The sequence below is a fragment of the Cryptomeria japonica genome, chromosome 2, assembly GCF_030272615.1.
Source record: "Cryptomeria japonica chromosome 2, Sugi_1.0, whole genome shotgun sequence".
In the NCBI taxonomy this organism is placed as follows: Eukaryota; Viridiplantae; Streptophyta; class Pinopsida; order Cupressales; family Cupressaceae; genus Cryptomeria; species Cryptomeria japonica.
Window position 1 is genome coordinate 3,121,298 of NC_081406.1, and position 72,089 is coordinate 3,193,386.

Consider the following 72,089-nt stretch of genomic DNA (forward strand, 5'->3'; position numbering starts at 1 on the left):
CACAGACACAGGTGCACCATTTTTTTAATAACTTTTGATATACTTATCCAAATTAAAAAAAAATTATATATTATTGTAGTGCACTTGATTCTTTACAATTTAAAAAAAAAATTGTATTTTTTATTTGTTTAGTGCAACTTATGCTTCACGCACGAATAGGTACGTAATTTTCAGGATGTGCTTGATTGAAAAAATCATATAAAAAAAATACTCAGCAAAAAATTACAAAAAAATACACATCTTCTAGTGCTCACTCTTAACTATCTTTCTGCCTAAGGATTTGTCAAAATACTAAATCCAACTATGACTTTTTTGATGCGCACGTCAGACACTATGTTATGTTTTTTTAGAAAAAATCAGGGTCTGTTTTTCGTGCACGAAGGATTTGACCCCCTTAATCTTATCCAATTTTGAAAAAGTTTAGTAGTTTGGAAACTAAATTCAGAGTACTACAATATTTATTCTTTGATTATCTTCATATCTTGAGTGGATGACTTTCAAATTTTGCCTCCAAGTTCAGGTTCACCTGATTTTAGAAAAAAAGTGTCCACTTATACCCCCTTTTTGACCACCATCTTTGTGCACTAATGTTAGAAAAGAAAACTCTAGATAATAAAAAGCATCTAAGCTTAGCTTTTAAGTGAAAAAGTAGTAAAGGATCTAATTAATAAATAATTAGATAAATATCCTAAATACTCCAATATCCATAACCTACCAAGTTAAGGACAAAATAGTGGTTATTAGAGGTGGCACAACACGCCAAAAGAGAGTGTAACTCAATTACCCACATGTGGATGAGAGTGACATGTGTAACAAGGCCTGGAATTTGACAGGCAAAATGGCCGTTTTTTCACATTTGAACCGTATTTGACAACTTAAAAAATTAATAGAACATATGCATTGACATGCTATTTTTTTCTAAAACCGTATAGATGACACTTCAAATTATAAATTAACCGTAAAAAAATATAGTAGGTAATATATATATAAGTTTAGAATGTTTATTTATTATAAAAATATAAATTTATTTAGAATATTTTGAAATGGAAGGATGTAGTAATTATCAATTGATTATCATTTAATGTTAATATATAATATATATTATTATATTAATTTAGAAACATTTTTAGTAAATTTAATTTTTTTGCATATATTACTAATTTATCATTATTTTCTCATTAAGATAATGGTTTTCATTTCTTCCCAAGAAAGATGTGCATTGAAAATTCATATGACAGGTAGGGGTGACCGTCAAATTCCAGGCCTGTATGTAACTAATGTATTTTGCCATTTGCCTTCATATTAATCACTCCTAAAACAAAGGTAAGAAAGCTTAAATAATATATATAAGAAAAAATAAATATCATTTAACCTAAGAAAAATAAAAAACCCACACTAACGGGTACTAGTGTCTCATCTAAGTGCTAATATCTAATTTAACAGTCAGTGTTCTTAAAAGACCCAATTTTTTTGTTTTATCATGAAAACCTGTGTTTTTGGTTATTTCTTGAGGAAACTTTGAACATGAAATTTATCCCCTTGTCCTCAAAAGTCTTTCCATTCTATCATTTCATTGATGAGTGTCTTAGATCAAGACTTAGGGCATCTCCTCACCTTGGAAAGTGTGTTGCTCTTGGAAGTGATATGTCATGTCATCCTTCCATATGGTGGAGGTTTGTACATCCTAGATAGGCATCCTCTTGTGTACGTTGGTCCTTGTATTGAGATCATAAAAGGTTATTTTTTAGTGAATTTGAGATAATTATACCTTTATCCTACTTCTTGTCTCGAAAACAACAGTGTCAGTATCTATTCATGCAATGTCATCTCGTAAGCATTTCATCATTAGTGTTAGCTTCCGAACATATTATTAGCATTGTAAATTTCGTTTTGGAATGTGTGTAATTGGTGGATGATGACTCCCTCATCATATCCTTGCGAGGTGTTGTGGGAGAACGTTATAATTGGTAAGTACTCGATCGTCATTGGCTATTTCTTCCCTCTCACTTATAGGCTAATTGTGGTGGAGATATAGCCCACTATTGTTTGGCAATGGCTACGCAGCGGACAAAATGGCCCGCCCATGCCATGCCTTCTCATTCCCATCCCCCCATGCCATCATCACCATCTACTCAAACGGTCCCAGCAAACCGTATCGATCTGCACAACTTGTACCTTAACTCGGGAAAGGAAATGCTCCCCGCTGCCTCCACTGTTGTGCGGACTACCCCGTGCCGAGAAAAAGGAGGAGCAATTTTTTAATTTTTTTTTTATTTGTTCATTTTTATATAAAGTTTTGTATATGTTTATATTATCATTTTATTTGTTTTTTTATATAATGTATATGTTTATGAAGTTTTGTATATGTTTATTTTATCATTTTTAAATATGTCTATATAATGTATTGTTTAATATTTTTTTAATAAATATTATATAAAAAAATTTCATATGTTATTTTTTTATTGCTTTATAAATATGTATATTTTTTTATTTAATTATATACAATTTTTTTTTGTTATAATATTATTTATTTAATAGATTTATTAAATTATAATGTTTAAATTTTAAGCAAATCTATAAAATAAATAATTTTAAAATTTACTTAAACTTAAAATATAACTACAAAAAATTACTTAAAATTATAATTCTTAAATTTTAAGTAAATCTATTAAATTATAATGTTTAAATTTTAGTAATTTTTTTTTTCATAATTGTATATTTTAAAACATATTTGAAATTTAATAAACAATCATGAAAAAAATATTACTATATACAATAGATAAATTCAACTATGGTTATATTTTAATTAGAGTTAGAGTTCAACTAGGGTTATCTTTTAATTAAAGTAAGAGTTCAATTAGGGTTTAATTATGATTCAAGTTAGTATTGCCATTATTTGATAAATATTAGGGTTAGGGTCAATTTTAGGGTTCAAATAGAATTAGAGTTACCATAAAAATTATAATGTTTAAGTTTTATGTAAATCCATAAAAATATAACTCTAACTTTAATCTTAAATTTTTATGGTAACTCTAATCCTATTTAAACCATATTAATATTTTTTCCGTGATTGATTATTAAATTTCAAAGATGTTCTAAAAATAAATAGTTATGAAAAAAAATTACTATAAAAATTTGCTTTAAATTAATTTTATAGATTTACTTAAAATTTAAGCATTATAATTTTAAGTAAATTTTTGTAATAATATTATAAGCTAAAGTAAATTTTAAAATTATTTCTTTAATAAGATTCTTTAAAATTTAAACATTAGAATTTAATAAATATATTAAATAATAATATTATAACAATAAAAATTATATATAATTAAATAAAAAAATTATGCATATTTATATAACAATAAGAAAATAACATATGAAAAAAATTCTATATCATATTTATCAAAAACATATTAAATAATACATTATATACAGATTTAAAAATTCATATTAAAAATAAATAAAATAATAATAGTCCTTTTCGGACATTTTCTCATTTTTTTTGACAAGTCCGTGGGGGTGGAGGAAAGTCTTTTTTTTAAATGTATGATTATATTTTTAAATTGAAATAATTTATTTTAATATTTTTTTATATATATTTATTTATTATTTATTTATTTTTTTGGGTTATATTTGTAAAATAATAAATTAATAATTAATAATGTATTTAAAGTTTTTAATTAAGAATAAGGAGATTAAAAATATAGGAGATCGCAGAGTATCAGAGAACAGAGGCTAAGCCTCACACCATCTAAAAAGAGTATTTACAATGAACCAACAGCATATATAGCTTAAATTACGACAACTAGTAAAGCACATCATCCCAGGTGTCCACCTAAGCCAGCCAACCCATAGCGCCATCCATCCACACCATGCTTTTCTGATCTTGAATTTGTTTCAACATGTAAACCGACTCATTAGTAGCATTGTGAGGTCTTCTTTTAATCTCCTTTCTAATTCTGCCGAAAGTTTGATTGAAATCATGTATATTATCCAAATGCAACCTCCAGAAATATCCATTCTTAACGTCATTGGCAAAAAAGGTAGCATGACCGTCCTTGAGCAGCCTTTTGAATTTAGCCTTGTTGATTTTCATGGTGATTTGAATCTGCGAAATTTTTTTAAAATATGTGAGACTTCGAAAAGACTCAGTAAGCATTCTGGGGATATTTTGAAACCTTTCTTCATTTCTGCACTTCCAAATTTGCCATAAAATGCTAGATGAGGTAATATCCCAAAACATGTTAGCATCTTTTTTAGTATTCGAGATAAACCCAGTAATAACTTCAAAGAAATTGAAATTAGAAGGGATAGAAATACCGAACATTAACCAAACCTCTTTAGCAAAACTGCACTCAAAGAAAATATGATTTCCCGTTTCCGGGGTTCTGCAAATGGTGCAATAGTTAACATCAGAGAAAGAACTCCTAACAAGAAGCTTATTAAGAATAAGTAACCATTTAAAACATTTAATTTTAGGATCAATGGAGCTTTTCCAAAGATAATCAAAATACTTTTTCCAAGAAGAAATATCCAAATCAGTATTCCAAATATTGTTAACATGATTGATAACATCAACATTATAATTTAAAACAGAATAAATATTCTTAGCCTTAAGCTTAGAAATGATAATACCATCAGGCCATTTTATATTTAAATAACTATTAGAGTCCACATGACACAGAAAAGGAATGTTTTTACTAGCTTTAACAATCATACTATAAGTCTTTTTATGAGAATCAAGAAGTTTAAACTTATTCTTAAGATCATCCCAAAGGATAAGTCTGTCTATTTCAAAGATATCAATGAATTGCTTGATTCCAAGGTTAGCCCAATACTTAGCTGAGCACCCTTGGGTAAGAGCAAGAGGTTTATCACCAAGCTTAAGGTTCCACCAAATGGACCTTTCATCGTGGAGGGTTTTATTATCAAAAAAATCTTTGTTAGTGATGAATTGCCTAACATAGTTCCAAGCTTTCCAGATGGATTTAAAGACCGCTGAGCCTTGAACAGTAATAGGAAATTCACCACAAATGAGATCAGTGAGAGGAAGATTTTTCCAGAATTTGGCACTTTTAGGATATCCCCTCTCAATATTGTTACGAATCAAAACTTTCCAAGACTCATCTCCCTCCAAGGCATGAAAGATCCATTTGGAGGCCAAAGCAAGACCACTAAGTCTCAGGTCTTTCAACCCTAGGCCCCCAAGGAGCTTATCAACATGACACCACTTCCAATTGATAGAATGCATCTTTTTATTTCCCTTCCCATTAGACCAAAGATAATTTCTTATAGCCTTCTGGATGTCCATAACTTGACAGTCATTAAACATCCAAGCAGAGGCATAATAAATGTTGTAAGAGGACAAATTTTTTTGGCAGATTTGGATCCTTCCAGCAAAAGATAGAGACCTATTGTGCCACTTGTTTAGTTTATTATGGATCTTACCCTTAACCCAAGCCCACATCTCTTTCAAAGAGGGGTCAACAGAAAAGGGGATACCCAAATATCTGACAATTTTAGAGGGGCCACCCCATTGGAAATCAAATTTATTAAACCAATTAGGAGGTTGATCATCCCACCCAAGACAAATAGATTTGGCATGAGACAATCTAGCTCCTGAAATTTTACAGAAGAAATTAAGTTTATTAATCATAGCAACAAAATTGTCTTCAGAGGTTTCATGAAACAGAGAAGTATCATCGACAAACTGACAATTAATAATCTCTTTATTATTAGGAAGAATGACACCTTTAACAGTTGGGGATAAAGTGTTGTTTCTAAGAATATAAAAAAGAGCTTCAGAAGCAATAACAAAAAGGGCGGGAGCAAGAGGACACCCTTGTCTAATCGATCTTCCCAAAGGGAAAGAAGTAGACAAGGAACCATTAACATCAATTTGAGCATGAGCATCCTTGAGAAACATATTCACAATGCCACAAAAGAAGGATGGGAAACCAAAGGCCTGGAGCATCATATTAATAAAGCTCCATTCAATTCTATCATAAGCCTTTTCAAAATCCAGCAAGAACATAGCAACCTTTTGATTAGAATGCTTAGCCCAGTTAAGAGCTTCCCAGCTGGTAACAAGATTCTCTAAAATATATTTGCCCTTCACAAATCCAGCTTGGGTAGGAAAAACAAATTTGGGGAGAATGGCCTCGAGCTTGTTTGACATAATCTTAGCCAAAATTTTATAAGAAACATTTAAGAGAGTTATAGGCCTCCAGTTTTTAATAAGGGATTTATCACCCTCCTTAGGGATAAGCTTAATGATACCAGAATTAATGTCCCTACCCAGGGTTTCGGTATCAATGGCTTCATTATAAATATTAATTAAGACTTTGCTAATCCATTGATGTTGGCCTTGTAGAATTCAACAGGCAGCTCGTCAGGTCCGGGAGCTCTATCATTATTAAGGGAATTGATGGATTTCTCAATTTCCTCTAGAGACAAGGGCTACTCAAGATTAGAAGCATCCTCAGTCGAGATCTTATTAGGAATGAGATTCTTACATTGGTCTCTAAGGGCCCTAGCCTCCTGAGTATCCTCTGAAGTAAAAAGATTTTTATAAAATTCAACAAATTCATTCTTTATAATCTCTATGTCTGTAGTCAAGTGATTGTTAATAAGCAATTTATCTATAGACTCTTTAGCTTGCTTATGTTTAATAAGATTAAAGAAAAATTTACTTCCTCTATCTCCATATTGAAGCCAATGGGCTCTTGAATGAATTTTCGCACCAAGAGCTTTATAATGTTGATGATTTCTAAGAGCATTTTTAGCACGGGCAAGCTGGTGACAGAGATAAGGATCATTCAGATTATTTTGGATATCATTCTCAGCATTATAAAGATTATTATTAAGCCAAGATTCCTTAAACCTATAATCTTTGGCCTTCTTTTGGCCAATAGTTTTTAAAAAAATCTGCCAAGCAGAGACATCAAGATTCCACCTATGGATATAGGATAGAGAGGGAAAATGGGACTCATTGATGAGTCTAATAATGGAGATGGCAGCAAGAATGTCATTATCCTCAAGAAGGCTAGTGTTAAGAATGAATTTATGGTCAGAATGATTAGTAGAATTAGGTGAGCAACCGAGATTAATAGATATAGAGATAGAGTGGTGATCCGAAAGGGTGGTAGGGGAGACAAGCACCAAGTTATTATTTTTATCAGGTATCACAAAAAAGAAATTGCTATTAAGATAGAATCTATCAAGCCTAGAGTAGATTCTGTGTTGACCTTTCTGAAAATTACACCAAGTAAACCAGAGGCCGGGGTTATTATTCTTGTTTCCCCTTAAAGGATCGAAAAGGGATTTAGCTCTTTTAAAGTTGTTCCAGGTAAGTCTTTCCTGATCTTTCCAAGAAAAAGGCGGACCTCCCATTTTATCTTCCTGATTCTCAACCATATTGAAGTCACCTCCAAACATCCAGGGAATGTCAGGAAGCAAGGTGAGCCAAGTCCAAAATGAGCTTCTTTCCATATAATCATTGGCAGCATAAACAGAACAAACACCAAATTCCATATCATTATGATTAAAGATTAACCAAATAGCTCTATTAAAGATTAGAAAGTTTTTAAATAATAAGCCATGTGTTTTCTTTTATGTTTGATTATATTTTAAAAATTGAAATAATTTATTTTAATATTTTTTTCATAATTTTTTATTTATTATATTTTTTCTATTTTTTAAGTTATATTTGTGAAATAATAAATATAATAAATTAATAGTTAATTATAATATTATTATTTTATTTGTTTTTAATATGTGAATTTTTAAATGTGTATATAAATTTTTTTGATAAATATGATATAGAATATTTTTCATATGTTATAATTATATATAATTTTTTATTGTTATAATATTACTTATTTAATAGTTTTATTAAATTATAATGTTTAAATTTTAAGGAAACTTATTAAAGAAATAATTAAAAAATTTACTTTAACTTATAATACTTAAATTTTAAGTAAATTTTTATAGTAATTTTTTTTTATAATTGTTTATTTTTATAACATCTTTGAAATTTAATAAACAATCATGGAGAAAATATTACTATATACAATAGATAAAGTAAATCTTAAGGGTATGTCAATTTTATGGTTCAAATAGGATTAAAGTTACCATAAAAATTTAATATAGATTTACTTAAAACTTAAACATTATAATTTTTATGGTAACTCTAATTCTATTTGAACCCTAAAATTGACCCTAACGCTAAGATTTATCAAATAATGGTAATCCCAACTTGAATCATAGTTAAACCCTAATTGAACTCTTACGTTAATTAAAATATATATAACCCTAATTGAAATCTAACTCTAACTAAAATATAACCATAGTTGACTTTATCTATTGTATATAGTAATATTTTTTTCCATAATTGTTTATTAAATTTTAAAAATGTTTAAAAATAAACAATTATGAAAAAAAAATTACTATAAAAATTGACTTAAAATTAGTTTTATAATGATACTTAAAATTTAAACATTATAATTTTATAGATTTACTTAAAATTTAAGCATTATAATTTTAAGTAAATTTTTGTAGTTATATTTTAAGTTTAAATAAATTTTAAAATTATTTATTTTATAGATTTACTTAAAATTTGAACATTGTAATTTAATAAATCTATTAAATAAATAATATTATAACAATAAAAATATTATATACACATTTAAAAATTCATATAAAAATAATAATAATAATAATATAAACATATAAAAAACTTCATATAAAAATAAACAAATAAAACAAACATTAAAAAACCTCCTTCCTTTTCAAAGCATGGAGTAGTCCGCACAACAATGGAAGCATCTCCGTTCCTGAGTAAAAAAATTTTGATGGGACCGTTTGACGGGACGATGATGGCATGGGGGATGGGGATGGGAAGGCTCCCGACATGGCATGGGCAGGCCATTTTGTCTGCTGTGTAGCCATTGCCCAAGTGTAAGATGTTGTATCATGTCTTTGTTGTTGTCGTACCTTGGTCTTATGAATAAGGCATTACACCAAGTGCAACCATGTTGGCTTGGATGTATATTTTCATAAGCATGTTAAAACAAATTCGTTATCTTATAAAGAAATAAATTAGAATCACTTAAATTTTAGAAAATATAGAAAAAATCTTGTCCTTCCATATGTTGCAAATAATTTCTACCTTGAAAGCATACCAAATTTGGGTATATTTGGAGGGTACTCTAGGTTGATCCCTTAGTAAATCTATATACCATGAGACTACCTCACACCAAAAGGGTTTGAAAAATTATGTCCATTCAAACCTACGTATCATAAGATAAATTAGAAAAGGTTCTTGAAAGTTTCTATGATTGTAAAATGGGCAGTGAGGATCCTTGATCCCAATATGAGTTAATTTAGAACTAATTAGAAGGCCTTTGAAAATAACACACCAAGCAAAATAAACAAGGTTTAACTTTAGAATATATTAGGAAATTTTCAAATATATAAAACAATTTCCAAAATAACCCTACGAGAGAAAAGCATGTATACAAACTTACAAAATAACCACAATGCAAAGATAAAAAACATACCATAAGATTACACAATATATGTCAGATAGGAAAACCATCAAGAGGGAACAAGCCAACCTCCAAAAGAATGCAAACTCAATGTATTACTCAACAATAAAACATGAAAATAAACTTGTAGAGTCTCCATGAATATTTTTGAATATCAAGCTCTTGCAATGCATCCTACATATGTACATGTATAATGAGGAACCATGCAAACATACATCCCAATCCATGCTTCACACATGTGCTCTACAAGATAGCTCAAAATAATGATAACTTGACTAAACAACAAACTAACCAGCATATGAACCATCCAACCTCTACCATTAAACACGTGCTTGCTTTTATAGGATCAGGATCACACAAAACAACCATTTTATAAGTAAAAATACATGGCTCAAAACCATGAGTCTATAAAACCAATGACCCCAACATTTACCTTTTGGTTTTAATTTTTTTAATATTAAATATTTTTCCAATGCGCGACCCACATATAAAATATCTAACCAGTATCACATACAATTTTACAAGTGAAACTAAATAAGCTCAAAACCATGAGTCTATAAAACCAATGACCCCAACATTTACCTTTTGGTTTTAATTTTTTTAATATTAAATATTTTTCCAATGTGCGACCCACATATAAAATATCTAACCAGTATCACATACAATTTTACAAGTGAAACTAAATAAATATTTATGTGACAAAATACATCTTCTAAAATGCAGATAAATATTTATTTAAAATAAATATATTTTCTTGTGCAACTTGGCTTACAACACCTTTTTCCTAACATTAGACAACAAAATCGTTTGAAACTTGCAGTGTGAAGTGCTCAAATATGATTGAAACAACCATCTATTGTTTAAAATAGGAACTATAATACAAGAAATCCTAACATGCATAAATCATCAACGAACAACCACAAAACCCTCAAATCTATGCAAAGATCTAGCTTACCAACGAATAATACAAGAATTAATACAATAAAACAAACAAAATAGCAAACAATATACCCTATCAAGCTCATTTGCATTGTCCTTATGTCTCCTTCAAATTTACTCCAATGTAGCTATTTGAAAACTACAAGCACAAGTGATCAAATATATAAAAGAAAAGATCAAGTTGTGGTTAAAGAAACAATAGAGGAGACATTTTGAACAAATAGATTAAGAGGAGGGAGGATCAATAGTGGAGATTGCATAGGACAAAGTGGAGGATAAAGATGTAAGAGGGAGTTGGATGAAGTGGAAAAGTGATGGAAGAGAAGAATAGATAATTGGCTGGGTGGCGAGGAAATTAAATTTCCAGTGTAAAGAAATAAAATAATATTTTTTTATTTCTATTTTTAGAAGAGTGCTAGATAGGAGATGGATAAATTAAACACTTTAGTCAACTATAGAAGAACATTATCTAATTAAATAACTTAAATAGTTATTTAATTATAATATTTAAATTAGAGGAATGGATAAAGATAAATCAATCAAATAAAAAATATTTAATTAATCATGAAGAAGGGATGATAAGGAATGATAACGAGGAAGAGATTAATTTGTAGTGTCTATAGCTACCATAAATAAATGTCAAGAGAGTCAAGAGTAGCCCTTGCAAGGTTTGTAGTTAGGAAATGGTATGTTAGGATTCTATTTTCAATCTTTCTGCTAGTACTTGAAACAATGAACTCCAAAATTATGAATTATATATAGAGGTAAGTAGTAAATTAAAACTTGGAAGGTATGGAGTTCCTCGCTGAACAATCAAAACATGACTTTTGTTTAAGGTCAAGTAATAAATTTTTTGGTCCTTTAGACAATGTCCAAAAGGGTCTTCATTCTGTTCATGAAAAACGCCAAACCATGGATGCATGGAGTTCTAGATAGAGGATGATGTTGAAAAGAGACACCAAGAGACATATAGATTGTTGATTAATAGGAAAAAATTGTTGCCATTTTATACCAACCAAGGTTTAATGGTTTCCTAGGATCTCCAAATTCTTTTCATTAAAAAATTAGCCTAAATATAGACAAGTTCCTTCATGATGAGAAGGGCATGAAGATCAATCCTCTTCAAAATTTTCCTCCCATACAAAACTATAGAAGAGATGTAATGATGTAGGTCAATATTTTTCAGGTTTCATTACGTTCAAGAGCTTAAATAATCTATTTGGAACACAAGACAAGTCCTTATCATTGAGCATAAATTAAACCTAGGCCTCTAGAGTTACAAGACAAGCAACAAAAATCTCAAGAAAAATGATGGGAACCCTACAATTCTCAAACAAGACCCAAATATTGATCTAAAATTCCTTTAAAAGTGTAAAACTTACTTGTAAAGCTTGATTTTGTCATCTTATCCATCTGGACCACAAAGATTAGTGTGTACAAGATCTAAAATTCCTTTAGAAGTGTAAGACTTACTTGTAAAGCTTGATTTTGTCATCTTACCCATCTGGCATGCTTGGCATATTGCATTCTCAGGTTTTTCCAAGCTCGGTAGACCTCTTACTCGGTGCTTCTTACTTATTTTGACTAGGTTATCAAAATTTACATGACAAAACCTTTTATGCCATAACCAGGTGTCTTCTATTTTTGCATACAGACAATTGTTCCGAGTTGAGTCAAGATGAAATGTATTACCTCTTGTTTGAGTCTCAGTAGCAGCCAACTTTCCATGTTTGTCATGAACTTTGACAATTCCTTTATGAAATTCTATTTGGTATCCTGTATTGTTTAGCTGTGCTACACTCAACAAATTGTATTTCAGACCTTCAACCCAATATACATCATCACATTTAGCATTGTCAAGAAGTGTGATAGATCCTTTACCTTTCACAAGACATGGTGCATCATTACCAAATCTTACATAACCTCCATAATAATCTTCTAATTTAACAAACTTGTGTTTATCACCTGTCATGTGATGTGAGCATCCACTATCTATGATCCAAGAATCATTATTATTTATGTGTGATATTAAGGCTTTTTCTTCATACCTTTCTTCATATGATCCATCTTTGATAGCCACATATACAACTTCCTCTATCTCAGTCCCATCAGATTTTCCATCATTGGATTCCTCATCAGCTACTAGGCATGTCTTTCTGTCTCTCCTTCTGAAGTCTCGGTGCCCTCTGTATTGGTTGTCTTTCTATCTATCATCTCGGTATTCTCTCTTTTCACTAGATTCTTTGTCAGGACAGTTTGAAGCCATATGTCCAATTTTATCACAGTTAAAACATTTCAAAGGTAACTTTCCTTTATACTTACCTTTGCCTCTCAGTAACCTTCTGGCCAATAATGCTTCAAACTCTTCTTGCTTTCTGATTTCCTCATATAGTTTGTGTACTTCTTCCATGTTTTTGCGAAATCTCTCACTTGCTCCACTGTGATTTCCTTCAACATAATTATACATTCTATCATTGTAATCATTAGATTCATCAAGATGAAAAGAACTGAATGCATATTCAACTTTGTTTACCGAAGACCCACTGTTATCAAAATTACTCAACTCAAAAGCATGTAGCTTACCGATAGTAGCATCCAAAGAGACTGGAATGTTTGGTATAGACCTTAATTCATTAATTGCAGAGGCTCGAATGGAATAAGCAGGTAGAAGTGTTCTCAACAACTTACTTGTTACATCCTTTTCTTCAATAGTTCCTCCTGCTCCTTTGATTTGATTGACAATTTCCTTTAACCTTGTACTGTATTGGATTATGTTCTAACCTTCATTCATTCTCATGGATTCAAGTTGTCCTCTTAGACTCTCTATTTTTTCTCTTTGAACATGTTCATCACCACCATACACAGATATACGCTTATTCCACATAGCTTTGGCATCATTACAACCTTCTAGATCATTAAACTCTAAGTCAGTCAATGCTGATGTTATTTCAATCATTGCTTGAATATGTTCTTGCTTTGCCTTTATCTCTTCCATTGTCATCGGGTAGGTGCTAGGTGTAGTGTAATCATTCTCCAGATAATATGTTGCATATTCTCCAATTCCTGATAAGTGCAGCTTTATCCTTTTCTGCCATGTGGAGAAACTTGACTTGTTCAACTTTGGTGCATCCCTTTTATACATCTTCGGATCTTGCCTCAAGTTCCTTTAAACTTTTCTTTCAGAGTTATAACTTTGATACCAATTGTTAGTTAGATGAGACAGGGGGGGGTGAATCAGATAAACTCACAATTCAAAATATTCATCAGATTCATCCTCGGTAGAACTTACTTGATATGCAACTATGACTGTAAATCATTCAAACTCATAAACTAATAATCTTGAAACAACAAAACACATTTAACACCAGATTTAATGTGGAAACCCAAATAGGGAAAAACCACTATGGGATTTCGGACCCACTAAGAAAATATACTCTTCTAGAGTATGCTTGGTTAAAAGCCAATCCTGTTAAAGATTACATAAACACATTGCTAGATGTGACCCGGTCAAGGGATTTCCCTCAGATCTATCAGAATCTTGCACTTTGTTAGAAGTGACCTTGTCAAAGGATTTCAAACACTCATTCAGAATGTTACCTTGCTAGAGGATTTACAAATAAGACCATTAGGTCCACTCGGTTAAGAGATTTCTTGTCACTTACAAAAATAAATAACAGTAATAAAATATATCTGCAACTTCACATTTGAAATGTTAAAGCAAACTCTATGTGCTCAAAATAATCTTGTCATAAGACTTATCTTCCTCCTTGCTGGGCTTCTCAATCTGTTTTTCAATCAGATCTCCAATCTTCTGTACTCGGTAATCACCTCTGCAACATCACTGCTCTTCTATTTGCCCGCATACTTTGTTCATCAACTTTTCCTTATTTATAAGCAATTCCAAACCGCTTAATCTCCTTAATCACATTTCCCATGATTAATCTTAGCCATTGGATCTTCAAACTTGACTAGGTTCATTGAATCCTTCGAACTGAAAAATGTTTTATCTTGCCTTGGAACTTGTATACCTTCCTTGGTACTTGTGCTCGGTTATGACCGTTCAATCTGTGCTGTAGATCCAACTCTTGAATTTTCATTGCCATTGATCCTTAACAAACTTCTTACACAACATTCCAATCTCCTATAAATCTCCAGCTCATTGGCATCCTTCATTTAATAATGTATTTATTCATCCAATGCATTTTGTTACTGCTCAGTTGATACTCGGTAAATACTGAACTTTACTCAGTAGACATTATTTCTACTTTAATCGACACTGATAACCTTGGTATTTACCGACTAGCTCCTTGCTCAGTAAAATAGAACAATATCAAACCTTTACTCATTCTGATGCATGAAATCTTTTCTCCTTCTTATTCAGTCTTCGAATACACATATATAGGATATCAAAACAATCAAAATAACATAATCTCATCACTGTCTAACTCGGTAGTAGTTGCCCATTGAATAACTTATTACTCCCCTTCATTTTCACATTCTTTCTGTGTCACTATCCGACATCTTTATACTCATCAAAACATACTTTTAAAGATATGGCAACATCATACTGAATAAGAAAATCAATTGCTTGACATCAATGACAAAATAATATTATTAAGACAGTAATCATCCTTTATCAAGTATATCAACAATCTCCAACAACCTTCTCAATATCATCATACCAACAAAATTAATGTAATGCCAACAGATACAAATACAAGTAGAGGCATCTAAAAAATGCATGTGAACAAATTTCATAATGTGAGGACCAAATCGTAAATTTTGAAGCATGGCAAGGATGAAAGGACACTCAACTTGGCCATAGGATTTATAAAATTCAAATCTTGATTGACATAATAGCCTATTGTTGCAATCGTTAGGCCCATTCCATGTCTTACCAACTTGTAATAATATTGTCCAAAATGTACCTAGACTTGATGAAGCCGGTTTATTCAAAATGTACTATTTGTGGAAAAAGATGGCACAATTTCAAAGGATGAGCCAAGTGGTGATGATCTATAGGAGACAATAAGAAGAATAATAAATTTTAAATTATAGATATATCCTCTAGATCTCTAGACTTGAGCATGAACTTAATGTTTCCTTTTTATTTTTATTTTTCTTAAGTAATTAGAAAGAAAGGTTTTTGGGTAAATCTACGAAGATCATCTCCAATTGACTTCCAGAGGACAACAAACAAATCCTTGAATTCATTGACATCCTCTGGGATCACAACAAAACATATTAGGGAAGATAAAAAACAATATATAAAATAACTTGAGGGGTTAATTTAAAGGTTGGAAGATCATAGAGCACCAAACTCCCATAGGACCACTCTTGTTGAATCATTGCAATCCATTGTCTCTTATTTAGTATCAATTAGTGGGACAATAAAAAATTGGTTTGACAAGAGGGAACCTCAAAAATAATTTCACATAGACAAGCTATCATATGAGCAAGTTAAACAAAAAATTGAAATATGCCTTGTGTGTACTCTTCCCATGAACCAATGAAGCCTTACATGGTGCATGAAATAAATTTCCTATCCATTGGTGCCACCACCAAGGTATAAAGAATAATTTTTGACCATCCTCCATGTAATAACTATGAAGTACAACAATATTTTTGTGGAAACTCTATTATGAGTTTGTTCTCAATGAGGCTCTTATAAAGGCACAAGGGAGTGAGGATGTTTTGAAGGCAGATGAGATGGTGCTTGAAGGATATTGAATTTGGGGTTTAAGAAAAATCTTTCATCTCCCCTCAATAATTTTGGTAAAAAATAATGAGAATCACACAGAGCTCGTGGTTCCTTATTAGGAAGCATTTGATGATCAAATGGTTTTTATGGCGGGTCAGTGCAAGAAGATGAGTCCACTTTTTGGCCAAAAAGTGGAAGTGTTTTCCCTGATTTTTCAGGTTTTGTCTCATTTGAGCTTAAATTTTGAAACACTTTGAGATTAGATCTTGGAAAAAGTCAGTAACATAAATGATAGGCCTTGGAGTCTAATTTCCAAATATGTAATTTATTTTAATACCCACATAATAAAAAATAACTTTTTGAATGGAGTTCTAAAAATTGTTTTAAAAATGGTTGTTTGAGGACCATACCATGCATGTGTACGACCCACACTTTTTGACACAATTAAAATTATTTTCTCAAACCGTTTTGGGAAATGATTTTTAACACACTGAGCATATTTTTTTGTATTTTTTTTTTAAATATATATTTTTTAATGACCGTAATTATCTTTTTAAAAATTTGACGTGTACGGCCCACATAATTTGACGTAAACTTAAATTTTTTAATTTTTAATTTTTAAAAATAGAAAAGAATTTGTGTAGATTGATGACAGATAATTTTTTTTCCAAAATTCATTAAAATTAAAAATTTATTAAATTAACAAAATTAGTTAATATTTCAAGTTTATGGAACCGATTTAGTATAAATTAAATGAAAAATAGTTAAAATAATCAATTTTTAATTTTTTTTACATATTTAGAATCTAGACAGTATAATCTGAAATGGGTTTTAATTTTGTATAAAAATTCTCTAATTAGAGGCACGTAAACTATTTCAAAAGTTCATATTTGTGCTTTCTTTCATGGAGATTTGAATTTGTAGGTCCACGTCTTAGGTGTGGCCATCCCAGGCCTATCCCGAACCTAATCCCAAGGCAAGTGGTGGGTTGTGGAATCAACTTCCATAGAACGGGCCCCCGTTTTCAAAACGGGGGCCTATTTATGAAATAGGGGGCCCATTCGGAATGGGCCCCCGTTCCTAAAATTACCATTATTGTTCAAAAATGAAAAAATGCGCTCGAAAAAAATGGGTAAAATCGGATTTAAAAATGGGACCCCATTTCATTTTCAAGTGAGCTCCCGTTTGAGAAAAAAATGAGGGCCCATTTAGTTTTGCCTCGAGCCCCCGTTTCTTTTTCCCTTGGGGGCCCAAAGCAAAAATGGGCCACCGTTTTTCGAAAATGGGCCCCCGTTTCTAAAAGCGTGTTTTCCAATGCGCGAACTTCCGCCAATTTGTGACCCATTACCTTGCACTTAACCTAGCTTCTGCTCAAGAAGTTGTGGAAGTTAAAAAATTAATTGTTGGTATTGATTTTGTTCATTTTGACTTTGGTAATGAGGGTATTGGTGTGATAAGTGTTCCTTTTGTTGCCCATACTTTGTCCCTTAAGATTTTAGAGGAAGCTTGTGATAAAAAGGCTTGCATGTTGCATGTTGCATGATGTTGGTCCTTCAAGCTTGCAAATAATTTATACATATGATGAGACTGTTGGGTGTTTTGGAGAGGTTGATTTCTCTAGGGTTTTTATTGAGGCTTAGGTGGATGGGATAATTCAAATTGATATATTGGATCCTTTGATTGTTGAGTTATTTTTTTGGCTTAGGATTTTTTTTGTTGAGAGCTTCCGCAACAACCATCCCAAAATTGATACTATCAGAAGATGGGTACTTCAGAGTTATAAATTTAAATGGTTAGGTTCAAGTAGTTGCTACATATGTTGAATGATTTTTACCTCTTTTCCTTTTCCGAACTAAAAGATTGCTCAAGGACTCTTCTTGAAGGTCCTTGGTTTTGAGGGAAGCATGGTCTTTATCTTAAATTGGTCTCCGAGATTTAATCTGGTGAATAGTATTAGTTTCAAATTGGTCTTCGAGATTTAATCAGGTGAATAATAATATGCTTATTGCCAATAATTTTGAGCAATATTTTTCTACTATTATGATTACAAAATTCATTTTTTTTTACTAGATTTTATTGATTTTATGTGTTTGTGAAGAACAAGTGCTTAAAAAGAAGTTGGGAAAGAGGGAATAACTTCATAAACCAAACTAAACAAGAGAGTAACTACAAAAAATCTTTTAGAGCCCTTAAAACATTATAGTTTCAAATCAAAAGCACATTAAAAACACATAAAAAACCCACACTCCAAAACACCCAACTTAATTATATTATATAGAAACAACATAAGCTTAAAATACAATCTTAAAGAAATGCTCTATAAGAGTTTACAAAACAAAATGATTTTGGGTTAGTTTTTCAAACATAATAATACTTCAACAAGCAAGAATACACAACTCCAAAATATAGGTTCTCATTATATAGGAGCTTACAATGTGTAAAATACACATATCAAAAAATCCAATGCACAAGCATGAATGATGCATCATGTGAGGTGCCAAAAGCACTGTAACACATACATAATAGTAAGTTTTCACTTGTCTTGACATGTATGCAATATTGCAATTGTCAATAAACCTGCACCTCCCAAAGTATAACTACACCTCCAAGGCATCTACATTCTATGCAAACTCATCATAAAGTTGAATTCCATCTTTAACAACAACTTCCAAACTTGACTACTTGAAAATAGAAACTGCAAGTTGTAACTCATAGTGCAACATGGGATAACCATTAAATATGACTCTAATCAACTCACAAAAAATGGATCACCTAACTCCTAAAATAGGAGCCATATCGCCCATGGCACTTCACATGTTTGAAGATAACTCGACTTGCCACTCCAACAAATTACATCATCATGTGTACATAAAATTAATTAACATAGGCAAATAAATAAAACTTATTATAAATTAAATAAACAATAACCAAATAAATGCTAGGAATCCAAAGGTTGAGACACCTTAATCCCAATAGTGCTCCCTACTCGGATTATTTTCTCTCTCAAATATGGTGTTTGGGTACAATAGATTGAATTTGAAGACACTCCTATTGTTTTTTGCTTTGTTGTTGTAAAGTGGGTCATACTTCTTTGAGTTGTTTGAACAATAAGAAACACCATTTTGTTTGGAGGAAAAAGGATTACACTCTTGCCACTCTCGACTAGTTTATTACATACTTTAAGGAGTGACAAAAATAAAACAATAAAAGGAAATCTCCTTTGATAGTATGATGTTGGATTCCTCTTTTGAAGCTTCAGGGTTGGAAGAAGATTTTGCATGTGGGCTTATGATTTTTTCTTGTTCCAAGAAAACAAGTTTAGAGGAGAAGAATCCTTTTACTATGGTTAAACAAAATTTGTAAGAACAAATTTATAAACGAACCTAATTTTGGGTTGGTTGTATGTAAGATTTTGTAATTTTATGTCTTTTATAGTTTCTTTGTTGTTATCTAACTACCCGTTTTTATCATGTTGTTCTTATCACTAAATCTTTCCTCTTGTATAAAAGTTTTGACCCTTTCAAAAGCCTTCATTGATAAAAAACTATACATATGTATCATTATAAAATTTATTATTCTATTATTTACAAAATACACAAAATCCTAATTTTAAAATGTAAATCCAACACATAACCCAAATCCTTGCTAATATGTTTCAACTGGTAACAAATTTAATAACTCAATCTCTTAATACAAAATCTTAAGTAGAAATGTCTCTATCATATCAATTTGACATATATAAAATGTTCAGGTATCCACACAATTATACTTTCCACCTTTCAAAAGTATAAAAGCAATTTTTAAAGAAATATCCCCTTCCTCCGGTTTCCTTTTTAGATAGCTAGATAGACGCCTCCCAAAAGTCTTTGTGCCTTTGCAAAAGCATAGTTTCCCAAGAAAACAAGTTAGGGGATCAAAAGGTACCATCAATCCATTTGATGTGCAATTCCAGTCGACCAGACTCCACTTTATGAAGATTTAAGCACACTTCCTGCACCATATGTTGTCCATCTACGCACCTAATACACCAACAACCCTGCTTATTCTCCATTGAAAAAGATGGCATTGGTGGGCTTGTATTTAGCATCCTTGCAGCGCTTGCAAGATTCCCCAAAACCACTTCACCTTTTCCCATGGGGTCATCTCTGCTGAACCAGTCCTTGTCAAACAATTCCTGTATCATAACTAAAACTCTAAGCGTTAATGGGCTGGTTTTAATTCTCTTATTACTTAAAACAAAATCAAAGGGCTTAAAAAGAAGATACTTGTCACTTCGAGTATGAGGGGTTGTGATTGTGGTACAGACAAGGTCAAATCCTCATTCCAAATTGGATTTAGGACCTAGTAGTTGTGCACCCTAACTTCACGCTTCTCAAAATCCTACTTGGAAATTTCAAATCACTCCGAATTTTTTACAGCAGCTTACTTGACAAGTCCCCTACTTATAATTAAGGTTTCAGGGCCACATCATCAAATATGATGCCACATCAGCATGCTTTTTGCCAAGGTGTCCAAAACAGCCCCGCAAAAAAGTGAGACCAATAGACGTGCAAAAGAGACCCCAATAGTTGTGTAGGTGACATGGCATCACCTGATTGGTTGCTTTTTACAATATTAGTACATTTCTTAACAACTATTGGTACATTTCCTAACATCTGTTGGTACATTTCCTAACAAAAATCGATATTTTTTGTTTCCTAATTCGAATCCACTCTCGGCAGCACATAACAGATTCCATATTTTGAATTTGTGTTTACAATTCTATAGGTTTAAAGTTCAGTTGGTGAAAATGATAGTACAAAAGGGTAACTCAACTGCAACAACACATTAAAAATGTAGTCAATCCCTCGATGAGGGCACATCCGTCGTGCAACCTGTCGTCGTACCTGCTTCCTTGAGACTCTCGCCAGTAACTTTTTTCATTGCTACGTTGGGGGTGCGGTAAAAGGATCCGATTAATGTTTAAAAACATTAATAATTTATTTTAATATTTTTTTTAACAATTTTTTATTTATTATATTTTTAATGTTCTTTTGAGTTATATTTGTAGTATAATAAATATGATAGCTAATTATAAATTTGAATTTTTTTAATAATAAGTTATATATTTTATTTTATATTGTTAATAATAACTAGAAGTTTTAAATAAGTATAGTTATTTTTTAAGTAAATTTTTCATCATAATTTATATGTTTAAATTTTTTAAAATAATTTTATTATATATTCTATCCAAATAAGTTATATTTGTAATATAAATATGATAATTAATTATATATTTAATTTTTTTTGAACAATAAGTTATATATTTAATTTTTTTTAATAAGAAGTTTTTAATAAGTATAATTATTTTTGAATTTATAAATTTAATGGACCGAAGCCAATAAGGTGTACATACCCTAACCCCCTTTGTAAGATTTGAACTTGTGACCTCTATTTCAAGAGCACAAGTTCTCCACCACTAGGCCAACTCAAGGTGTACATCTTTATTATATATTCTATTCATAAGTTTATCGAACTTACATATTTAATTTTTTTTAATACATAATTTATATGGTTATTTTTTAAATATCTTTATTGTTTTAATAATTATACTATTAATATTGAAATTAATATTACTTGATTAATTGGCATTATTCATTAAATCAATAAAAATTTCAAATTAATAGTGTTTATAGCTAATATTTTAAATCTATCTTTTCTAATGTAAGCATATATTTTTTTATCATATTTTTAATGATAACATACATAGTTAGCTATACTATAATCCTTATGCAAATGGGACAATACCACACTAAAGGTGGTTCTCCTCCTAACATAATGGTTAATTGATTACAAATGAATGTTTGTTTGCTCACCCTCCCCTCTCATCTGTTGAGTTCAAAATTCTGAAAACAATCTCCTTCCAACAAGCTTATTTTAAAATATCCTTACAAACTTCTTAAAATTTATGAATTTCTTTTTCTCACATCTACATTCAAAAATGTAAAAAATACTCCGATATTAGTTGAAAGGCTTGGTTTGTGTGTCTTCAAATTTATGCCTAAAAACTTCATATCTATTACACAAAGTAAATCTTTAGTTGGAAGATTTCCACAATAGTTATAATATATATAGTTTAATGTACTATGATCTTTATTTCAATAAATAGAATATATAATAAAATTATTTAAAAAAATTAAACATATAAATTATGATTAAAATTTTTTATGATCTTTATTTCAGTATTACTGTTGTTATGTTAGTATGATTGTCACATTACTAATGTAATATTTTTGTTGCTAATCTTATTCTTGTAAATTTTTAACTGTTACTTATCTATAATTTGCATTTTATCGAAGAAAAATTAATAAAAAAATTATAGAAAATGAGAGTACCTGCTGGCCCAGTCTGACGATAACGTAAGGATCACTAGTAGAGGTGCAACAATAATCAAGCAAATAAATAATCTCATTTATGGTGCTGTGAAAAAAGTACTTTTAAGTTTATTTAGGTTTTTCCTACTTTTTCTTTAATTTTTAAGATTCGGACGCATGGTATGATTTCTGTATATTTTAGGGTTGTACCTTTGTTCTTCTAACAAAGTCATTTTGTTACATTGTGTGATGTTACTATTGAATTTAACAACTAAAAAAATATTCACATTCTGCCTGTCATAAGTGGTCCTTTTATTTATATGTCATATTATTTACAAGTAGTTGTTATAGCTAACTTGGTACATCGATTGATTTTAAATCGTACATTAGATTTTGACAATTTTTGTGAGTTGTCTCCATTTGCCACTTAATCGTTTATAATTATTATTCTGGCTTCTAGATAATAAGTGCACATAAGGGTCAAAAAGTGGTCATTTCAAAGTTTCACCAAATACCTACTTAAAGATGCCCCAATAACCATGCACTACAACCACCTCAAAAATGGTCAATACTTATGCTTCTAGTTATCATTTTTTTTGTTTCTTTAAAGTTATTAGTGGGGAGGTTGGGTGAGCAAGGAGTGATCGATAATTGGAACATAGGCGGTAACTAGTGCTCTTCCCCTACCATACATAATGGTAGGTTTTCAAAAGCACAATGACACAAAGTAATTACAACCGATAATAATAGCCCAAAAATCATCAAAGGGTATATGTGAATAGAAAGCGAATTAAGAATGACAAAAATATAAATGAGGTTGGGAAATATGATTATGTTTTTTGGGCCAACTGTTTTGTATTTGCACGTTACATCTAATTAAGCCAACCTAATTGAAATTGTTGAGGTTGTGAATGATATATAAAGGATGGAATCATTGTGGGAACAAATAAATAAGTTGTGTAAGTTGTGCGAAGTTGTGTAATGAAGGAATTTTTTAATGTGTTTTGAACAGTAAAGTATGATCAATATTTTAATGGATGCAATTCCTTGTAGTTCAGTCCTATTGATGTTACTCTAACTAAAGATTTGTATCTTGTCTTGAAGAAGTGTTCTTCAGTTTTTGCAAGTCCCTTTTGCATCTTGCCCTAAGGTTGTGCAATTTAGTCTTGCAAGTCATTTCAGGGGTAGCAAGCTCCTTGGCCGCTGGCCTAAACATTGTAACTTGATTATCATATACTGATATATTTTTCATCATGGTTTTCTCTAGTTTGGGTTTTCGACGTAAAAATCTCGGTGTTCATGTGTGGTTTCTTTTGTGCTTTAAACTTATTTACTTTCATGCATATGGTAGATGGAATGAATGTTAAGTAAAAGGTTAAATCTCATTAAGTTATAGTATATGCTAATTCAACCCACTTAGCGTCTAGTAGTATTCAACAAAAACATCATAGCATTTTGAGTCTCTCAGCATATAATCCCCCTTTCATCTTGAGTTCCTTACTCCACCAATTCACCAGTGGGTGGCTGCAAGAAGTTGAGTCCCACTTTTGGGCAAAAAGTGGAAGTGTTTTCCCTGTTTTTCAAATTTTCTATTGATTGATGTCAAAATTTGAGGCACTTCGAGATTGAATCTCAAACTAATTAATTTTCAAAATACCTGTTTCAAGACCATACAACACGTGTACGACTACCATTTTTTGACGTAAATAAATGAATTTGTGCAAATCCTTATGGGAAAAGATACCTAAGACACCAAATATTGATGAGAATATTTTTGCTTATTTTTTATTGAATATATTTTTTTTTTTATTAATTTTTAATTGACTATAAAGTACATTTTCAAAACATCAGGTGTACGACCACCACAATTTGATGAAAATTTCATATTTTAAATTTTTTTTTTTATATTCAAAATAATTGTATTTAGATTGATGTCATATAATTTATTTTTCTAAAAACCTAAAAACAAAAAAGTTATTAAAGTTTTACTGAACCTCAATATTTTAGGTTTAGGTACCACTTTTGATTAATAAATAATGCAAAAATAGTAAAAATAATATTATCACTATGAAATTTACATTTTTGAAATCAGGACATTGAGAACTCTAATGGGTTTTCATTTCATCAAACAATTCGATCAGGAAAGCCCTCAAAAAATTAGGGCAATGCAAAAATCTCATATTCTTTTGCCTCAGCCATTTTTTTGGAGGTCCAAACATTGGCTTGGTCCCACCAAGCCTAACCCGAAGCCAAAATCGAGGCATAGGTTTGTTTCCCGCTCCACCTTTTATGAAACGAGCACTTGTTATTTGAAATTCAAAAAAGGGGTGCCTGTTTTGTGAACAATAAAAATGAGGAGGAAATGGCTAAAAAAAAATTAAATAGACTTACAAAATGGGCACACAATTTTTACAAATAGGGTGCCTAATTTGTAAAAATCGTGAGCTCATTTTGCGTCGATGGCCCAATTCCTAAAAATTGGGCACCCGTTTCTAGCAGGAAACTTTTCCAACCCGCGAACTTTCGGGAGATTAGAACCCAACTCCTTGCTTGCACCCACCTGTTCTTTCCTTTTCCTTCTCCACTAAAATGAACTGAAACATTCTGCAAGACCACCAATTCTGCTTGCGATAGGGAGTCAACACTCCCCCTCAACTTGTACTTCCTCTTGAATCAAGAGGGAGAAACTACCCCCAACATCTGGCAAAGATACTCAAAACTCTCCAATTATTGAAATATTAAAGAATGAAATAAAAATTCAACAATGAAATATTTTGATAAAGAAAACATCAATTTATATTAAAAAATCTATGTATCAAATGAATTATATTAATGATAAATCAATGTTCATTCTTTAAAATATCAAATTATTATTTTAATTATAGCCGTATAGAATGGAAAAATATGACATTCTATATTTTGTTTTATCATGTATGTCAATCTTCTTGTTAAAAATCTCAACTTAATTACTAGATTTAAATTAATTTTCTAATGCTTAAGAAGTTGTGAAGATAATTTTTAAAATTATTTATTTTATTATCTTCAATTTAACTTATTTTTTAAAATAAATATTATACACTTCAAGCTTATTCTTCTAGATTATAACTTATTATAATTTTTTTTTAGACTCGTGAAATATTAAAATAATAAAAATCTTAAATTGGTTAAAGAGATAGAGTTTAATTGGTTGAACATAATTTTTGAGAATGATGATATGAAATATAAAAATCATCCACCAAAATTCAAATCCTCCAAAACAATAATTTAATTTTAATATATATTTACAATATTGACATGTTTCCATAAAACAAAAAAAATAAATCATATATATTTTTCATTAGCAAATCTATAAATCCTATGTTCAAGATTTAGATCCAGCTTATGACACAAGCCCTTGCTAATATGTTTTGACTCCGGAGCTAAATTAAAGTAACTTCATCTCTTAATACACATTTTAAAGTAGAAATCTCTCCATCATATCACGATTATATATATAAAAACAAAGAAGGTATCCATGGAATCATGATTTCTACCTTTGAAAAAGTCTTGTATTTTGTCCACAATTATAGTCTCCTAGGGGATTAATGCGTGATATCAACCCATTTGATGTGCAGATCTAATTGACCAGACTCCACGTTCTGAAGCCTCAAACACACTTCCTGCACCACATGTCCCTCCACACACTTAATACAAGAAGAACCATCCTTACTCTTCATTGCCAAAGATGGCGAAGGGTTTGAGTTTAGCATTCTCGCAGCTCCTGCAAGATCTGTCAGATCCACTTCACCATTGCCCATATGGTCATCTCTGCTCAACCAGTCCTTGTCAAAAACTTCCTGTACCATAAATAAAACCATATAAGCTCTAATGGGCTTCTTATAAAATTTATAATCCTAAAACAAAACTCAAAAGGCTTAAAAAGCAGAGACTTGCCAGTTTGAGAACGAGGGGTATAGAATGTGTGACATACAGGGACAATTCCTCATCCCAAACTGGATTTAAGTTCTTTTTTATAACCCGAGTCTTCACTTTTTGCTGCACACAACAGATTCAAAAGAATTTTAATGGCAGTTAGACCAGCCATTTAAGGGATCAAGAATCGCATTTTAACTAATCTTCAAGTTCTTCTCGATGTCAACTTTCTAAGGAATCGAGAATCTCTTTTAAGTAATCTTTAAGCTCTTCTGGATCAAGAATGGCATCTTAAAGAATCTTCAAATTCTTCTTGATCTCAACTTTTTAATGAATTTGTAAATTCTGTTGGTGAAAATGATAATGTACAGAGCCAACTCAATTCCAATGGCACCTAACAAGATGGTGGCCTTAAAACCTGTGAGTAAAGAAACGGTACCATTTTGGCCTTGAATGTAAAGCAGTAAAGAAACACTGGTGTTGTACCTAAACCCTGGAAACAAGTGATGGAAAATAAGGTTACCTGATGCCCAAGTCTGACCACAACGTAAGGATCACTGGTCCACATATCCCGAACTGCCAAATTGGTTCCTTTTATAATGCGGAGCTTCAGAATAGCCACAGCTTCCTCCATTTGATACGGAGATCTAATTTCGATACAAATTATCGATCTCTGCAAATTGTGTAGATTAATAAGAACAGTTAACAATGCACAGCTTTTAAGAGTTGAGCTGGAAAATACAGCAGAAGATTTTGCAGTTTTTTTTTAATTTCATTAGGATTGAATCCCAAAAAAATCAAAATCTAAAAATTTGGAATTTCCAAAAAAAAAAATGTTAAAAATTGTAATTTTAAGGCCAAAAGAGTGAACAGAAATATTTTTCATTAATTTTTAAATTGCTGACAAAATGTAATCAACTTTGAAGTTTATTTTTTTGTAGGTTTTGATGATGAAATTTTAGAGGAATATCTTTCCTAATTCAATCAGTACATACAGATCAATTTTGACATTTCTCAAAGATATTAAAATCTTCCTGCTCAATAAATGATCTCATACTTATCATCCATTCAGAATTTGGATTTATCTGTCATGAAATATTTAAATCAATTTACAAATAAATTTTGATTTCTGATCATAAAACACTAAGAGAAAATTTCAAAATCAATGTAGAGATCAATTTAGTCTCTCTATTTAAATATTATTCTTCAACTGTCAAACAGTCAGTAATAGATTTATATCTCATTTCTTTAACAAAAAAGGAAGATTTAGCCCAATTTTACAGAAATCAATTTCACAGTTCACATAAAATAAAATTTTGCTGATTAATTCCAGTGCTAATTTAAGATTTAAATTTTATTTCTTAAATTCATCTAACAGTTGATAAATAATTGGTTAAACAATTAATGTGTAATTTTCAGTCAAATTCATTGATCCATGATTCATGAGTAGTGGTTCACAAGAACCCATCTCTCGTGAGAACTACTAATCAGAATTCGTTTTCATGATAAATGGGTTCTTGTGAACTACTACTCTGAATCATAGGTCAATGAGTTTGACTAGAAAATTACATAGTTGAATCCTGATAACAATATCATAATTCAACTTGCTGTGAAAACTATAAAATTTAGGAGAATGACCCCACAACACAGCTGTTAAATTCAGAATAAAAATATAAAATTTACAAAATAATAACGGTTAAATTCAGGGATCTGAACCTGAGAGATAACGATTGAATAAAAAAGCTCTGAGAATCTCTAAACTCTGCTGGAAATAGTTTATCCGCTCCACAAACCCTACTCGGCAATCTCTGTATAATGCAAATACTAACGATAACAAAGACAAACGCTTTAAATTCTCAAGAAAATGCCCTTAAAAAACGTTCAAACTCGGTGATTGATTAGTCAAGCTCGCGATCGATCGTGATTCCCATTTCTGGTCTAGAACCGTCCGTACTGAGTCTATGGAAAAATCGTGACTTTGCCAGACAAAAAATCACCTTAGCACGCCGTTCACGATTTATCGCGAGGTCTTGACCATTTTTATAAAATAATCAAATTCCCAGACTGAAACAGAACAAATTTACAGGCCAAAAACATAATTTTAGAAAAGGGAAAAAGAGATTACAGAGACGACTACAGACTGTACAAAACGATGTAAAACAAGTCGGAATTGAAAGACTTAAACGAAATACCAGATGGGAACGATCTTTACATTTCATATTACGCTCTCACCCGTCTATTTGATTTGTTTTCTCTTAGAAATCATTGAAATAAATTGGCATCTTCCTGATTTCGTTTGACATTTGACACCGGGCAAGACGAAAAGCTTGTTCTGCAACCTTTGACCAGGCAGTCGATGGGCCACACGAGTTTTGGAAGATGGGATTTGAGCATTATGGGTAAGTATTATAAATGCTTTTTAAATTAGGTTTTCATTATTATTTATAATATATATTTTGTTTAATTGATGAATGCTTGGGGGGGAGATTATAACTATGAGTGGTTATTGAATATTTAATGTTTCTCCATTATATATATTATGATTTGATGGGTCATGAATGGATTTTTTATATTGTGGAAAAGTATTATACTTATTATAGTTATTTGATATTATGAATAAGAGAAATTTAATATATTTAATGAAAAAAAGTATTTCTTCTTTTCTGTAGCGTGTTCAATTGAATATTAAATATAATGAATCTATTCAAAGTTTCTTTAGGAGGATTTGGCTCTGCTAGGATTTCTTGCATTTGCTAGTACCCATGTCATATACGAATTCAAAAGGAAAGATTATCGCCAATGATAAGTCTTCAATCCTCATTTGGGATGAGTTCCTTAGATTACCCTTTTTGCCATGCTAGAAGTTTTTAAGCCAAAAAGCCTTTTCTCTAGGCTTGATGGTGTGCGTTGAACAAAAAACAATTCTCGTCATCTTGTCCTCACAACAAGTATGTGTTGAGGTAGACTTATCTATGGACATTAAAGACCACGTTGATATCAAAGTTGCTCAAACTAGATACATTCAATATGTCCTTTAGAGCAATCTCCCAAACACTTGTTATCAATGTCAATACTCAAATCACAAGATCAATGATTTCCCTCTAAATGATTCCCCTCTATCTTCCTAATGTCTAAAAACCTTGCTTATATGTTATCCATGGAATCAAAATTTCCACCTTTCAAAAAGTCTTGTATTTTGTCCACAAGTATAATTTCCTAGTTAGACAATCATGGGATTAATCAGTGAGGTCAACCTACTTGATTTGCAGTTCAAGTTGACCAGACTCCACATTCTGAAGCCTCAAACACACTTCTTGCACCAAACGTCCATCTACACAATACAAGAAGAACCCTCCTTATTCTTCATTGCCAAAGATGGTGATGGGCTTGTATTGAATTTTCTCACAACGCCTACAAGATCCATGAAATCCACTTCACAATTACCCATTTGGTTGCCTCTACTCATCTCTATCTCTATCTCTATCTTCTTTATTATCCACCTCTATCTTCATCTCTATCTCTATCTATATTTTCTTCCCTATCTCTATCTATGTCTCTCTACCCATCCCTCTCACTCTCCCCCTCTATATATACCTCTTTCTAGCCCTATGTCAACACCTCCCTCACTCTCACCCTATTGCAAACATAACATGAGCCTGTTGGTAATGAAAGTTGATTATCTTCTCTATTCAATTCTCCATTGAGACCTTTGAGACATAACATAACATGCATAGTTGAATTTAAGCTATCACTTCTCAATTGAGACTTTTATTGCACAAAAAACATCATGGACTACCAATTGACCATATCTACTACACAAATTTATGCAAAACATAGACCTAATTTTTCCCTAATTGACCTTCCATACCTCTTCGACATACACATAACATACCAAGATGCAATTGCTAGTATTATTAATTATAAGAGATTGAAAGTGTCCCTACATTAAAACTCCATATTTTTATAAGTATAAGGATGAGAAGGAGAATATAAAAAATATAATGATTTAAGTTCAATGCGACACAAATCCTTGCTAATACATTTTAGACTCCGGAGCAAAATTACAATAACTTCATCTCTTAGTACAAATTTTCAAATAGAAATGTCTCCATCATATCACGTTTATATATATACAATTAGCGAAGGTATCCATGGAATCATAATTTCCACCTTTTAAAAAGTCTTGTATTTTGTCCACAAGTATAGTTTCCTAGGAAGACAATATAGGGGGTTAATCGGTGAGATCAACCCATTTGATGTGCAAATCCAGTTGACCAGACTCCACATTCTGAAGCTTCACACACACTTCCTGTACCACATGTCCATCCACACACTTAATGCAAGAAGAACCCTCCTTATTCTTCATTGCCAAATATGGTGATGGGTTTGTCTTTATTGCCAAATACAGTGCGTCGATATGCTACTTACGACAAGGAACTGTATGCTATTGTTCCAGCTTGTAAGTAGTGGAAACATTACATTCTGGGTAAGGAGACTGTCATCCACACAGATCACAAACCCTTTCAATTTTTGCAAACATAAGGGAAGTTGTAGAATGATCGACATCAACGATGGCTAGCATATCTTCAACAATTTCACCTCAATATTCACCACAAGAAGGGAAGTACTAACAAAGTAGCAGATTGTTTGAGCAGGCCTCCAATTGAAACCATAAGTATGGTTTTGAACTCATGTGGTCATCAAACTGAAGCCTGGGATTGCTTGTATGAGAACGATGTTGAATTTGCAGATGTTTATAATCAATTAGTGAAGGGACAACAAGTAAATGATTTCTATTTGCAGGATGGAATGTTTTGTCACCTTGGCCAAATCTGTGTGCCCAATTCAGAATGCAAAAAGTTGATATGGGAAGCTCACTATAGTAAGGTTGTTGGTCACTTTGGTATAGGTAAGACTACTACTATACTCTAGAAGTATTTTTATTGGCCAAAATTACGAAATGATGTTATTTCATATATTCAAGCCTGTACCGCATGTGCTATTTCTAAGCCTGCCAATCGTAAACTTGGGCTGTACTCACCACTTCCTGTTCCTGAAAAACCTTGGCACTCAGTCTCTATGGAATTTATGTCTGGTCTTCCTACCACCAAAAGAGGCCATGATTGTGTGTATGTTGTGGTAGATAGGTTCTCGAAAATGGTAGTAATAGTGGCATGTAAAAAAACCATTTATGCAGAGGACACCGCAAAGCTATTCTTTGAATACATTTGGGTTCATTTTGGTCTGCCGAATACCATTATCTTGGATAGAGACAACAGGTTTCTTAGTAAGTTCTGGTCTACACTATGGGAAAAGATGGACACAAATTGACAAAGTCTACTGCTTTCCACCCTCAAACAGATGGCCAAACAGAGGTAGTGAATCAGATGATCATACAGATCCTACGAATGTGTAGCGTCCTAAAATTGCGACACTTGCAATTTCGATCGCATTTGGGTCTTCACGATGGCGACGCAACACTGAACCTGAATGGAGACCCCGAAACTTGCTCACGACACCAAAAACTGCATTTTTCCAGCACCCTGGCCTGATCCTCCTTGCACCCTGCTGTCCCGGGAGGTGGGACCAGAGCGCCCAGCGCCCTGGTCCCTGGCCCTATTTTGGGCCCGGTCTCCTATGGGGCTTCGGGTCTTTTTGTTTGCAAATTGGAAAATTATCTTTCTTGGTCGGCCTAAGGTCGGGAAAATCAGTCTATCAACCCTAATTGGCAAGTATATAAACGACATTTTCTTCTCTCATTTGGATGGATGGGAAAAAGGTGGAAACAATACTCAAACATTCAAGCATTCAAGCATTCCTTGAAGCATTCAAGCATTCCTTGAAGCAATTGATCATTCTAAGTCTCCATTCAAGGCTAAGTGTTGCATTCAAGACAAGGATTCAACCATTGAAGAGGAGATCACTTACTACATACAACTTACAACATACAACATACAACATACAACATACAACAACATCTATACCTTCGCACATAAGGATACAAACATCCTTACAACAAGGTACTAGTACTTGTTTTGCATTACAATCATTTACATTTACAACATTTCTCATTTCTTGGTTAATTCCAAAACCGGGGTTTGACCTAAGGGCAAACCCCTAATCCCTAACCCCCCAATCGTCTTCGCTTTTCTGTGTGTAGGTTGCAGGTACGTGGCTGAAATTGAAGATCTGGAATCCTTGTGCAGAGACGAACAGATCCCCCTTCGTTTCGCGGATTTTTCGGAGGACCGTGTGCACGCCGGGCGCCATCGTCCCGTCAACTTTTGCTCAAATTTGCAGGACAGCGCCGTATTGACATTCTACTGCTAATTCCAGGTCCGCAGCTTCATCCTATATCCCTATCTCAGTTTATAAGCGTATCTTTCTCACTTTCTATGCATTCCTAGCTTAATCATTCTATGCACATTCTTTACAAAAGAGGGTAGCCTTGCTGTCTTAACCCTTGAAACTCATTTAGAATCCAATCTTGCATTGTGTGGGATTGGACCTTGTGGGTTTCAACCCCTCTTTTGAATTATCGATCTCTGCAAATTGTGTAGATTAATAAGAACAGTTAACAATGCACGGCTTTTAAGAGTTGAGGTGGAAAATACAGCAGAAGATTTTGCAGTTTTTTTTTAATTTCATTAGGATTGAATCCCAAAAAAATCAAAATCTAAAAATTTGGAATTTCCAAAAAAAAAAAATGTTAAAAATTGTAATTTTAAGGCCAAAAGAGTGAACAGAAATATTTTTCATTAATTTTTAAATTGCTGACACAATGTAATCAACTTTGAAGTTTTTTTTTTTGGTAGATTTTGATGATGAAATTTTATAGGAATATCTTTCCGAATTCAATCAGTACATACAGATCAATTTTGACATTTCTCAAAGATATTAAAATCTTCCTGCTCAATAAATGATCTCATACTTATCATTCATTCAGAATTTGGATTTATCTGTCATGAAATATTTAAATCAATTTACAAATAAATTTTGATTTCTGATCATAAAGCACTAAGAGAAAATTTCAAAATCAATGTAGAGATCAATTTAGTCTCTCTATTTAAATATTATTCTTCAACTGTCAAACAGTCAGTAATAGATTTATACCTCATTCCTTTAACAAAAAAGGAAGATTTAGCCCAATTTTACAGAAATCAATTTCACAGTTCACATAAAATAAAATTTTGCTGATTAATTCCAGTGCTAATTTAAGATTTAAATTTTATTTCTTAAATTCATCTAACAGTTAATAAATAAATTGGTTAAACAATTAATGTGTAATTTTCAGTCAAATTCATTGATCCATGATTCATGAGTAGTGGTTCACAAGAACCCATCTCTCGTGAGAACTACCATTCAGAATTCGTTTTCATGATAGATGGGTTCTTGTAAACTACTACTCTGAATCATAGGTCAATGAGTTTGACTAGAAAATTACATAGTTGAATCCTGATAACAATATCAACTTGCTGTGAAAACTATAAAATTTAAGGGAATGACCCCACAACACAGCTGTTAAATTCAGAATAAAAATATAAAATTTACAAAATAATAACGGTTAAATTCAGGGATCTGAACCTGAGAGATAACGATTGAATAAAAAAGCTCTGAGAATCTCTAAACTCTGCTGGAAATAGTTTATCCGCTCCACAAACCCTACTCGGCAATCTCTGTATAATGCAAATACTAACGATAACAAAGACAAACGCTTTAAATTCTCAAGAAAATGCCCTTAAAAAACGTTCAAACTCGGTGATTGATTAGTCAAGCTCGCGATCGATCGTGATTCCCATTTCTGGTCTAGAACCGTCCGTACTGAGTCTATGGAAAAATCGTGACTTTGCCAGACAAAAAATCACCTTAGCACGCCGTTCACGATTTATCGCGAGGTCTTGACCATTTTTATAAAATAATCAAATTCCCAGACTGAAACAGAACAAATTTACAGGCCAAAAACATAATTTTAGAAAAGGGAAAAAGAGATTACAGAGACGACTACAGACTGTACAAAACGATGTAAAACAAGTCGGAATTAAAAGACTTAAACGAAATACCAGATGGGAACGATCTTTACATTTCATATTACGCTCTCACCCGTCTATTTGATTTGTTTTCTCTTAGAAATCATTGAAATAAATTGGCATCTTCCTGATTTCATTTGACATTTGACACCGGGCAAGACGAAAAGCTTGTTCTGCAACCTTTGACCAGGCAGTCGATGGGCCACACGAGTTTTGGAAGATGGGATTTGAGCATTATGGGTAAGTATTATAAATGCTTTTTAAATTAGGTTTTCATTATTATTTATAATATATATTTTGTTTAATTGATGAATGCTTGGGGGGGAGATTATAACTATGAGTGGTTATTGAATATTTAATGTTTCTCTATTATATATATTATGATTTTATGGGTCATGAATGGATTGTTTATATTGTTGAAAAGTATTATATTTAAATTCAAGTTTATAGTTATTCGATATTATGAATAAGAGAAATTTAATATATTTAATGAGAAAAAGTATTTCTTCTTTTTTGTAGCATGTTCAATTGAATATTAAATATAATGAATCTATTCAAAGTTTCTTTAGGAGGATTTGGCTCTCCTAGGATTTCTTGCATTTGCTAGTACCCATGTCATATACTAATGCAAAAAGAAAGATTATTGCCAAATCTTGGACTCATGAGTTAGTCATTTTTAATGACAAGTCTTCAATCCCCATTTGGGATGAGTTCCTCGAATTACCCTTTTTGCCATGCTAGAAGTTTTTAAGTCAAAAAACCTTTTCTCTAGGCTTGATGGTGTGCGTTGAACAAAAAACAATTCTCGTCATCTTGTCCTCAGCAACAAGTATGTGTTGAGGTAGACTTATCTAAGGACATTAAAGACCATGTTGATATCAAAGTTGCTCAAACTAGATACATTCAATGTCCTTTATATCAATCTCCCAAACACTTGTTATCAATGTCAATACTCAAATCACAAGATCAATGATTTCCCTCTAAATGATTCCCCTCTATCTTCCTCATGTCTAAAAACCTTGCTTATATGTTATCCATGGAATCAAAATTTCCACCTTTCAAAAAGTCTTGTATTTTGTCCACGAGTATAATTTCCTAGTTAGACAATCATGGGATTAATGAGTGAGGTCTGTTGAGATACATGTGTCTCAACCTTGCAATTTTTAGTAAATTGTTCCAAATGTTGTTGGGAGGTTTTCCATGTGTCGGTGCCTTGAAAAAAGGTATATGAGTTGTCAAAAGATGGCTTGTCCATAGTATAATATAGGAGGGCCTTTTTTAGAGATTATATGACACATTTCATGTTAGTTATGAGGGTAAAAAATAGGGGATAAGAGTTTGGATGTGAGTAACTATATTTAACCTGGTTTTCTTATCTCGGAAAAACAAATGTCAAGGGTGGGCAACACGTGTCATGGAGGTTTTGCCCATGGTATTGTAAAACCACAAATGGTTTCCAGGTTGTAAAATTCCTATATAATGAGGGCTTGGAGAGGAGTTTGTATGATAGAGTTTGGTTTGCAAGGCTGGGTGCTAGAAGGATGCTAGTGAAGTCTCTCTGAGCTTGAGTTGAGGTGATGCTCTTGTAAGAACTTGCATTGCAAGTGTATTGTAATCTCTTGTTGATTTGTTAATATACTATGTAGGTTTTAGAGTGTGGGGTTTTTCACCCGTATGGGTTTTCCCCACGATAATCATTGTGTTATGTGTTTCTTGTTTTATTTCTACTCTATTTGCTTCTTGTGATCTCTGTGATAGTTAAGTTGAAGTTTGCAAAATCATCCTCTCAAGATTAGCGTAGGAAGCGTTTCCACACACCTTTGCTTCCTTACAAGTGGTATCAGAGCCTGGCCAGTTTTGGTTCTATTTGTTGGGTATAGGGTTTTTTGAGCTAATCAAGGTTTGAGTGGGAGCTTGTGCAGAGTATTTCATTTCTGTATTGCAGGATCGTAAAGATGGCAAGTATATCAGGGAGGATTGATGCAGAGAAGTTTTCTGGCACAAACTTTGAAATGTGGAAGCTGAAGATGGAAGATCTGTTGATTGATCGAGATCTATGGGATGCAGTCGATGAGAATAAGTCGAGGCTCGCAGATCCAACTTTAGCTGCACAATATGATGTAATGGATAGAAAAGCTAAAGGTCTCATAAGATTGTGCCTTGTAGACTCAATTCCGATTAATGTCCACGAAGAATCTACTGCGAAGAAGCTTTGGAAGAAGCTAAGTGAGATCTACCAAGCAAAATCACTTGTGAATAAAATTTTCTTGAGGAAGAAGTTGCATTCCTTGAGAATGGAAGAAGGTGGACGATTTTCTGAGTATCTGGAAAGTTTTAATATGTTGGTGACTCAATTGACCTCAGTTGGGGTACCAATGGATGAAAAAGAAAGGTGCCAAATCCTGCTATGTTCGTTACTAGACTCATGGGACAGCCTTGTGATGGCCATAGGGAGCACTGCAGTCGTCTTGAAGATGGAGGATGTTATTGGTTCTCTACTTTCTGAGGAGATGAGAAGGAAGGTTTCTTTGAATGCCAAAGAGGCTCTAAGTGTTCGAGGAAGACCAAAAGAAAGAGGCAAGAATGAAAAGCAGAATGGCCGTTCTAAGTCCAAGAATAAGGGGAGATCAAAATCTCCTGGTAAGTCCAAGGTAATTTGCTGGAATTGTGGAAAGCCCAGACATTTCTGAAAGGACTATAAAGAAGAGAAGAAGAAAAAGAAGAAGAAGCAAGATTCTGATTCTGAGTCCGAGAAGGCTAATGGAGATGCTTTTATTGCAGCCTTGGCCACTCGTGCAGGTGACAATGCATGGTTGATAGACTCAGGTGCATCTTTCCACATGACTCCTATTAGAAACTAGTTTAGTAAGTATGAAAAGTTTGATGGTGGTAAGGTGTATTTGGCTAATAACTCCTTTCTTGATATTGTTGGTCGTGGAAGTGTTCATGTTAAATTTTCTGATGGTAGAACTAGAAGATTTGATGGTGTCTTGCATATCCCGGGACTAGCAAGAAATTTGTTATCTATTAGCAAACTAATAGAAGAAGGTGTGCATGTACAGTTTTCTGAAGCAGGTGTGAAAATGGTGGAGATTTGATGGTGTCTTGCATATCCCAGGACTAGCAAGAAATTTGTTATCTGTTAGCAAACTAATAGATGCGGGTGTGCATGTATAGTTTTCTGAAGCAGGTGTGAAAATGGTGAGAGGTGCTATGGTAATAACAAGAGGAAGTAGAAAGGGTACATTGTACCAACTTGATGCATGCACAGTTGAGTGCAATAGTACTTCTGATAAGAATGTGATAAAGACTATGTTGGAAAAGAAGAGGGTGTCTCTTTCAGCAGATGGTCATGGTTTTTGGGTACCCAAGGGTGCTCTGTCTACCAAATCAAAGTTGCATGCAGAGACGACAATGTTGTGGCACCTGAGACTCGGTCACATAGGTGAGAAGGGTCTACAACCTTTGAAAAATAAGAACCTTGTTAATGGGTTGAATGATTGCAATCTTGAATTTGATTTTTGTCAGCATTGTATTTATGGAAAACAAAACCGCATTCAATTTTACTCCAGTTTTTATAAGTCTTCAAGTGTTTTGGATATAATCCATTCGGATGTATTTGGTCTAGTTGATGTTTCTTCTATTGGTAAATCAGTTTATTATGTTTCTTTCATTGATGATTTCAGTAGAAGAACATGGGTTTATTTTCTTAAGAGTAAAGCTGAAGTTTTTAGTCGTTTTAAAGAATTTAAAGCAATGGTTGAGTTGCAGACTGGAAAGAAAATAAAATATTTAAGGACAGATAATGGCGGTGAATATTGCTCCAATGATTTTGACACATTTTGTAAAGATTGTGGTATTAAGAGACAGAAGACAACTCCGTATTCGCCACAACAAAATGGAGTTGCAGAAAGAATGAACAGGACCTTGATGGAGAAGGCTAGGAGTATGCTAAGTGGTGTTGGTATAGAACAAAAGTTCTGGGCTGAAGCTGTAGCCACTGCCTGCTACCTGATAAACAAGTCTCCTACATCAGCTCTTGTTGATAAAACGCCAATGGAAGCGTGGTCGGGCCACAAGCCTTCACTTAGTCATCTGAGAGTTTTTGGTTGTGAGGCATATGCTCATGTGCCAAAGGAGAAGCAGACAAAATTGGATAACAAAGTTGTTAAATGTATATTCATTGGATACAGTTATAGTGTGAAAGGATACAAGCTTTGGGATCCTGTTGCACAAAAGGTATTTTATTCCAGAAGTGTTATTTTTAGAGAAACTAAGTCTTCTTCTGTTACATTGCAGCCAGAATAAAAGGAAGAAAAGAAAGAAGTGATTCAACTGCCTGCTACACCTGAAAAAGTTGAATCGAGGCCCTTAGAAAGACAGGAAGTTGATGAGAGCTCTACGAGTTCTGAATCATCAAAGGAAGAAGAAGAACTTGAACCTGAACTTGTTCGAAGGTCTACTAGACAAAGAAAACCACTTGAAAGGTATGGATATTCTCCTGATGATTGGAGATGTATATTTGCTTTGAATGCTAATATTAATGAACCGAAATCTGTAGAAGAGGCTCTTGGTATGAATGATTCAGAGTCTTGGAAAATTGCCATGGATGAAGAGATGGCAGCTCTTAAGAAGAATGACACATGGGACCTTGTACCATTGCTTGAAGGACGAAAGCTTGTTGGTTGCAAATGGGTGTTCAAAAGGAAGATAGGTTCAGATGGAAGAATAGAGAAGTACAAAGCACGTTTGGTTGCAAAAGGTTAATCCTAGGTTGAGGGAGTAGATTATGGTGAGATTTTTTCTCCTGTAGCCAAAATGACATCCATTTGTTTCTTACTTTCTATTGCAGCAGCTTATGATCTAGAGGTCGAACAAGTGGATGTAAAAACTGCTTTCCTTCATGGAGATTTGGAGGAAGAAATTTATATGACATAGCCAGAGAACTATGTGGTAAAAGGTAAAAGTAATTTGGTCTGTAAGTTGAAGAAATCCTTGTATGGTTTAAAACAAAGTCATAGGATGTGGTACCAAAAGTTTGATACATTTGTATTGAGTTTGGGGTTTGTGCGGTCTAAATCTGATCACTGTATATATTTCAAATCTGATGGTGATCGTTTCCTGGTTATTGCCTTGTATGTTGATGACATGTTGTTTATTGGGAAAGGAAAAGGTTTGATTGCAGAATTAAAATCTCAACTCTCGACAAAATTTGATATGAAAGATCTTGGTGCAGCAAGACACATTCTGGGAATGGAGATTGTAAGAGATAGACAAAACAAAAAGCTTTGGCTAGGCTAGAGTAAGTATGTTGGTACTATTCTGAGAAGATTTAATATGCAAGATTCTAGACCATTGAGTGTTCCTGTTACAATGGGAACAAAGCTTTCTAGTTCACAGTGTCCTACATCCCCATTGGAGATGGAAGAGATGAGTCGAGTACCATACCAAAGTGTTGTTGGAAGTTTAATGTATGTTATGGTTTGTACAAGATCAGATATTGCCCAAGCAGTGAATTCTTTCCCGTTACATGTCTAATCCAGGAAGAGCACATTGGGATGCAGTAAAAAGAGTTTTTAGATACTTGCAGGGTACCTTAGAGTACTTTATATGTTTTCATGGAACAGTAAATGAACATTCCTTGGATATTAGAGGCTTTGTGGATTCAGACTGGGCTAGTGATGTTGATAGAAGAAGATCCACCAGTGCATATGTGTTTACATTATTTGGTGGTGCAATTAGTTGGATGAGCAAGCGACAGGCTGTAGTCGCTTTGTCCACTATAGAGGCAGAGTATATGGCAGCTACTCATGCTTGCAAAGAAGCCATTTGGCTTAAGAGATTGTGTTCAGATATAGAGTTTAAACAGGGTGCAGTGACAATTTATAGTGACAGTCAGAGTGCAATCTGCCTAGCGAAGAACCCAACTTTTCATGCCAGGACCAAACACATTGATGTACAATATCATTTTGTGAGAGATATGGTTGAGGATGGTAGGGTGAAGTTGGAGAAGGTAGAAACTTTGGTGAATGTTGCTGATTCATTAACTAAGTCTGTGAGCACAGAGAAGTTCAGATGGTGTTCGGAGTCTATGGGCCTCTTGGCCCCTGACTGTTGAGTCCATGGTAATATGGATCCCCTAACTCTTGCAAGGTATTCGACAAGTGGGAGAATGTTGAGATACATGTGTCTCAACCTTGCAATTTTTAGTAAATTGTTCCAAATGTAGTTGGGAGGTTTTCCATGTGTCGGTGCCTTGAAAAAAGGTATATGAGTTGTCAAAAGATGCCCTGTCCATGGTATAATATAGGAGGGATTTTTTTAGAGATTATGTGACACATTTCATGTTAGTTATGAGGGTCAAAAATAGGGGATAAGAGTTTGGACGTGAGTAACTATATTTAACTTGGTTTTCTTATCTTGGAAAAACAAATGTCAAGGGTGGGCAACACGTGTCATGGAGGTTTTACCCATGGTACTGTAAAACCACAAATGGTTTCTAGGTTGTAAAATTCCTATATAATGAGGGCTTGGAGAGGAGTTTGTATGATAGAGTTTGGTTTGCAAGGCTAGGTCCTAGAAGGATGCTAGTGAAGTCTCTCTGAGCTTGAGTTGAGCTGATGCTCTTGTAAGAACTTGCATTGCAAGTGTATTGTAATCTCTTGTTGATTTGTTAATATATTATGCAGGTTTTAGAGTGTGGGGTTTTTCACCGTATGGATTTTCCCCATGATAATCACTGTGTTATGTGTTTCTTGTTTTATTTCTACTCTATTTGCTTCTTGTGATCTCTGTGATAGTTAAGTTGAAGTTTGCAAAATTGTCCTCTCAAGATTAGCATAGGAAGTGTTTCCACACACCTTTGCTTCCTTACAAGGTCAACCTATTTGATTTGCAATTCAAGTTGACCAGACTCCACATTCTAAAGCCTCAAACACACTTCTTGCACCAAAGGTCCATCTACACAATACAAGAAGAACCCTCCTTATTCTTCATTGCCAAAGATGGTGATGGGCTTGTCTTGAGCTTTCTCACAACGCCTGCAAGATCCGTTAGATCCACTTCACCATTACCCATCTGGTCGCCTCTACTCATCTCTATCTATATCTCTTTCTTCTTTATTACCCACCTCTATCTTCATCTCTATCTCTATCTCTATCTATATCTTCTTCCCTATCTCTATCTCTATCTCTTTACCCATCCCTCTCACTCTCCCCCTCTATATATACCTCTTTCTAGCCCTATGCCAACCCCTCTCTCACTCTCACCCTATTGCAAACATAACATGACCCTGTTGGTAATGAAAGTTGATTATCTTCGTTGTTTAATTCTCCATTGAGACCTTTGAGACATAACATAACATCCATAGTTGAATTTAAGCTATCACTTCTCAATTGAGACCTTTATTGCATAAACAACATCATGGACTACCAATTGAGTACATCTACTACACAAATTTATGCAAAACAAAGACCTAATTTTTCCCTAATTGACCTTCCACACCTCTTCGACATACACATAACATACCAAGATGCAATTGCTAGTATTATTAATTGTAAGGGATTGAAAGTGTCCCTACATTAAAACTCCACATTTTTATAAGTATAAAGATAAGGATGAGAAGGAGAAGGAGAATATAAAAAATATAATCATTTAAGTTCAACGCGACACAAATATAATCATTTAAGTTCAACGCGACACAAATCCTTGCTAATACATTTTAGACTCCGGAGCTAAATTTCAGTAACTTCATCTCTTAGTACAAATTTTCAAATAGAAATGTCTCCATCATATCACGTTTATATATATACAATCAGCAAAGGTATCCATGGAATCATAATTTCCACCTTTTAAAAGTCTTGTATTTTGTCCACAAGTATAGTTTCCTAGGAAGACAATATAGGGGATTAATCGGTGAGATCAACCCATTTGATGTGCAGATCCAGTTGACCAGACTCCACATTCTGAAGCTTCACACACACTTCCTGCACCACATGTCCATCCACACGCTTAATGCAAGAAGAACCCTCCTTATTCTTCATTGCCAAATATGGTGATGGGTTTGTCTTTTGCATTCTCGCAGCGCCTGCAAGATCTGCCAGATCCACTTCACCATTACCCATCTGGTCGTCTCTGCTCAACCTGTCCTTGTCAAACACCTCCTGTATCACAACTCAAAACCATAAGCACTCATGGGCTTCTTATAAAACTTATAATCTTAAAACAAAACCAAAATTCTTCAAAAGCAGAGACTTGCCAGTTTGAGAACCAGGGGTATAGAATGTGTGACATACATAGTCAATTCCTCATCCCAAACTGGATTCAGGTTCTTTTTTATAACCCGGGTCTTCACTTTCTGCAGTACAGAACAGATTTCATATTATGAAGAAGGAGAAGACAATTTTAACATCAGAAGGTCAAACATAGTCAAACATAGTCAGTCTATTTAATAAACTAACTTTCAAAATCAATTCTTTTCTTATGGAAATTGATGATGAACATTCCCAACTATTCAATATTCCCCTGGCCAAACTGAATATGTAAGTTCAGTTGGTGAGAATGATAATGTATAGAGCCAACTCAATTCCAATGGCACCTAGCAAGATTGTTGCCTTGAACCTGTGGGTAAAGAAACGGTACAATTGTGGCCTGGAAAGTAAAGTGGTAAAGAAATAGTAGTGTTGTACCCAAACCCTGGAAACAAGTGATGGAAAATAAGGTTACCTGATGGCCAAATCTGACCACAACGTAAGGATCGCTGGTCCACATATCACGAACTGCCAAATTGGTTCCTTTTATGATACGGAGCTTCAGAATAGCAACAGGTTCCTCCATTTGATACGGAGATCTAATTTCAATACTAATTATCGATATCTGCAATACGTGTAGATTAATAAAAACAGTTAACGATGCATAGCTTTTAATGGTTAAGCTGGAAAATACAGCAGAAGATTTATGACAAGTTTTTTTTATTAGCATTGAATCCACAATTAGAATCAAAATCTTAAAAGTTAGAATTTAAAAAGAAAATAAACAGTGAAAATTTGTAATTTGAAGGCTAAAAGATCTCTCCTAATTCAATCAATACATTCAGATCAATTTTGACTTTCTGTTCAATAATCCTGTTCAATAATTGACTCCTCATACTTATCATCCATTCAGAATTTGGATTCAGCTGACATGAAATATTTAAATCAATCTACAAATAAATTTTGATTTCAGATCATAAAAAATTTCAAAATCAATGCAGAGATCAGTTTAATCTTTCTATTTAAATATTATTCTTCAACTGTCAAACCATCAATCATAGATTTATACCTCATTTCTACCCGGAAAAATGATGAATTTAACCCAATTTTACAGAAATCAATTTCACAGTTCACATAAAATAAAAATTTCCTAATTAATTCCGATGCAATTTAAGATGTAAATTTTATTTTTGAAATTTATCTAACAGTTAATAAATAAATTTTATTTAACAATTAAATTCATAATAATAAAAATATAAAAATTACAAAATAAAAGGAGGAACTTACCTGAACCTGAGAGATAACGATTGAATTAAAAAGCTCTGAAAATCTCTAAACTCTGCTGGAAAAAGTTTATCCGCTCCACAAACCCTACTCGGCAATCTCTGTATAATGCAAATGCTAACTAAAACAAAGACAAACGTTTTAAAGCTCAGAAAATTGCCCGAAATCTTAAAACACGTTCAGACTCAGTGACTTATTAGCCAAGCTCGCGATCAATCGTGACGTTGCCAGGAGAAAAATCGCCTTAGCACGCCGTTCACGAATTATCGCGAGGTCTTGATCATTTTTATCAAATAATCAAATTACCAGACTGAAACAGAACAGATTTACAGATCAAAAACATAATATTAGAAAAGGAAAAAAGAGATTAAGACGACTACATATCATACAAAACGATGTAAAACAAGTCGGAAATATTTTTGAGATTGTAAAAGTTAAACAAAATACCAGATGGGAACGATCTTATCATTCATATTACGCTCTCAGCTGTCTATTTGATTTGTTTCTCTTAGAAACCATTGAAATAAATCGGCATCTTCCCGAATTTATTTGACATTTGACACTAGGCAAGACGAAAAGCTTGCTCTGCAACTTTTTACCGGGCAGTCGATGGGCCACACAAGTTTTGGAAGATCTGATTTGAGCATGATGGGTACGTATTATAAATGCTTTTTAAATTAGGTTTTGATTATTTCTAATATAGATTTTGTTTAATTGATGAATGCTTGGTGGAGGTTATAACTAGAGTAGTTATAGAATATTGAATGTTTCTAAATTATTAATTTATTTTATGATTTGATGGATTATTAAGCGGGTTGTTTATATTGTGGAAAAGTATTACACTTAAATCCAAATTAATAGTTATTCTATATAGTGAATAAGAGATATAATATTTTTAATGAGAATTTTTAAGGTTTTCAATTGAATATTAAATATAATAGATCTATTCAAAGTTCTCTAAAAGATTTGGCTTTTTTAGGGTTTCTTATGTTTGCTAGTACCTATTTTATATACTACTTCAGAAAGCAAGATTATTGTGTTTTTACTTGTATTTATTATAGTGTCCTTTATATTGCAAAGCATGTTGATGATTTCTACTCGTTTAAATGAGTTCAACTTTTAATTCCTTTGCATTTATTGCTATTGCAGTTGAAGGTTCGACAACACCAAGCAATGACACCCAGCCCAAACAATCCAAAAAATTGTTCTCAAAGTGTTTCATGAAGTATGTCTTCTAAGACACCACTAGATGTTGTTCTTTTGATTCCAAAATTCAATAATGCATATTATTGACTGTAAAAATTAACTTGGATATGTTGTTGGTAGAGTCCCCCTTAAAAGCATGCATTAAGATTGGGTTGACAAGCAAAACCTTGTACCTAGTTATGGCCCTTAGGTCTTCCACTCTTTATTGCTTATTTTCAAACCTTGAACACAAGACTTTGTCATCTCCAATGATGAGTCATTTTGAGTCCCCATTTGTGTCAAGAGTTCCTTGGATTACACTTTTTGCCATGCTACAATTTTTTTTAACCAAAAGGCCTTTTTTCTAGGCTTGATGGTGTGCATTGAACTAAAACAATTCTCTTTAGCTTGTCCTCAACAACAAGTTTTGTTAGAAGATAAATTAATTATCTATCGACACAAACCTTCCACCGACCATTCATTGTCCATATCTTTCACGTGCATCCATCGAGAAAACTTCTTACACCTGTCCTCCATAAATATTTCAGCCAACTCCTATCTATAGTGTTCACTGAATTTATTATGTATTTGCCTATAAATTCAATGGATTGGGCATGTCTTCAACAAAGCTCATTTTATGAGTTTATCCTCTGCAACCATGTTTTTTTTCAAGTTTGTGTTGAGGTAGACTTATGTAAGGACCTTAAAGATTTTGTTGATATCCAAGTTTCTCAAACTAGATACACTCAACGTGTCCTTTATATAAATCTCCCAAATACCTATTATCAATGTTAACACTCAAAACACAAGATTAATAATTTTCGTCTAGCTTCCTCATGTCTAAAGGCCTCTATTCAACCATCTTTTGAGTCGCCACCTCTTAGAAAAGAAGAGGAAGGTTGGTCTATTGTAATTAGTCGTAAAGCCAAGAACTTTGGTAACAACAAACCTTCCCCTCCATCTTCTAGCAATCACAACTAGGCTATGCATTTTTTTTCAAAACCTTCAAATTTAGAAAAGGCTTCACTCTTCTCTCTTAAGGAGAATTTTGGTGAGGTGAAAGTTGTTTGGTCTCTACTCATGACATCAACCTTATCCTAGCTAAATATTGTCAATGCTTCACATGCTTCCCCTCTTCCCAAGTAAAGGATCTCTTACAATCCACTAATTTGGTGGGTAGAGTACCCTCTAAAGGGTATGTGCACTAAGATGGGAGACAAAAAACTAGCCACCCACTTTTTGGCCCCATGAGGCCATAACATGAGTGTGTTCTAGAACACTTGTATTGTGGTCTTTTTTAAGAATAAAAGAAAAAAATCTCATTTTATATTCAAAATTGCATATTGTTCATCCTTCCTATTATGCTCACATTATTGTGGATCTTATTTTTCATCTACCCTTTGCCAAGTCATCGCCAATATGCCACGAAAATATTCGGAGGTCAAAGAAGTTGTTACATCTCATGTGTGCCCTAAATGTTTTTATGTTATTTTATGCAATGCTACTTGTGCTTAGTACAATGGAATGATGATTCACATTGTATATGTGGATGATTTAGCATTAATCATCATGGAATATAAGATGTTTTTCTTTTATTATTAAATAATGCAATGACAGAGATATGTCAGAATTTGAAATTGGCCAAGTGTGTGCAAGAGATCGTCGTCCTTGGAGAAGGGAGGGGAAGTATCATTAAGTTGAGAGATAACGAAAGAGGAACTTAGTGCCATCTGTAACCCTAAATGTAATTGAGTCATGTTAAGTTATGTAACCTCGTTATTGTTGGTGAGTTAGGTAACCCTATTTGGTCAATATAGATGATTAAGGTTTTACCGTCTTGGTCTTGGAATTGGTATCCATTTCTAGCGATCCCACCATTTTTGAGATTCTTATTTTTACTTCATATGTTATTATAATTATGAAACTTCTTGAAACTAATTTATTATTATTAAAAAAAAATTAATCACGACTAAAAGAATGAATATTATCGTTATTATTATTAAAAAAAAAATGAAAATTTGTAATTTGAAGGCTACAAGAATGAGTAGAAATATTTTTCATAAATTTTTTAATTGCTGATAACATAGCACAATGTAATCAACTTTGTAATCAACTTTGAAGTATATTTCTGTAGGTTCTGCTGCTAAAACCCTAGAGGCATATCTCTCCTAATTCAATCAATACATTCAGATCAATTTTGACTTTTCTCAAGATATTAAAATCTTCCTGTTCAATAATTGACTCCTCATGCTTATCATCCATTCAGAATTTGGATTTAGGTGAATGAAATATTTAAATCAATTTACAAATAAATTTTGATTTCTGATCATAAAACACTGAGACAAAATTTTAAAATCAATGCAGAGATCAATTTAATCTCTCTATTTATATATTATTCTTCAACTGTCAAACAGTCAATAATAGGTCTATACCTAATTCCTTAAAAAAGCAAAAAACAGATAGATTTAGCCCAGTTTGACAGAAATCAATTTCACAATGCACATAAAATAAAATTTTCTTAATTAATTCCGATGCCGATTTAAGATCTAAATTTTACTTGGGAAATTTTCCTAACAGATAATAAATAAATTTGTTAAACAATCGAAATTTATTTAACAGTTAAATTCACAGTAATAAAAATATAAAATTTACAAAATAATAACAGTTAAATTCATAGTATTAAAAATTAAAAATTTACAAAATAAAAGGAGAAACTTACCTGAACCTGAGAGAGAACTATTGAATAAAAAAGCTCTGAGAATCTCTAAACTCTGCTGGAAAAAGTCTATCCGCTCCACAAACCCTACTCGGCAATCTCTGTATAATGCAAATGCTAACGAAACCAAAGAGACGTTTTAATGCTCCAAAAATTGCCTGAAATCTTAAAACACGTTCAGACTCAGTGATTTATTAGTCAAGCTCGCGATCGATCGTGATTCCACTTTCTCACAAAGAACCGTCCGTCCCGAGTCTATGGAAAAATCGTGACTTTGACGGGCCAAAAACTCGCCTTAGCTTGCCGTTCACGATTTATAGCGAATTCTTGACCATTTTAATCAAATAATCAAATTCCCAGGCTGACACAGAACAGATTTACAGACAAAAATATAATGTGAGAAAAGGGCAAAAGAGATTACAGAGACGACTACAGATCGTACAAAACGATGTAAAACAAGTCGGAAATATGTTTGAGATTGAAAAAGTTAAAAGGAAATACCAGATGTGAAGGATCTTTTCATTTCATATTACGCTCTCAGCCGTCTGTTTGATCTGTTTTCTCTTAGAAATCGTTGATATAAATCGACGACTTCCCGAATTCATTTGACATTTGACATTTGACAGTGGGCAAGACGAAAAGCTTGATCTGCAACCTTTGACCAGTCAGTCGATGGGCCACACAAGTTTTGGAAGATGGGATTTGTGCGTTATGGTAGGTATTATAAATGCTTTTTAAATTAGTTTTTGATTATTTTTAATATATATTTTATTTAATTGATGAATGCTTAGGGGAGGTTATAACTAGAGTCGTTATAGAATCTTGAATGTTTCTACATTATTTATTATTTTATGATTTGGTGGATCATTAAGTGGATTTTTAATATTGCAGAAAATTATTATAAGTATTAAAGAAAAGTATTGTACACTTAAATTCAAATTCATAATATTATTTCCTCTTTTTTTAGGTGTGTTCAATTGAATATTAAATATAGTGGATATATTCAAAGTTCTTTCTAGAAGATTTGGCTTTGTTAGAGTTTCTTATGTTTGCTAGTACCTATGTCATATACTACTTCCAAAAGCAATATTATTGTGTTTTTTCTTGTATTTATTATAGTGTCTTATATATCGCAAAGCATGTTGATGATTTCTACTCCCTTTAAATGACTTCAACTTTTATTTCCTTTGCATTTTCTGTCATTGAAGTTGAAGGTTCAACAACAACAAGCAATGACACCTTGCTCAAACAATCCAAAAAGTTGTTCTCGAAGTGTTTCATGAAGTATGTCTTCTAAGACACCACTAAATGTTGTTTTTACAATTCCAAAATTTGATAATGTATGTAATTGGCTGTAAAATTTTAACTTGGATATTTTTTGGTAGAGTCCCCCTTAAAAGCATGCATAAAGATTGGGTTGACAAGAAAAACTTTGGACTTTTTACTGGCAGACACTTCACCGACACCGACACTGGCACCGGTAGGAGGAATTCTTTGGGTACTGGCATTGTAGGCTGACATGACTTCATCAGGTTATTGGTATTGGAGGCCAACATCATTTGATCCAACAATTGGCAATTGATTTTGATATTTATGTATTGATTATGGCCCTTGGTTCTTCCACTCTTCATTGTTTATTTTCAAACCTTGGACTCAAGACTTTGTCATCTCCAATGATATGTCTTTTTGAGTCCCCATTTGGGTTAAGAGTTCCTTGGATTACGCTTTTTGCCATGCTAGAATTTTTTAAACCAAAAGGTGTTTTTTCTAGGCTTGATGGTGTGCATTGAACTAAAACAAATATCTTTATCTTGTCCTCAACAACAAGTTTGTGTTGAGGTAGACTTATCTAAGGACCTTAAAGACTGTTTATATCCATGTTGCTCAAACTAGATACACTCAATGTATCCTTTATATCAATCTCCCAAACACCTGTTATCAATGTTAACACTCAAATAACAAGATTAACGATTTCCCTCTAGCTTCCTCATGTCTAAAGGCCTCCATACAACCATCTTTTAGGTTGTCACCTCCTACAAAAGACTAGGAAGGTCAATCTATTGTAATTAGTCGCAAAGCCTATAAATTTGATAACAAGAAACCTTCCCCTCCATCTTCTAGCAATCATAACTAGGGTATGAAAAATATTTCAAAACCTTCAAATTTAGAAAAATTTTCACTCTTCTTCTCTCCTAAGGAGAATTTTCTTGACGTGAAATTTTTTTGCTCTCTACTCACGAAATTGACCCTATCCTAACTAAATATTGCCAATGCTTCACATGCTTCCCCTCCTCCCAAGTAAAGGATCTCTCACAATCTGCTAATTTTGTGGGTAGAGTACCCCCTAAAGGGTACGTGTACCAAGATGAGAGACCAAAAATTTGTAAAGACATAAATCGAGCTAACTTAAAATAATAGCCAAAATACTATTTATTCTTAAATAAACTCATAAATCAGTTAATAAATCTATTTCATTCCATTTTTCCATCCATAGCTTCATTTGATCATTCCATTTAGATCGTAATAAACACGAAATTTCTATAAAAGATAAATATTCTTTATTAAAAAAAATTTGATAAAAGTAGTATTTCGATCATACAATACTTACGCATTTCAAGTTGTCGTAAGTTCAATAACAAAATAATACAAAGTAAAGGGTGAGATGTGTCCGTTGATCTGCAACCCAAATTGTCACCAATGCAATCTTTAGCATGAAGATGAGAACAAGATTCAGGTGCTTTTTCTGCCCAACCTTGAAGCTTACGCTTCCCTGGAATTCTTGGTCAATCAAGAATACCCGACCTTGCACGAATTGCTTAGCAAAAGAATTCGAAAGGCAAGATGGAATCTGGTGCGTGCCTAGATGATACATGCATTTTCAATTTTCTACTTCTATTAAGAAACAAGCATTCATTATCATTCAAGGATATGGTAGAGAGGATAAAATAAAAGAATTCTGTCTATTTCAATGGTTTATTCAATTTGATTACTAGGCCAAGTATAATGCCATGCACAGCAAAAATAGATAGTTGGAAAAGCAACTATTCTCTCTATAATCCACATTCAGCACTCGTCTTGGAAGGTAACTTTCCACAGACACAAGCCTATCTAGCTTTGTTCACATAAATTCATATAGAAGACAATCTTTTGCCTTTTAATTCTAGCTTCCTATTTCTTGTAAGATAAAAATACTATGCTAAGAAGACAATCTTTCGTTTGAATAGAAATTGATAAAATAAATCTTTTATTACAACCAATCCTATCTGACAGGAAACAATCTTTTATGGATAATCAAATATACATCTAAAAGAAGACAATCTTTCCCTTCTATCTTTCAAGCAATTTAAAGACAAGATTAAAATATTTAAGAAGGTGTAACACATGTATGTATCTTACATATAAATTGAATAAAATGAGTACACATTCTTTTATTCAATTATCAAAACATAGCATAATCATTAACATGCATTCCATTTCTTATGGTTTAGAATTTTAAGTTTATCTCATCTAAACTCTCTCTATCTTTCCAAGAGTCGTGGTTTATTTACCACTTTTCTCAAAACATCATATTTAGTTTAATACTAATATGTGACTTTTCATGATTTAAAACTTAACACACCGACTTCACTAATTTACCATAACGACAATCTAATATGATACAAGTTCATAAAACGCCTATCTATAAGGCTTTTCAAATGAGACACTCGATAACCATCTTTATTTTTCTTGCAAAATTTGAAAGTCTAAATCTTTCCTTGTGATATCAAAATAACTTCATTATTTATAAGTCGTTATCCTATTATTTCATCTTCTTCGTGGTTCAATCTCAAAGTTTCTCTCTCTATCCTCTTACTTAATTTCTAGAGGATTGGGTAATCTCATTTATGAGAGTTTTACTAAGTTTATCAACAAACTTTAAGAAATTATTTCACTATTATATCTTTATTTACATGAACGTAATCTTTGAACAATTAACAATGATTCCTTTTTCGACTCTAACTCTTCCATTAGTATATTTCATAACTCTAAAACTAGATCATCCTTTAGAGAATATGTAAAGCAACCTATAATGCAATTCCTACCACTCTTTAACATCTTCCATGCATGTTCTTAGTTATTTTACCATATGTACCTCATACTACATTTCTCTATAAGACTATTCAAAAGCGAGTTCAAACAATTTTGTTCTAATCATGGCTTGACTCAATCAAACTTCATTCTAATAAACAGTATATAACTTCATGACTCACTCACTATCCTTGCATAATGATCAAAGAATTAAGGTAGATCCTACCTCCTCATGCTCTTGTTACTGGCTTGAGGTGATGGACTTGCTTCCCTCTTCACATTTGCCCCCTCTCTTTCAAGATGGTTCACAAACTCTTTGTCGCTCTCCATCTGTCGATTCTTCTACTAAATCCATCCTTCCTATCACTCTTTTCTATCTCTTTTATTTCTAAACTTTACTCTGAACTTTGACTCTAAATCTGAGATGATCATGGTTGATCTTTTACGACTCGATCGTAAACAAATCTAAATCTCACTACTTTTCTCTTCTTCATTCCATTCTCTAATCCTTGGTTGCACCTCCTTCTCTCCCTTCTCTTCCAACTCAATGGTCTATATATAGTGTAGTCGTCTACCCTCTTTCCTACTTTTGGGCTATCTCTACTAGAGGTGGATTGATTCTAAGTGACACCACTCATGATTATAATAGTCCTAATCGTACTTGAACACCTATGTGTTCAACATGTAAAGTTATTCATTATCCATTTCATGACATCACACCACTAAAGTTGTTAAATTCACAATTATCTCTTGCTAAGTCGACTTTACTAAAAATGATTTCCTTAAAACATGCAAAGTTAAATTAAACTAACTTATACATGTCGATCAAGGTGTTTACGTGGGATGATAACCCATGTCTTTTATTTATTCATGCCACTTCACATGTAATAGCCATCATGGTTTATGCTTGCAACGTGGTCGATGTGAAACCAAAGTTGACTATGACTAAAATAAACCCCTAAACTATGCCTACTACCGTATTCTATCTGCATGTGGAGTATCCTTTAATAGGAGTGGTCGTGGTTTGTAGCATATTTAAAAGGGAGGAGGAGTGGTCGGTGGTAATACTGACCCCTCCCTTTAATTAAGGGGGGCGGTCGATATTACTATCAACCACCCTCATTATTATTTAACTTTCTTAAAACTTAACCCGCCACTACCATGTGTGATGTAATTTTTAGTTTTTTTATAATATATATATATATATATATATATATATATATATATATATATATATATATATATATATATATATATATATATATATATATATATATATATATATTTAATGACTTTTCATTAATATATATATTAAACATTAAACTTTGTTTAATAAATTCTTTAATAAACCCTTTCTTTAATTAAAAATATATATCGGATTTTCATTACATAATTTAATTTCATAAATACATATACAATAATTACATACATATTTACAAGTACATGATCAAATTATTATTAGAATTCACACACACACACACACACATATATATAATGCGTATATATTTTTAATCTCAAATGATTACGTATATGTATAAACAAAATTCTTGACGAAGTCAAATTTCACGATAATTGGATATTTATAACTATATAGATATACATATATATGATTAAATCGATTTCTCATATACATATACATCTTGACCAATTTAAAAAAGTAAACTTATTAGTACAATTTTCATACATTTATACATATCTAAAAAGAACATAAAACCTAGGGTCAATATTCATTTTTGAATCGTTTATACATTTCATCTCTTTTAACAATAAAGCATAATATTTCACCATTACTCATGCAACTTAAATTCAATTCAATCGCCACTCACATCATGCAATCAAATGCACATGTATAATTATTTAAATCAATATACTACTCATACTAAATTTATCATTTCAATTTGAACAAACACTCAAATAAGGTCATTTAAATCATCCATCTTTCAAGATGCAAATATAAATCCTAATGTGGTGTGTGAGAGATTCCATCTATCTTAACGAAATACAAGAGCTAAGACAACTCTACCTGAACCATGTTCTTGTCTTCATCATTGTTCACCTGTTCCTGCATTCACTTTGCACTCAATCGCTCATTAGCAATGACGATCCCAATTTACAATAAAAATTATTACTGACCATTCAATTGTATATAAATAATATCAGTACATTCGATATCCTTTCTTATTTGATTAACAGTTTTATTTTCATTTCATTTCAATTTCATTTGAAAAATAAACATTATTTTCCTAATTAAATAATTATGGAAAAATAGGGTTCGTGACAAAATTGGGCACCCACTTTTTGGTCCCCATGAGATCATAACAGGAGTGCATTATAGAACACTCATGTTGTGATTTTTTTTTATCATAAAAGAAAAAAAAATCACATTTCATATTCATTTTGCTCTCAAACTCACATATTGTGCATCCTTCCTATCATGCTCACATTATTGTGATCTTAATTTTTTATCTTCCCTTTGCCAAATCATCACCAATATGCCACAGATACATTAGGGAGGTCAAATAAGTAAGTACTTTTAGTTTTGTAGTGTCAAACTTGGATTAAATAGGTAGATTGAATTAGTTTTTAAATTAAAAATTATTTAATTTTTAGGAGTTAATTATGCATCGCCAAATTTTGAAAATGCTAATTCACCTCCTCATCAAAACCCTCCTGAAAAATAGCCAGAAGAAACACGTTTTTTAATTCCTTGATGGATCTTCTAGGAACACAACAAAAAATATTAGGGCAAATCTAGAAAACAATAGAAAACAACTTGAAGTGTTAATTTCAAGGTTGAAATACCTTGGATAAACAAACTCCCATAGGACCTTCTTGAATCCCTACAATCCATTGTATTTTATGTAGAATCAGTGAGTCTGAAAAATCAATAGTTGGTCTAACAAGAGGGAACAACAAAAATAATGTAGACGAGTAAAAGCACAAAGTTGTGTCACACTTTTATAAAGGAAATGGCCAATGTTGATTCAACTTTTTGAATTGAATCAATAAAAAGTGAAATATATATGTTTTGAATTTTGAAATGATGTAAACTAATAAAATGCATTTTTTTTTGTGTGTATTTTATGTTTGTAATTTTTTTTAAGTTTAAAAAATTATGTGAATATGCTTTCTTATAAAGTAAACACTATAATTTAGTTGCTGATAAAATAATGTAATTGAAGTTACATGAGATGTCACACTTTATATAGTAGATTTTACTTTTTTTTTTCAATTTTTTTGTGTATATTGATAACTTGAAACTCAAGTGCAAAAATATATTTCAATAAATTTGAAAAGTTGTGTTTACTGAAATATAACTCTTTCCATTTGGCGTCACTTTTTTTCTTAATTATTTATCCAAATTAGAAAAGAATGTAATCATCTTGACATAAAGTCTTTTCTCTAGTGCTTTTATTTATTTTTTAAAATTTAAATAAATTATAGTATTTTTCCTTTACAAGATAATCAACCTTATATTTTAGTGTTGATGACCTACTTTTAGTAAAAATAAAATATTAAATATTAAAAATAATTAAAATACTAAAATATATACATTTTAAAAAAATCACTTATATATCTATAAAAGGGTATTTTTATATTTCAAAAAAGATATTATTTATAAGAGTAGGAGTTGTTGAAACATCAAGTTTTTCAAAATAAAATAAAATTTGGTAATTAGACACAAAGTGGTATAAAATATACATTTAGTAGACAATTCCAATTGGAAATGTTGTGACCCATATATAAGATAGCTATAATGAATCTCTATAGACCATATGTTTAACTAAAATGATTTTTTAGTTAGAATTACTTAAATTCACTTGTGCTGATAAGTTGGCCTAAAACGTGACACAGTTTTGTGCTTTTACCTAGACAAACTATCATATGGGTAAGTTAAACAAAAAGAAAATGAAATTTGACTTGTGTACACACTTCATTGATCCACTAACTAGTGAAACTTTACATGGTGCATACAAGAGATTCCCTATCCATTGGTGCCATCACCAAGTGATAAAAAATATTCTTTTGGGATAGGTGGTGTATGGTTTTTGACCATCCTCCATGCAATAAATATGAGGTATCACAATTTTTTTTGAGGAAAATTCATTGTGAGTTTTCTCTTTTGGCACCTTAAAATTTTGGTAAAATTTGAAGTTCCTTGTATGTGCATTTTTGTTGCAACACTCTGAAACAACCCTATTAAATATGCTTGAGTAGCCAACTTTGGAGGGTCATAATTTGGAACTCATTGATCCTTATGTCAAATTTCTTGGTGGACACACTCATATCCCACAAGTAAGCACATTCTCTCAGTCAAACACGCCTAGAATTAGTTTTGATGTTTTTTCTAAACTCTGAGCTAGAGGGTTTTGGAAAAAATTGTTGTTCACACATTGTCAAGTCTATCAAAGTGGCTCATTTTGTTGCTTAATACGTCAAAGCCAGTCAATCTCTAAGTGAAATGAATTGATATTTACATTCTATTTATATTTATGAACACCTTTGCTCACTTTTAGAACCTCAAGGTCAAGTTTGACATTTTTCCTATGCCTAAAGCAAACAAGGTTTTGAGAGATTCAGCGTATGCACTTTCAGAAAATTCCTAAAAGGTCATATTTGATTACTAATATCTCGTACCCTATTGATTGTCATAAAGTTCCAAAGCCCAAGGTTTTTTTAGGATTTAGTGAAATTTGATTACTTCATTGTGCCACGTTTGGCACAGGATCTATCTTTGACCATCAATATTTTGCAACGTTGATTTTCATGGAGTCTCGATTGGTAGTCATATTCTTGTGATATTCATGAACACATCTTTTCAGTTGTACAACCCCAGGACCTAATTTGATACTTTTTCAAAGTTAGAAGCAATCAGGGTTTGGATGGATTTGAAAATTGCATTTTGTCAAATTAACCCCGAAGGCCATCTTTGACCTTCAATATTTTGCAACCTTGGAGGAATCACAATGAACCAATTGGCAACAATAATTTTTATGTCAAATGTCACAATGTTTATTCAATCCCATGGCCTCATGATCACGTTTGATGAGTTTTATAAGGCAATTCTAGATGCAACTTGTAGAATCAAATGATGGTGTACAACCTATCTCATTTTTTGTTTTCAAGAGCATGCAAAATCAATCTCATTTTTAGTTTAATGTTTGAAAATGAATATTTTTAAATCGATCTCACAAGGGGACCCAACTTACATTGCACTATCATAAGATCAATCAAAATTCATTTCAAAAAATGTTTATAATTATTATTATTATTACTTAATAACATGTTCAAAATTAATTATCCATCTACCGCGATGTCGTCTGCCACCCTAAGGTCGTCTGCGTCTGTCGCTGCTGCCCTAAGGACGTTCGCTACTGCGAAGCTGTCTACCCTTAGGTCGGCTGGTGATGTCGTCCAGTCCCCTAATTCCCCTGGTGCGGCTAGTGAGACTTTGCCTGGTGCTGTTAATGGGAGCTCTGCGGGGGTTTCCTCTAAGGATGGTGATACGGTGCATCCAATGCCCTCTGCTACTGATCGGGGTATCCGTGGCTTGGGGCCTGTGGCTGTCTCTGTTTGCAAACCTTTGGTTTTTAAGGTGTCTGCTGATACTGATATGGAGATCATCCACACTTCCTCTGTGTTTGAAGCTCATGGTCTGATCTGCAGGTTTCGGGGTTTTTGGCCAAGCCTTCCTTAGCTGCACACTTGGATTTCCCAAAGCTGGGAACGGATCATAAAAGGTTCAGTTAACATTTTTCCCTCAGCCAAGGGATTTTTCATTGCTAAATTTGAATATGCAGAGGATAGATCGAAAATCTTAGGGATTAATCCTTTCAGCTGGGAGGACAAATATGTTTTGATGGTTAAACCCTAGTTCTCAGGCTTTAATCCATCTACTGATTCATTTAATGAGATTCCTATTTGGGTTAGGCTCCCCAACCTTCCCCTTCATCTATGGACGGACTCTCTGCTAGAGGAAGTGGGGGAGGCTTTAGGCGAATTCCTAATGATTGATAAGGAATCTTACGAAATTTATCATTCTACTTATGCTCGTATTTTGGTTAACATTGATGTCTCTAAAGGGCTTCCAACTGAGTTAGAGATTGAATCTTCCTTGGGATCTTGGGTCCAACCACTTGACTTTGAAGGTATCCCCTTTAGATGTCGAAAGTGTTTCCAGACTGGACATGTTGCTGCAGGGTGTGAAACAAATAAAAAGAAAAAAAGATCTGCTTCTTTGTGGAAAGGTGCATCCTCTTAACACTATTTTGTTAAAAAGAAAAGCTTCTCCCAGGTGGTGGCAGAAGTTCCTCAGACTGAAGGTATTTCTGGTATTGCCTTGCCTCAGGAATGTGTGGATGCCTGCGGTGGCATCCCGAGTGAGAAAAATGCTGGATCTTCCTCTTCGATGGATGACCCTCCCGCATCTCAAATTGTTGTTTCTGTTGTCTCTGCCTCTCTGGATGCTGGCTCTGTTCCTCCTGATGATGGGAGGTCCTCTATTCTGGACCCATCCTCTTGGCAAAAGGCTGCTGCTAGGGTTGAGGAGGGATGGATTACTGTTAAAAGTAAAAAATTCTAAATTGTCCCAGCCCTCTTTTGATATGACCCTTCGATCCCATAAGGGTAGCTCAAATTCTTGATCCTTCTGTTTGGGTTAGGGTTGCTGGTTTTTTGCAGCTTGTTGGTTTTTGGTGGGGGTTAATGTTGTTCCCCTTCTTTTGATTGGCTGGGCCAAATCTCTTTTGTGTTCTGTTTCTTTGAGTGGTCTTTCAAGTTTATCTTTCAGTTCGGGTTGCAGGTCCTTCTAAAACCTGTCTTGTATAGGGTTTCTGGTCCCTTAAAAACTTGTTTTTACTTAATAAAAAACATGTTCAAAATTATTTGATTTTAGAAGCCGGTAAAAAAGGAAGCTATTTAAATCATTCTATTGATTCAAATATATAAACAAATGTCGTTAAGTGAAAGTCAAAGAGTCATTTTTAAAATGATTTGAACATATTTTAAATTGTTATTACATATGCTATTATGAAAAATTTGTCGATGCGAGACCCATTGGTTTTATACGGCAATGGAGGTCTTCCATCACTACGTAATGGATTTGGGTCTGGCTTAGCCTCAGACGCTATGTTTACAATCTATTTTTGCCCTCTATGAGAAATTGGTCAACATGCCATGAGTCTTCTTCAAACTTGTAGATTGATCAATAAAATGATGTCATTGTTTCCCAAGTGCCTCCATTTTAAAGGAGCTGCATAGTAAATATTATTTCACAGGGAGACAAGAAGGGGAATGAGACGAGGTAATAACTTTATTTTCACCCGAGTGAAATTGTGTTCATGAGTGGAGCTTGAGTAAAACTAATTTTTCACCCTGGTGAAAACTTTTACTATTAAAGAGAAAATATAAGTTAAAAACAAATATACAATGCAGATTTTAAAAACCCAAAGGGACAGGGGTATGCAGCCAAGCAAATATTTCCACCAAAAGTATGAAGTGCAGTTGCAAATAATATTTTTCAGCAAGTGAAAGTGTATTCGCAGAAGGAAACAAAGGCAGATTATGACAAAGAATATTTGTGCAAGAAAACAATTGTTGCAAAACGTTATAGATTGAGAAAAAAAGGCAGATGGAGGGAAAACATTTTTTCACAAATCAGATTTTGAAGAGATGAACAAGTGTCAATGGCAGAGTGAATTTGAAGTTTCCTTTCTTCTATATTTTCTTCTTTCTTCTCATTTGTAAGGGTTGTGGAACTTTGTATTGGGATGTAGAATAGAAAGAATGTTGAATATAGGTTTGGATAAAGTTAGCAGATTCTAAAAATTTGCAAAAATAAATGTAAATTAATTTGAGGAGCATCAATGAGAAATATTAAGGAATTGTCTTCAAATTGTGTAATCAAAGTCATTTGAAATCATTATATCAAAGGTATAATGACTTGGACCCATTTTACATTCAATGCCTACAACCTATACCATATTTTATAGATTTTATTTGTGTCAAACACAATTTTACATTTTCTACATACAACCGAGGCATTTTCCACTATTAATGCCATAGATTCTACCTTTACCTCGTGATCTTGACTTGTCAAGAGAACTTTATGAAGGGAGACGTACAAAACACGTAAACTATTCTAGCTTCACTAAACAAAAATGTACAGTTAGATCTTGTTTCCTCAGCCATTCTCATTCTCCTTCACTGATTTGTACAGTTAGAAAGAATCTTGAGCATTCTCAGCCTTAGATAGACCATAACCAAATCCTCCTCTTCCATAAACGTGTGCATCTAGAAGAAAAATTGTGTAGAAACATGGGAACTTGACTTTCTGTAGAAACATGTAAAACTAAAATCTTCCATAGCACTATTTTTTCAACGTATAACTGGGCTCTTCACGTAGTCTTTACTACTGTGGAGTTTTCAAAGCTGGGGATTGATAGTACATGTTATATCTGTATGTGTGGTTGGATTCACGAGCCACTCACCCAATTTCAATAAATTTTCTCAAATATCTTATTCGATATCATATTACTCTTTGACACTAATTATATTATTACCCAGTTAGTCAAATTGACCCGAGTCCCTTGATTGACTTCATGAAATACGCCATGCATAATGCCACATATCTGAACGAACATTGGATTTCACTATCTATACAACAAACTCGGTATACCAGTGGTAAACTGCAGTATATGTATTCATATATGACCACTGTTGTGTGGGGAAGAGTATCAGTAGTGGACCGCGTTTCAATAGTAGTACATTCTTTGTGCATCCAACTTTTCAATTATTAATTTTAAAGGAGTCAGAAAAATGATAATGTAAAATTCATGAATAAGTTTCACATGTATCAATAGCCAATCACTTTTTAGCTTTTTTGGTGCATAATTGGCCCATTTGTGCACCACCACTGGGACATTTGTGCACATGCAACATTTGTCCACTAGTACTAACAATTTTGAATGGATGATTATTGGAACATCTTTAAGTAGGTATTGAGCAACACTTTGAAATGTGTACTTTTTGACTCGTGTGCATATAACTGCTCTCAGAAACGATAACAAAAAAATCGTAGAAATCCGATGTACCATTTAGGATCTATGGGTGCACGAAGTTAGCTATAACCACTACTAGTATGTTTCCCCTAGATATAGAGAATGAGGAAAATATGCAATGGTAATTAATGTAAGTTATAGTATTATTTCATGGAAAAATGACTAGTATTCAAATATAGTCACTATTATGTAGATGTCGAAGATCGTAATTCATACCATTTTAATTGTGTTGGGATTAATGTATCTCAACTGTAGAGTACAAACATGTTTATTTTATTACACTCACTTTGGAAGTCCTAAAATTGGGGGATTAGTGTCATAGGTTGCTATGTTGGAACTATACCAATTTCTTTTATTTATGTGATGGAACTACTAGTTCGGTGGAAGAGTTATGAAGAGTTATTATTTGGCAATTGATATTTATGGTGGAGTTCACTTTCGACAAGTGGTGTGAGGCAGGTGTTGCATATAGCAAGGTGATTGTTATGGGTGTGTTATGCATTGTTGCATTGGAAATTGCTATGTAGAACGTGCCATGGGTTTAACAAGTTGTAGTTAATGACACCACATACTTCTTTGGCATTGGAGTTGGTTATAGAAACCATGGGTGCTTTTCACTTGTGTTGATCTTTACAAATATGTGACTTCTTAGTGTATTTTGTAGGATAGGTTGGATATCTTCTAAAAAGATTTGATGTGTCGGATATTCTCTAGAATTCTCTGATGTTGTATTCACTCCTTAAGAGCATTGGCTCTAGGCATTGTATTGTAACTATTGGTGTTGCTGATAATACAACTGAGTCTAACTTTTGGAGTGTGGCTTTTTTTCCCAAAAGGGTTTTCCCACATATATATGATGTTGTGGTTTAGTTTGTTTAAATCTGATTTTATATGTGTTTATTAAATCTGCAATAGTTAATTAATTTGTAAGAAATTTTTGCATCATCTCTCCTATTAGATTTAGCACTTGGATGTGTTATTCCACACTTTGGCTTCCTTTCAAATTCATGTCAAACACAATTTCATATTGAATGCCTACACCCTAGGGTGTTTTTCAAAATCAGAATAGTACATTCTAACTTTACCTTGTAAGTTTGTCTTCTCAAGAGAACTTCGTAGAAAAAGGCATACAAAACACATCCAACTCATTCAATGTTAACATGGTGGGGATGCAACTTTAATATAAGTCACCTAGGACCTTTTCACATGTTCTTATGAAATTAATCTAATCTACTTTTGGCTTCACAAACAAACAAAAATATAAGTTAGCTCATGTTGAATGGGATAGTTTGAATGGAGTTGTTATATTATTTAACTTATAGATCCAAAGGTCTTTAGATAGATGACATATGTAGATATAGATGTATCTCTTACATGAGACATGACTCTAACAAATGTTTTGTAGTGTGATTTTATATACGACTTTGAAAAAATGTTTTGTAGATGTATCTCTTACAACTTAACTAGATGATGGGGGTCACCTATATATCAAACATGTTTATTAGTTATCCATGTATAAATAAAGAATATTTAACATCATTGTCTTCTTAAAAGCATAAAATATTATCCTTGTTTTAAACACCCTTGATTAGCTTTGCTCATCATAATCCATAACAAGATGTCTTTCATAATTCTATCAATAAAGGAGGTACCGTTGGCAACTATTATCATAATTAAAGCCTTCACAAACTTAGCAATGATCTTTGCAATCGACCCTACAACTTTTTGTATTTAGCAATGATGTTTACAATAAATGATATAACTTTTTAGATTCAGTAATTTGATCTTTGCGATCAAGACCAAAACTTTTTAGATTTAGCAACAAGCTTTGCGATTAATGTTATTTTTTTAGATTTAGTGACAATCATTTTGATCAATGCTACAATTTTTTGAGATTTAATATCAACAACCTCTATGATCAATTTTGTTACTTATTTCATTTAACAACAATCATTGTGATGAATGCTACTTATTCCACATATATAAATGCTCCAACTACAAATCTCACATTTCTACATCGAGGGAATTAAAGTGGCTCAATTGTAAAAAGTATGTAGATTAAATTAAGTGCAATTTTATTGTGGAAAGAAAGAAGAAAATGCAATTGAATGAATGAAGTCACGATTGACTAAAATGGCCAAATTGTGAAAATAAGTTATAAGTCACATTTTAAGTCAAATCACATTTTAGACAAGGAATTTGTGTCATGTGATTGGTGCGATTCTATCTCTCAATTCAATCAATTTACATCTTAGACATGGACCCATTTTACACTGAATGCCTACAACCTGAACAGTTTTAATAGATTTTATTGGAGTCAAAACACAATTTTATATTGAATACATCCAACCTAGACGAACATTTTTCACTATTAATGCCATAGTTTTTACCTTAACCTCGTGATCTTGACTTTTCAAGAGAACTTTATGAAGGAAGACGTACAAAACACGTAAACTATTTTGGCTTCACCAAACCAAAATGTACAGTTAGATCGTGCTTCCTCAGCCATTATAGGCCATAGCCAACTCATTCTCCTTCATTGATTTGTACATCTACTATCTGGACTTTGTGGTAGAAACATGTAAAAAGAATCTTCAGCATTCCCAGCCTTGATAGGCCATAACCTAATCCTCATCTTTCGTAAACGTGTGCATCTACCTCAACCTGCACAAAGAAAAATTGTGTAGAAACATGAGAACTTGACTTGCTATTTTTCCAGCGTATAACCGGGCTCTTCACGTCGTCTTGACTACTGTGGAGTTTTAAAAGGTGGGGATTGATGGTACAGGTTATATCTGTATGTATGTTTGGATTCATGAGCCAGACTCACCCAATTTCTAGAAATTTCATGATATTATTACCCAGTAAGTCAGATTCACCCCACTCCCTTGATTGACTTCATGAAATATCTCAACGAACATTGTATCTTCGCTATGTATATAACAAACTCTGTATGGCAGTGGTAACCAATGTAAACTGCAGTATTGTTGTATGGCAAAATGATTATATGGCCATTGTCATGTAGATGTCAACAATGAGTAAAATATGGCAGTGTGGTATTTATGTAAGCTGTAGTATCATTGTATGCAAAAATGATTATCACTATCATGTAGATGTCAGAATGAGGAAAACATGAGTTCGAAAATATATATGTTTATAACTTAATAAAACTCAAATGTAAGTTCATTAGAAATGACATTAAGTATTAGATTATTCTCGTAAAATTAGTGGATGCATTTCAACTCTTCAAAAACATAAAAAACCACAAATTATACAATTTTAATTGGTGTCAACCACAATTTCATATCGAATAGCTATAACCTAAGCTATTTTTCAAAATCAGTACAGTAGATTCTAACTTAAGTGCAATTTTCTTAATTATGGAAAGAAAGAAGAAAATGTGATTGAACTGAATGAAGATGGGATCGACTAAAATGGGCAAATTGTGAAAATCGGAGGTATATCCAACATGTTGCTTTCTACCGACAATTGTTTCTTATTGTTGACAATGGTTTTCTTCAACTCTTCATAATTCCTCAAGGTTAAGTCTTCACCAATCATGAATGGTTAATATTGCCAACTCCCCCATACCAAAAAAAACAAATAGCATTTCCAAATTCTTCCAACTTTATAGAATTATCAAATGTGATCCTCTCTAGTAAGTTCATGCCCCCAAATATTCAATTGTGTTTACCCTCTTTGTTTAATTATGGTAGCAATTATTTAATGATTGTTGGGAGAAATGAATAACTAATTCCAACACCCCTCTTAATTGTTTCTAGTAGTTGCTTCAACATCCCAAAATTTATTAGATGTTCAAATTTCTTCATTCTTAATTCCTTTGTGATATTATTATATTCAGACATGAGAAGATTTATGTGTGTACAACATTTTGAACATATTTGTGACCTTTTACCAATTATATACACCAATCCATTCACAATTCATCTATATTTCATATATTAGAATTCCACTCTATTCCAATACATTTTTTCTTAAAATGATTCTAGTCAATCAACAATTAGTACAAGGATGAAGATCCCAACACATTTATTTTTATGTTCTTTCCTATTACAATGAGAACAAAGGGAAAATTGTATTTCTTGAACTAACTTGTTTGTAACTATATTACCTAGAAAATTGTTTGTATTTTCTTTACTTATAATATATCTAAGGCCTTCAATATTTAGCCCCACACTTGGTTCAATTGGCTCTCTAATTCCTTGCCCATAATTTTCCAAACCTTTTCTATCATAATCCAATATTTTTATAATATTAAAAATAATATATTTTTGCTAACAATTCTTCATTTTTATCATCACAACTACCAAAATTTATAAATTCAAAAATATTTTTATCTCCAACCTTACTCTCTTAATCTTTAGATCTATATCACACATACCAATTGATCCATCAAATAAATAGCACAAATCATTTGTATCACGTGAGACATTACATACTGTAGTCTTACATTATTAGGCACTAATTTTCTATTAGGTATGCTTCAAGTAATTGATCCAACTGAATATTTAATTATTTGGATTTTGATATTTCATCTTTTTTAGAACTATTTTCCTTTGTAATGACTAATAGATTGTTTATAATCCTACTTCGAATTTTCTTCTAATTTCTTCATTTTTATTTTTAACTTTCAAGTTAGTTTTTCTTCCCAACTATCATTTTTATACAAAATTTTCATCAAAGCTTTCTTCATTCTTTTACTAATCTCTCTCATTGGAACAAATTATTTTCCTTTAAGTTCTTTCTTTATTTTGAAAAACAAAAGTAAAATCCTACCTTTTAAAATCAGGACCCTCCATTTTCCTTTATGGGACCATTAATTTTTTATTAAAGGGAATATAGGAGATGTGTTTTGAAATCAAATATATGTCCAAAATATTTTAAAAATAACTTCACTAACTAAAATATCTAACTACAACAAGCATAGAGAACAAGAAAATGTTAATAGACTCAATGATAGGAAAACATTTCTCCATGGTTGTAGGTATGCAGTTCTTCCATGTTGGCAAAAGTAGATACAACATAGGAGTATGGAAATGATTAAATTCATGAGCGTATCTCCTCTACAATGAAAATTACCCTCATGTACTTACTCCTCTAAAGGTAAGTCTAATAATATAATCTACATAATGCACACAAGTTATACAGGACCACACTCACTCCACTAATATATGACAATAGATATATGTGACTTTTCTACAAGTCGTGCTCTTCTTTTGTCCTTCATGGTTTGGGCTTGGCCAATAAAGAATGACACAAAACATAGTGGAATGCACTTCAAACTCTCACAATAAATATCCACCTTACAAATTTTAATCTACCTTAGAGAGTCTTAAATTATATCAAACATTTTTAATGGGACTTATTAAAATTTCCTTCAGTCTCTTAAAAATGAATCAACACTATATATTGCTTTTCTATTTTAAGATCTTTGTACTACTTTATCTGTGAATGAATCTTTTAGACATCACACAACTTAACCTATCATGTTTTCATTATTTTACACTCTTAGTGGTTTGTAACTACCATTCTCCCTTCCACAATTTCTTCTTCAACAACTAAGTTGTGATACCAATTATTAAAATTGGAGAGATTGAATAACTTTTCTCTATTGCTAAGCTTATATATCTAAAGCTCTTTCAATAGTTAGCATATCTAGATAGATGTTTCTTTTGCGTGAGATGTGACTCTTAATGACAAATGTTTTGGAGTGTGATTACATATAATTTATATTTTTAATAAATTGTACATATACGTCATTTTATTGTTTGGGTTTTGTGAGACAAACATGTAAAAAGAATCTCAAGTATTCTTAACCCTTATTGACTAAAACCTAATCCTCCTCTTTGGTAAACTCGTACATATACATCAATTTTTACAAGAAAATTTTTCTATGTTGCATAGATAGACTTTGCACAAACCACATGTAAACAAAAAATTTCCAGAATTATATTTATTCATCGCATTGACTTGCAACATCTCTCTATACAAATTCAAATGCATAAAAGGATCTGTCTCCCTAAATCAGAACGCTTACCTTAGAAGATAATATTTTTTGTATCTGTGACTTGAATAATTAGCACCATCTTGAAAATAGGAGACTTTGGAATTGCCAAGAGCTTGTATAATGTGTTCAATAACTAAACCTTGCAAAAAATAGCACCAATTTTTTTAGCTAAAAAATCTCATTAAACCTATCCCATTAAGCATACCAAAAAACTATTGTCACTTGAAATTGTATCCTTGTTGAACCTAGTTCAACATTCTAGAGACATAATTGGAATGATCTCTCAAGACTGGCACTTTACTAAACTTGAGATCAAACCTCCAAAGAAGGTTGGTTCCTTTCTAAATTTAAATGTAGACCTATCGATCCAAATTAACATATATTAAAAATTATGCCTACTCCTACTCTAATTAATTCATAGTGAAAGGGAGAAAGAAAATAGCTGAGAAGAAAAGATGGTGATGGACCAGGATTAATTGGTTTCTCTTCTTTCTTATTATAACACAAGAAAACTATGAAAGGCTACAAACACACACAAATCCCTATGTTTTATGAACACTTGAAAGCATGTATGAAGAAAAGAGGTTTGGCAATCCCTTAGAGGGAAATATATAACCATAATAGACTTCAAAATAGGCCTAAAGATTAGAATTCATAAATAGTTCCTACAAACAAGACATACCCAACATACATGTCAAAGGAGGTAAAAATCACTCCTTGAAGGTAAGAACACTTGAACAATGTGGTAAGGGAAGCATAAAATCCACAAAACCCTATTACTAAGCTAAACAGTATATAATATGATATAAATGGTGTGAAGAGGTGAAAAAGTAAATATTTTTTATTGATTGCGGGACTTGAACAAGTTTTACAAGTTTAGGAAAAGAAAAATATATATTACAAATAAACTTTCTCTTAAATTGTCTTTCTTATTATTGCAATCAGAACTATTACAAATAAGAAAACCAATAAATATATAGATCTTTATCCTTGAAAAGTGGGATGAACTAAATAGGCATGGCAGAGGAGTGATATGGAGGTAATTTAGGCCATTACCATCACTACAATTAATGTACATGTAAGTTTAAAAATCACCATTAAGATTTATAGGATAGCTCTAATAGTCAAAAAATCTTTATCATTTTGATCCCTATCACTTTATGTGATGACTAGTGTAGATACATTTGAGTGTGCACGTCCAAAATGATTATGAAAATCTATCATATATATTATTTAAAACATAGTGTGTATACATCAAGTTTTGAAACCCTATTGATCTCATTAACTTAAGTGTTTTTATTCATCTTTTCCATCTTTGAATCCTCACCTACAATATAGAAACACCATCATGACAGTGTGTTCCTTAAGCTAAGACCATCCAAATTTACTACAAATGACATCTTGGGACAAGACATGAATACTCATAGTCTCAACGACTTCATTTGGTGCACTAAATTTTAGTAAGCAATTGGGGAAGTGCATCATTTGTACCATTCCTGTTCCAATAACCATTCACCCCTTTCACACTGATATAGAGATGGGAGGATGCTTACAAAGACCTACAAATCAGTCTCCAACTTACCACAACAATCAATCAATTAGGGAGATCTTTCTCCCAACTCACCTAATAGGCAACATAGCACACCTTTGAGAACATGGCTTCCCAAGATTGTCTCACTGTTAAAATTGACTCCATGTGGGGCTTGCAACACCTTTCTAAGCCCAATACAACAATATTTTTGGCCTCCCAACCTCCAAATACATCAAACCCCTCAATATCCCACACTTGGTTTGTAGCCCTTTGCAGTGACAAAAATTGACATGTCTTTTAATGCAAATTGAATCTCCCCAATCTAATCATAGATCCAAAAACCCTTTTGGAATTTTTGAGACATATGCAAAACAAAGATATGGTTGTTTTGGAGTATGTGGGCCAAATTAGGACTGTTACAGTACAACCTAGGCCTAATTAGGCCTTCCTTGCATAGTCACTCATTGAATGTTTACTCCCAACCTTCTATACTATATTCTAGGGGATAGGACATGTTACAAACAATATAAACTAACAAGTTTGAGCACTTAAATTGATCATTTTTTCCTACTCCATGAAACCCTTGTCACAATGCAGTCTACTAGGTCAAGATTACATGGTTTAGCCACCTAGGGCATCATATGTCTTAGTCACAAACAATATTGGTCACTCCTACAAACTAAAAAATCTTAAAATAGACCCTTTAAACCTTCAAACAACCAATTTACAAGGATTTTACCGGTGGGGACGTGCCATGAATCCAATTTTTTTCTATTCAAACCCTTGAAAACCAAGGTTTTATGCCAGTTTTTACAAAAACCACTATAATTTTCTTTCCCCTTGATGAAAACTCTTCGTATATAAACGCCAAATTAGAGTTAACACATACACCTACCAAATTAAATAGGTTTTTTGCATCATAAAATCATAGTACAAACATGTATAGGGGTTTGCAACAACAGATTTAACAGTAAAAATGCAGGGAAAACATACTTATTTATGGTTTCAGTATACAAAATCCATGGCCAACCCTTTTCTCAACCATCTAAGGCCCTTAGAAAGCCTTTTCTATCCTTTTTTAATTGTTACAACTAACTTTTAAACTTCATGACCGTTGGCCTTCCATATTTTTGCAACTTTGACAATTTTACAATTTGACATGACAATTTTTTGACAAAATATGTGTAACTTTGACATTTTAACAAAAATGACTCTCTAAACCTAAAATTACACTAGAAATGGTCTATATTGATCTTATTTGCAAAACAAAACTAGAAAAAAAACTCCTAAAATCTAACCCATGACCATATTAGACCATAAGGTGACTGGGTACCCCTACACCACACACCCAACCCCTCACTTTCTAACTTTAAAAATACCAAAAAAATAAATAGCTAAAAGCCCATTAGTTAAAATCACTTGTACCAATAGTTATTCATTTTTTAGCATATTTGTACCATAATTGGCCCATTTGTGCACCTTTATTGGTACCCATATAGCACGATGATTGGGGTATTTGTACATATGTATTCACAATTTTAAGTGCATGATTATTGGGGCATCTTAAAGAAGGTATTGATAATTGGGCAACACTTTGAAATGTGTACTTGTTTATCCTTGCACACATAACAGATCTCACAACGAGCATCGTTACTACCTAGAAGCCAAATCAATAGCTATAAGCAATTAAGTCGCTTGCGGAGACAACAAAAGAAAATTGTCAAAATCTGATGTACCATTTAGAATCCATGGGTGCCTGAAATTAGCTATAACAACTAATCGTATGCTTCTTGTAAGTCTCACTTTTCTTCTTGAATCTATGTGACCTACATATAAAATGATTCCTATATGCTAGAATATCTAACTTGATAGTTGTTGGGCATTGCAAATGCATTAATGATTTTTCTGAGTCATGTCGGGAGTAGGATGGGAGCTTCAAAATTTGAATGATAGAGTTTTGAGATTTGGCATACCAAGGAAGGAAATCCTAATAGGCATGCTAGGAAGACAACTTGAATTCCTCAAAAAGAAAGGTGTTGGGACGTCAATATTAAGGAGTTGAGATTGATAAGGAAGTAATGGGTAAAAACACAATGTTGTGTCACACTTTTATAAAGGCACGGGCTAACAGAACTAATACTGTTTAACTTCGACAACATAAAAGTGACATTTCTAAATTGAATTTTGAAATGATGTAAACTGATCAAATGTAGAAATATTAATGAAATTTATGTCTGTTATTTTTATTTTTTTTTATAAATTCAAAGACAGATTAATGCTGAAAATCAGGGGTTCTAGTCGGCGTCACCAAAAAAATTGAAAATGGACTTATTTTTTTCAATTTTTTTTTCCAAATAGAGAACATATATATGTAGTGTTAAAAAAAATAAAAATTTTGATGTATATTTTTCTCGTTATAATATTTTGAAGTCCAACATAGCTAAATTTGACAGTTTTCGTTCGACGTCACCTTTTGACTACTAAATTTATCATTAACCAAAAAAAAAAATCGAGAAGATTCTCTCATCTAGTGAAAAATAATTTTTTTAATTTCATTTAATGTTTATTTTTTAATTTCTAATCAACCTCTTTTTTAACATTAAAAAGATACTCACAATGTTTAACTAAGAAAAAATATTAAAAATTATCAAAATAGTAGAAAAATTATATGACTAGATCCGTAACTTTGAGCTCTGCAAATGGGTATTTTTTCATTTTTTGTAAAAAAAAAAATCTGTGTGACGAAAAATTGGCCAGAAGTTCAATTTGGTGAAAATGCAAAGCAAATGGCCATTTTGGTGCCACATGGAAGGCCATGTCGGCTAGTTCAGCCAAACTCAGTTCGGCTGGACTCCTACCTGCCAAACTTGGTCCCCCATCTGACCAAGGGACAAAAATATATATTTTTATTTTTTTGTTTTATTTGCAAAGTCAACTAGCTAGATTATCAGGGTCAATTTGACGACCATTTGGACGTATTGTTGACGACTTTTACAAGGTATTTTTTATTCAATTTAATAATTTTGATATTAATTTCAATTTATTAATATTTTAATATTTAAATTACATGTATAATTTGAGTTTTTACCCAATTTTCATTTAAATACTGTAGTCACGTAAATCTATCCAGTTTAATTAAATGAATATTTGTTATTTATTTGATTAAAAATCCACTAGCCATCAGTTAATTAAATTAATATTTAATTAATTCATCTTTAAACATTCTCCTATTAATTAAATAAATTATTCAATTTATTTTATTAATTCATTAAACCAAATTCACAATCAATTAAATGAATAAATCCTATTTATTCAATTTAATCCCCTTTCCTTTTTTAAATAAATTAAATAAAATATTTATTTAAATCATTAAAATCCTCCCCACTTGCATTCTCCTAAAAATGCAACTTGCACCTATTTGTTGAAATAAATGAATTTTATTTTAATAAAAATCCTATTTTCCCTCAACCACCAAACCCACTTGCAAACCCA

At 32.5% G+C, this 72,089-nt stretch overlaps 3 protein-coding genes and 1 pseudogene across 5 annotated transcripts; all 4 read right to left on the minus strand.

The window, feature by feature from the left end:
* Positions 1 to 3,832: 3,832 nt before the first annotated feature.
* On the minus strand, positions 3,833 to 6,175 carry LOC131058622 (uncharacterized). The gene has a single exon (XM_057992358.2). It carries the CDS (start codon positions 6,173 to 6,175, stop codon positions 3,833 to 3,835), a length of 2,343 nt encoding a protein of 780 aa, XP_057848341.2.
* A 13,923-nt stretch (positions 6,176 to 20,098) lies between these two features.
* LOC131058623 (protein C2-DOMAIN ABA-RELATED 4-like) lies at positions 20,099 to 22,771 on the minus strand (annotated as a pseudogene).
* Positions 22,772 to 25,918: 3,147 nt separating this feature from the next.
* On the minus strand, positions 25,919 to 28,811 carry LOC131058628 (protein C2-DOMAIN ABA-RELATED 3). Of its 2 annotated transcripts, XM_057992365.2 has the most exons (5): positions 28,663 to 28,811; positions 28,167 to 28,514; positions 26,974 to 27,123; positions 26,472 to 26,573; positions 25,919 to 26,374 (listed from the first exon to the last, which is right to left on the minus strand). In XM_057992365.2, exons 3-5 carry the CDS (start codon positions 27,082 to 27,084, stop codon positions 26,120 to 26,122), a joined length of 468 nt encoding a protein of 155 aa, XP_057848348.2. In that variant the 5' UTR covers positions 27,085 to 27,123; positions 28,167 to 28,514; positions 28,663 to 28,811; the 3' UTR covers positions 25,919 to 26,119. The 2 variants fall into 2 exon arrangements, with proteins under 2 accessions (XP_057848348.2, XP_057848349.2); XM_057992366.2 differs by lacking the exon at positions 28,167 to 28,514.
* A 13,370-nt stretch (positions 28,812 to 42,181) lies between these two features.
* LOC131058626 (protein C2-DOMAIN ABA-RELATED 2) lies at positions 42,182 to 44,669 on the minus strand. Of its 2 annotated transcripts, XM_059216846.1 has the most exons (5): positions 44,458 to 44,669; positions 44,014 to 44,131; positions 43,202 to 43,351; positions 42,735 to 42,833; positions 42,182 to 42,639 (listed from the first exon to the last, which is right to left on the minus strand). In XM_059216846.1, the coding sequence occupies exons 3-5, from the start codon at positions 43,310 to 43,312 to the stop codon at positions 42,385 to 42,387; spliced, it is 465 nt and encodes a 154-aa protein (XP_059072829.1). In that variant the 5' UTR covers positions 43,313 to 43,351; positions 44,014 to 44,131; positions 44,458 to 44,669; the 3' UTR covers positions 42,182 to 42,384. The 2 variants fall into 2 exon arrangements, with proteins under 2 accessions (XP_059072829.1, XP_059072830.1); XM_059216847.1 differs by lacking the exon at positions 44,458 to 44,669 and having other exon boundaries at positions 44,014 to 44,316.
* Between the last annotated feature and the right edge of the window lie 27,420 nt (positions 44,670 to 72,089).

Bases quoted from the DNA above. Each gene is read 5' to 3' on its own strand.
- LOC131058622 (XM_057992358.2), bottom strand. From the start codon at position 6,175: ATGTCAAACAAGCTCGAGGCCATTCTCCCCAAATTTGTTTTTCCTACC.
- LOC131058628 (XM_057992366.2), bottom strand. From the start codon at position 27,084: ATGGAGGAAGCTGTGGCTATTCTGAAGCTCCGCATTATAAAAGGAACC. The intron at 26,574-26,973 runs GTAACCTTATTT...TGTTGTGTGCAG, and splicing joins TGGTCAGACTTGGGCATCAG to CAAAAAGTGAAGACTCGGGT. The intron at 26,375-26,471 runs GCAAGTCTCTGC...TTTATGGTACAG, and splicing joins TACCCCTCGTTCTCAAACTG to GAAGTTTTTGACAAGGACTG.
- LOC131058626 (XM_059216846.1), bottom strand. From the start codon at position 43,312: ATGGAGGAACCTGTTGCTATTCTGAAGCTCCGTATCATAAAAGGAACC. The intron at 42,834-43,201 runs GTAACCTTATTT...TCTGTACTGCAG, and splicing joins TGGTCAGATTTGGCCATCAG to AAAGTGAAGACCCGGGTTAT. The intron at 42,640-42,734 runs GCAAGTCTCTGC...GTTGTGATACAG, and splicing joins TACCCCTGGTTCTCAAACTG to GAGGTGTTTGACAAGGACAG.